This window comes from Triticum urartu, chromosome 2, assembly GCF_003073215.2.
Source record: "Triticum urartu cultivar G1812 chromosome 2, Tu2.1, whole genome shotgun sequence".
NCBI classification, from domain to species: Eukaryota; Viridiplantae; Streptophyta; class Magnoliopsida; order Poales; family Poaceae; genus Triticum; species Triticum urartu.
Genome location: NC_053023.1, coordinates 530,058,347 through 530,130,435, shown reverse-complemented (window position 1 = coordinate 530,130,435; position 72,089 = coordinate 530,058,347). Strand labels below are relative to the sequence as shown.

General features: G+C 43.4%; 2 protein-coding genes across 19 annotated transcripts; one reads left to right on the top strand and one right to left on the bottom strand.

The window, feature by feature from the left end:
* Positions 1-34,893: 34,893 nt before the first annotated feature.
* On the bottom strand, positions 34,894-44,611 carry LOC125538517 (sugar transport protein MST1-like). Its single transcript, XM_048701801.1, has 5 exons — positions 44,303-44,611; positions 43,904-44,223; positions 37,649-38,281; positions 35,307-37,556; positions 34,894-35,219 (listed from the first exon to the last, which is right to left on the bottom strand). The coding sequence occupies exons 1-4, from the start codon at positions 44,436-44,438 to the stop codon at positions 37,113-37,115; spliced, it is 1,533 nt and encodes a 510-aa protein (XP_048557758.1). The 5' UTR covers positions 44,439-44,611; the 3' UTR covers positions 34,894-35,219; positions 35,307-37,112.
* A 524-nt stretch (positions 44,612-45,135) lies between these two features.
* LOC125538515 lies at positions 45,136-50,065 on the top strand. 18 transcript variants are annotated; one of them, XR_007296369.1, is made up of 8 exons: positions 45,143-45,931; positions 46,004-46,092; positions 46,303-46,528; positions 47,446-47,614; positions 47,796-47,967; positions 48,617-48,750; positions 48,897-48,996; positions 49,761-50,065. XR_007296369.1 is itself a non-coding variant. In XM_048701800.1 (5 exons), exons 1-5 carry the CDS (start codon positions 45,691-45,693, stop codon positions 47,834-47,836), a joined length of 618 nt encoding a protein of 205 aa, XP_048557757.1. In that variant the 5' UTR covers positions 45,136-45,690; the 3' UTR covers positions 47,837-48,245. The 18 variants fall into 18 exon arrangements, 1 of the variants encoding a protein (XP_048557757.1); XR_007296368.1 differs by having other exon boundaries at positions 49,742-50,065; XR_007296367.1 differs by having other exon boundaries at positions 49,666-50,065.
* Positions 50,066-72,089: the final 22,024 nt, after the last annotated feature.

The window sequence follows — 72,089 nt, the reverse complement described above, 5'->3', positions numbered from 1 at the left end:
GACCGCTGTTGTAATATGAACTATGTTCCGCTAGCATCAATAAAGCGGTTGTTTTCTGTACCAATATGTTGTGTGTTGCCAGAAGACATGGTCTCTGGGCTGGCAATGCAGGGTAAACCGGTCGCTCTGAGCCGGGGTGCCACAATGATTGGTATCAGAGCTGCGCTGACTGTAGGCCACGCTAGACTACGACGTGTTAACTGGACGCTAGGCGTGAGTAAATTTGAGTGCCAGTAGCAGTTATTGCTGGTTGTCGCATTCTAGTCATTTGATTATTATTGTTATGCTAACCTGCTAATGGTTGTGAGTGTAGATGGCTCCGGTGCCGTATCCGTGCCAGTTGCAGCTAATGTCGTACACGTCACGGCACCTTCTCCGCAACGTGTGGCGTCGGCTGTACCCTCACGGAGACGAACCAGTCTACCGTGTGTACCGAGAGCGTCTAGCAGACTCAGTGTATGAGTATCACGCAGTGGTTACTCTGCGCACCAGTTCTGATTCCGGCTCTTACACTCGCACTTCTCGGAGCGATTACACCTCCACCACTTCTCAGGCTGTCCAGTTTGCCGCATTTGAGGTCCTTGTCGAGCTTCGTTATACCGAGGTTTAAATGCAGCACCACCCAGGTTTCTATTACTACCCATCTCTGCACGATAACGGTCGTGTCCGTTTTCCTCTCGTTGACCCGAAGTCTGATAGTGTTGCTGGCCATCTTGCTCGTTATATCACTGCTAGCTATCTGATGATCCACGAGCTGGCTCGAGAGCTGACTCGTGTCCGTAATGCTTTAGCCGCTACCTTGGTCACTACTAGATCCACCACTACTCCGTCCTCACTGGGATTTACCACGTATGTCCCAGTTAGTTCTAGCTCTCCTATTTCGCTGGTTACTCCCCCAAGTAGCACAGGCGTCTCCGTCGTGAACCCTCTCAGTGCTCCTGCCGAGTGGGTCTCACTTCTTGCTACCCCTGCAGCCCCGATGCTTCATCCTACCCTTGCCCCTGAGGGAGAGCCCTCGAGGCAGCGTCGTCGCGTTACCTTTAACCCGGAGGTTTCCGTTAACCACGTTAGTTCAGGATCTGAGACTACTTCAGGGGAGGACACCGCAGCACCAGCAGAGCAGTAGTGTCTTTGAGTATTCGCAGTCATCTAGATGGTGTACGGATGTAGTTGTATGAGTCATGATGCTTCATGTGTGAGATTAGTGGAACTCGTCATGTTGTTTAATTTTCATGTATGAGTCTATGTATAATTATGTTGGGACTTTAATCGCCATATTTTCTTCGCTCTTTTTGGTCTTTTTCGAGAGTTTTTGCTGGCTTTTCCCCAATTTTATTCTTGGATGTCTCTCATCTCGATCGTGTTGCCTTGGGAAAATACTCAATAGGATGACGCGGGGAGGCAGCAGTAGCAACGTTCGCGAGAGAACTCCTGTTCGTCGTTCCGCACGACAGGCAAGATATTCTCCCGAGCCGGACGTTTAGCCACCACCTCCACCGCCTGATCCTCCCTCCACCGAGCAAGTTCTTCGTATGTTTGAAGAGAAAAGGAACAATGATCTAATTGAAATATTGAGAAGTGTGCAAGCTATGGTTGGATAGAATGAAAATCAGAATGGTCACCACTCAAAGCTGTCAGATTTTCATAGGACCAATCCACCCAGTTTCAGTTAGGTTGTTGACCCATTGGATGCATATGATTGGTTGCGGACCATGGAGAAAAAGCTTGAGATCACCCATACTGAAGGAAATGATAAAGTCCCATTTGTAACCCATTACCTTGAAGGCGCAGCTGCCATATGGTGGGAAAATACAAAGGCCATGTGGCCGATTGATGAGGAATTCACCTAGGAAAAATTCAAGAGTCATTGTGGATCGTCGGTGAACAAAGTCTGTGAAGGTTTGGAAGTCTACCTTGAAGACTTACCAGATTAATTGGGCGAGGACTGGGTGTCCTTAGCTCAAGGGGAATAAGGTGAAGACGCGGTCTTCTGAGTTGAATCTCAGCCTCCCTAACCAGACGTACAGTTGTCACAGCAACTGGAACTGGTCCAACAAATCATTGTCTTCAACGAGCCACTTGTTCTATCCTTCCCATCTCTTTATTTGCAGATTGGTCCTTGTGAAGTCATTTCCTGTTTGCATTATATATTTGTCTTCACTGTGTGACTGCTTGTTCTGATTGGCTTCATACTATCTTCCATCCTGATCTATACTGCCTAGCTGCTATTAGTCTTTGTGCTTTCATTTCATTGAATACTTGACTATGGCTTGCTTAGTGTAGTCTACCTTCCACTACATGGTAATAGGTTTATTTCTATCGTTTGTCTTCGAAACTTCCATGTTTTGAAGACTTTCATAAAAATTGCCTATTCACCCCCCCCCCCCCGCTCCCTCTAGTCGATCACTAGCACTTTCAATTGGTATCAGAGCAAGGTACTCCCTTGTTCTGTGTGATTCGGTTTAACCACCTGGAGTTTTAGCTATGTCGACTGCAGGGATAATCGAAGTCTCCGCTGCGTGTCCAGTATTTGATGGAATTGAATATCCCTACTGGAAGAATACGATGTGCATGCATCTGGAAGCCATTGATGTCGACCTCTGGTATGTCGTCAAGAATGGCGTCCCCAAGGCTGGTGAAGGTGTCATCGCTGCTGATGTCAAGAAGTTCGTTCAACTGGATTCCACTGCCAAGAACATCATTTGTGGTCATCTGACCAAAGGACAGTATGGCCGTGTGAGTGCTCTGGAAACATCCAAGCTAGTCTGGGACTGGCTCTCCAAGGTCAACGAAGGCGTCTCAACCCAGAGAGATCAAAGAATCAGTGTCCTTCGCAACCTCTTCAATCGCTTCAAGAGAAACGACAATGAGAATGTTCAGCTCATGTTTGATCGACTCACTGACATCCCAAATGAGCTTCAAGCTCTCGGCGCTACTGAGATCACCAAGCATGAAGTCGTCAAGACACTCCTGAGATCACTTGACAACTCGTTTGACACCCTAGCCCTAATGATTCAAGAACGCCCTAGCTTCAAGACACTCGATCCGTCTGACATACTTGAAAGGCTCAACACACATGAGTTTCAGCTTTCTGAGAAAAGAGACATCTACGGTCCCAACTATGGGCGAACTCGTGCTTTGAAGGCAAAAGCTGTTTCCTCATCTGAAGAAGAATCTGATTGCAGTTATGATGAGAGACATTGGAAAGGAGCTTGTTATGCTTGCGAAGAAGTTCCAGAAATTCACCAAGAAGAAAGGCTTCAGAAAGTCCTCACGATCCATCTCAAGGAATGATGAAGCTTCTGCTCATGACTACAAGAAGAGAACATGCCACAAGTGCAAGAAACCTGGTCACTACATCTCTGAGTGTCCGCGGTGAGACAATCAGAACAAGAAGAAGAAGAAGAAGAAGAGCAAGGAATATGATTCTGACGACAAGAAGAAGAAGAAATACTCAAAGTCTTCTTCCAAGTCTTCATCAAAGTCTTCATCACACAAGAAGAGCTCATCTGGCAAGGCTCATGCGTTTGTTGGCAAGGAAATGGATTCAGAGGAGGAGTCTGCTTCTGAGGAGGCGGAGGTGGAGTCTGAGGAGGAGTCCGATTCTGGCGTTGCAAGTCTGGCTACAGCCTACGTTGCCAAGTCCATCTTCAACACTGAAGACAATGACTTCATCACCGACGCCGATGCTAATGACAAGGACAACTCCGCTCCCACCTACTGCTTCATGGCACGCGGTGCCAAGGTAAACTCACGCACTACTCACTATCAAACATCCAGTGAAGATGACTCTGATTGTGGTTCCAAACCCAGCTACAAAACACTTGCTAAAATTGCAACTGAACAACAGAAAGCTATGGAACATATTCAAAAACTGTTAGACAAAAGCGATGACCTGTTAGACGCTGAAATGACTCGATCTCAGTCCTTAATTGAAGACATAAAAAATCTTCATGTTAAGTATGACGAACTTGAAACTCGTCATGAAACGCTCTCAACAACTCATGAAAAGCTTTCCTATGATTATCTTCAAAGGAAGCACGATCTTGAGAAATTGAGAGCGGCTCATGAAGATCTTCAAAAGGAAAACGAGTCACTTCACGCCAAACAGATCAGTTCCGCTCAGGAAGGATTTGAACCACCATGTCTTAAACGCATTGAGCGTGACAATGCTACTTCTGTTGCTGGATGTTCTACTGCTGCTACTGTTGCAATATCTTCAACTGTTGATGTGGTAACTAACCCCTCTGCTAAGGATGCCACTGCTATTGCTGATGAAAATGCTAGGTTGAAGACATTGCTTGAAACAGGGATGTACAAAAGTCTCAAAGGGCGTCAGACACTATGTGATGTCCTCAAAAGGCAGATCCTGAACCGAAACCCTAGGAAAGAGGGTGTTGGGTTCGAAAGGAAAATGAATGCTGATGGCTCTTACTAGAAACCTGAGCAGTACCCCAAAACCACATGGGTTGCTGCAAAGGAACCTTTAGTGGATCCATCCACCCTATCTGGCTTCACTTGTGCTAATCCCATTGTTATTGATGAACCCTTTGATGCAAACTATAAACTATTTAAGAATCAGAATGGTGAAGTGTTTGCCAGGTATATTGGTACTAACTGCAGGAACGAGCCACCTATGAAGAAAGTCTGTGTGCCGAAAAAGTGTCTGGAAAATCTTCCTGTGTATGTCATCATGACACCACAAGTGAAGAAGACAAACCCCAGACCACGGGCTTCATATGGTCCAAAGGCTTCATACAGACAGAGGACTCACCTAGTCGCAATAACGCAAATGTTTCGCAGGGAAACCATACTCAGGCCTATGAATATGAGCGTGTTTCATCAAACTGCCATGTTCATAAGACCAAGAACTACTCTGCTTATTCTTATGAGTACTATTGTCCACCTGCAAGACTATTTGCTAGGGCTCCAAAGCCAAAGTTCTCAGATGCTGCACTTAGACTCATTGCTTCGAAGCCACCCTTGAAGATGTGGGTGGCTAAGAAAGCTTAACTCTCTTTTGCAGGGAAGGGTCTCCAACCGAAAATCAAATGCGTCTGAAGCTATTGCTGGGGACCTTAAACATCTTGTAGGGCGCAAGATCAAATGCCCAAATGGTCTTATTATGTATTTTGTTCCTAAGTCGCTTACTACTTGCCCTATCAGTCCTAACCTCGATCTAAGCTTTCATAATCCACTTGCTCGTCAAATGTTTATGCTTCACAATTCTCTTCGTGAAGCCTATCCCCTAACTGCATTGTAGGGTATGACACCAGCTGCTTCAGAATGGATTATCGACAGTGGATGTACTAATCACATGACTGGCAAGTGAAGTCTTCTCATGGACTCAACCTTACATCCATCTGACAAGAGTCACATCACATTTGCTGATACTGGTAAAAGCAAGGTATTGGGTCTAGGTAGAGTTGCAATCTCAAGGGATCAGCACATGGATAAAGTGATGCTTGTTGAATCCCTTGGTTTCAACTTAATGTCTGTCTCAATGCTTTGCGATTTGAATATGATTGTGATGTTTGGAAAATATCGTTGCCTTGTTCTAATGGAATCTGACAAGTCTCTAAACTTTGAAGGGTATCGGAAAGATGATTTGTACATGGTAGATTTATCAGCAGGACCACAGCTTGTCGTATGTCTTCTTGCAAAAGCTTCAGAATGTTGGCTCTGGCATCAGAGGCTAGGGCATGCTGGCATGAGGAACTTGCATACTCTTGCAAAGAAGAAGCACGTCATAGGCATCGAGGACGTCAAGTTCAAGAAGGATCACTTATGCGGTGCCTGCGAAGCTGGAAAGATGACGAGGGCCAAGCATCCCTCGAAGACAATCATGACAACGACTCAACCCTTCGAACTACTACACACGGACCTCTTCAGTCCCACTCACTACTCAACTCTTACTACTACTGCTTGTCTCTATGCCTTCGTCATTGTTGATGATTATTCAAGATATACATGGGTGCATATAATCCTCTACAAGACTGAAGTGCAGGATGTCTTCAGACGCTTCGCCAATCGAGCCATGAACAACTATGGTGTCAAGATCAAGCACATCAGAAGTGACAATGGCATTGAATTCAAGAACACCGGCCTCGACACTTATCTTGATACTTTGGGCATCACTCATGAGTTCTTAGCTCCGTACACGCCGCAGCAGAATGGCATCATGGAATGCAAGAACAGAACACTCATTGAGATGGCTCGGAAAATGCTTGATGAATACAAGACTCCAAGAAAGTTCTGCATGAAGCCATTGATACTGCATGCCATGTCATCAACCGTGTTTATCTTCACAAGCTTATGAACAAAACATCCTATGAGCTCCTCACTGGTAAGAAGCCAAATTTCGGTTACTTCAGAGTATTTGGTGCCAGGTGCTAGATCAAGGATCCACATCACACTTCAAAATTTGCACCGAAAGCACATGAAGGTTTTATGCTTGGTTATGGAAAGGATTCGCACTCCTACAGAGTCTTCAACCTGTTTCACTATAAAGTGGTTGAAACTGTGGATGTGCGGTTCGATGAGACTAATGGATCGCAAAGAGAGCACCTGCCAAATGTGCTAGATGAAGTTCCATCCAGTGAATCCATCAAGCTTATGGGAACTGGAGAAATCATACCATCTGAAGCACAGCCCGAAGAGGAACTCATCATCTCTGCACTTGATCAACCTGAAGACAATACTCAGCCTGAAGACAATCCTTCTAACGATGACAATGATCAGCAAGAGCAAAATCTTCATCCTGTTCATCCTTGTGTTGCAAATGAAGTATAGATTGAGAAAATAATTGATAGCATCAATGCACCTGGTCCACTCACTCGTTCAAGGGCAACACAACTAGCAATTTTCTGTGGGAACTTCGCATTCGTCACAATATCTGAACCCAAGAAAGTTGATGAAGCCTTCATGGAACCTGAATGGATTCAAGCTATGCAAGAAGAGGTTCAACAGTTTGAGCTGAATAATTGCTACCTCTTGAGCTTGCGTTGGTTTTTCCCGAAGAGGAAAGGATGATGCAGCAGAGTAGCGTAAGTATTTCCCTCAGTTTTTGAGAACCAAGGTATCAATCCAGTAGGAGGCCACGCGCAAGTCCCTCGTACCTACACAACACAAAGAGCTCAACGCAACCAACACGATTAGGGGTTATCAATCCCTTCACGGTCACTTACGGAAGTGAGATCCGATAGATAATATTTTTGGTATTTTTGATATAAAGATGCAAAGTGAAAAGTAAAAGGCAAAGTAAAAACAAAACAAGATTAAAGTGATGGAGATTGATGTGATGAGAATAGACCCGGGGGCCATAGGTTTCACTAGTGGCTTCTCTCAAGAGCATAAGTTTTCTACGGTGGGTGAACAAATTACTGTTGAGCAATTGACAGAATTGAGCATACTTATGAGAATATCTTGGCATGATCATGTATATAGGCATCACGTCCGTGACAAGTAGATCGAAACGATTCTGCATATACTACTATTACTCCACTCATCGACCGCTATCCAGCATGCATCTAGAGTATTAAGTTAAAAACAGAGTAACGCTTTAAGCAAGATGACATGATGTAGAGAGATAAATTCATGCAATATGAAATAAACCCCATCTTTTTATCCTCGATGGCAACGATACAATACGTGTCTTGCTGTCCCTTCTGTCACTGGGAAAGAACACCGCAAGATCGAACCCAAAGCTAAGCACTTCTCCCATGGCAAGAACTACCAATCTAGTTGGCCAAACCAAACGGATAATTCGAAGAGACTTGCAAAGATAACCAATCATACATAAAAGAATTCAGAGAAGATTCAAATATTGTTCATAGATAGACTTGATCATAAACCCACAATTCATCGGTCTCAACAAACACACCGCAAAAGAAGAAGATTACATCGAATAGATCTCCACAAGAGAGGGGGAGAACATTGTATTGAGATCCAAAAAGAGAGAAGAAGCCATCTAGCTAATAACTATGGACCCGAAGGTCTGAGGTAAACTACTCACACTTCATCGGAGGGGCTACGATGATGTAGAAGCCCTCCGTGATGTCGGCCCTCTCCGGCGGAGCTCCGGAACAGGCCCCAAGATGGGATCTCATGGATACAGAAAGTTGCGGCGGTGGAATTAGGTTTTTGGCTCCTATTCTGATCGTTTGGGGTACGTGGGTATATATAGGAGGAAGGAGTACGTCGGTGGAGCACCGAGGGGCCCACGAGGCAGGGGGCGCGCCTTGTAGGGGGGGCGCCCCCTACCCTCATGACCGCCTCCGGTACTTCTTGGAGTAGGGTCCAAGTCTCCTAGGTCTTATCCGAGAAGAAAATCACGTTCCAAAAAGGATTTTTCTATTTGGACTTCGTTTGATATTCTGTTTCTTCGAAACACTGAAATAGGCAAAAAAACAGCAATTCTGGGTTGGGCCTCCGGTTAATAGGTTAGTCCCAAAAATAATATAAAGGTGGAAAATAAAGCCCAATATAGTCCAAAACAGTAGATATTATAGCATGGAGCAATCAAAAATTATAGATACGTTGGAGACGTATCAGGCATCCCCAAGCTTAATTCCTGCTCGTCCTCGAGTAGGTAAATGATAAAAAGAGAATTTTTGATGCGGAGTGCTACTTGGCATAATTTCAATGCAAAATTTCTTAATTGTGGTATGAATATTCAGATTAGAAAGATTCAAGACAAAAGCTCATATTGACATAAAGAATAATAACACTTCAAGCAAACTAACAAAGCAATTATGTTTTCTCAAAGTAACATGGCCAAAGAAAGTCCATCCCTACAAAATCATATAGTTTAGTCATGCTCCATTTTCGTCACACAAGAATGCTCTCATCATGCACAACCCCGATGACAAGCCAAGCAATTTTTTCATACCTTAATAATTTCAAACTCATAAACTTTCATGCAATACATGAGCGTGAGCCATGGATATAGCACTATGGGTGGAATAGAATATAATGATGGGGGTTGTGTGGAGAAGACAAAAAAAGGAGAAAGTCTTACATCAACGAGGCTAATCAATGGGGAGATGCCCATCGATTGATGTTAATGCGAGGAGTAGGGATTGCCATGCAACGGATGCACTAGAGCTATAAATGTATGAAAGCTCAACAAAAGAAACTAAGTGGGTGTGCATCCAACTTGCTTGCTCATGAAGACCTAGGGCACTTGAGGAGGCCCATTGTTGGAATATACAAGCCAAGTTCTATAATGAAAAATTCCCACTAGTATATGAAAGTGATAACTCAAGAGACTCTCTATATGAAGAACATGGTGCTACTTTGAAGCACAATATATGAGACTTGCTATATCATGGTGCTACTTTGAAGGACAAGTGTGGAAAAAAGGATAGTAACATTGCCCCTTTTTGTTTTTTTTGGCCTTCTTTTTTTTTCTTTGGCCTTTCTCTTTTTTTTGGGGACAATGCTCTATTGAATGATGATCATCACACTTCTATTTATTTACAACTCAATGATTACAACTCGATACTAGAACAAAGTATAACTCTATATGAATGCCTCCGGCGGTGTACCGGGATATGCAATGAATCAAGAGTGACAAGTAAAAATTATGAACGGTGGCTTTGCCACAAATACTATTTCAACTACATGATTATGCTAAGCAATATGACAATGATGAATGTGTCATGATAAACTGGATGGTGGAAAGTTGCATGGCAATATATCTCGGAATGGCTATGGAAATGCCATAATAGGTAGGTATGGTGGCTGTTTTGAGGAACATATAAGGAGGTTTATGTGTGAAAGAGCGTATCATATCACGGGGTTTGGATGCACCAGTGAAGTTTGCACCAACTCTCAATGTGAGAAAGGGCAATGCACGGTACCGTAGAGGCTAGCAATGATGGAAGGGTGAGAGTGTGTATAATCCATGGACTCAACATTAGTCATAATGAACTCATATACTTATTGCAAAAATCTACAAGCCATCAAAAACCAAAGTATTACGCGCATGCTCCTAGGGGGATAGATTGGTAGGAAAAGACCATCGCTCGTCCCCGACCGCCACTCATAAGGAGGACAATCAAATAACACCTCATGTTTCAAATTTGTTGCATAATGTTAACCATACGTGCATGCTACGGGACTTGCAAACTTTAACTCAAGCACTTCTCAAATTCACAATTACTCTACTAGCATGACTTTGATATTACTACCTCCATATCTCAAAACAATTATCAATCATCCAACTTTTCTTAGTATTCAACGCACTCAAAAGAAAGTTTCACAAATCTTGAATACCAAGCAAGTTATTATTAAGCAAATTACCATGCTATTACGACTCTCAAAATAATTTAAGTGAAGCATGAGAAATCATAGTTTCTTTAAATCAAAACACCACTGTGCTCTAAAAGATCTAAGTGAAGCACATAGAGCAAAATTTCAACGCTCAAAAGATATAAGTGAAGCACATAGAGCAAAACTACATAGCTCAAAAGATATAAGTGAAGCACATAGAGTATTCTATCAAATTTTAATTCATAGATGACTCTCTCAAAAGGTGTGTACAGCAAGGATGATTGTGGCACACTAACAAACAAAGACACAAATAATACAAGACGCTCCAAGCAAAACACATATCATGTTGGTGAATAAAAATATAGCTCCAAGTAAATTACCGATGGAAGTGGACGAAAGAGGGGATGCCTTCCGGGGCATCCCCAAGCTTTGACTTTTTGGTGTCCTTGGATTATCTTGGGGGTGCCATGGGCATCCCCAAGCTTAGGCTGTTGCCACTCCTTGTTCCATAATCCATCAAAAGAACTCACCCAAAACTTGAAAACTTCACAACACAAAACACAATAGAAATCTCGTGAGCTCCGTTAGAGAAAGAAAACATAAAACCACTTCAAGGTACTGTAATGAACTCATTCTTTACTTATTTTAGTGTTAAACCTAATGTATTCCAACTTCTCTATGGATTATAAACTATTTTACTAACCATAGATTCATCAAAATAAGCAAACAACACACGAAAAACAGAATCTGTCAAAAACAGAATAGTCCGTAGTAATCTGTAACTAACGCAAACTTCTGGAACTCCAAAAAAATCTACCAAAATTAGAAGACCTAGATAATTTTTTTATTGATCAGCAGCAATTGGAATCAGTATTTTATCACGTTCTGGTGATTTTTAGTAATTCGGGCACTGAACGCAAAGTTTCTGGAAATTACAGCAAGATCAAATAACTATCATCCAAGAAGATCCAATAGGTCTAGCTTGGCACAAACACTAATTAAAACACAAAACCACATCCAAACAGAGGGTAGATGGGTTATTTATTCCCTAACAGAAGAAAAACACAAAAAACAAAAAAATAAAATTGGGTTGCCTCCCAATAAGCGCTATCGTTTAACGCCCCTAGCTAGGCATAAAAGCGAGAATAGATCTAGGTATTGCCATCTTTGGAAGGCAATCCATAAGTGGCTCTCATGATGGTTTCATATGGAAATTTTATTTTCTTTCTTGGAAAGTGTTACATGCCCTTTTTTAATGGAAATTGGAATCTAATATTCCCTTCCTTCATATCAATAATCGCACCAACCGTTCTAAGGAAAGGTCTATCAAGAATAATAGGGCAAGAAGGATTGCAATCTATATCAAGAAAAATGAAATCTACGGGCACATAATTCCTATTTGCAACAATAAGAACATCGTTAATCCTTCCCATAGGTTTCTTAATAGTAGAATCCGCGAGATGTAGGTTTAAAGAGCAATCATCAAGATCGCGGAAATCTAGCAAATCACACAAAGTTTTGGGGATAGTGGAGACACTAGCACCCAAATCACACAAAGCATAAAACTCATGATCTTTAATTTTAATTTTTATAGTTGGTTCCCACTCATCATAGAGTTTTCTAGGGATAGAGACTTTCAACTCAAGTTTTTCTTCATAAGATTGCATCAAGGCATCAACAATATGTTCGGTGAAGGCTTTCTTTTGACTATAAGCATACGGAGAGTTTAGCATGGATTGCAACAAGGAAATACAATCAATCAAAGAGGCAACTTTCATAATTAAATTCCTTGAAATCCAATATAGTGGTTTTAGCAACATCTAAATTTTTATTTCTTTCAATCCCACTTTCATCAATTTCATCATAAAGATCTAAATACTCCAAAATTTTGGAACGCCTTCTAGGTAAAGGAAGATCATGTTCAGTTTCATCAAGATTCATATTGCAAAACAAAGATTTGATAGGGGACACATCAATAACTTTTAGATCTTCATCTTGATTTTCATAGGTATTGGAAGAACACGCTTTAATAAAGGCATCTTTTGAAGCACGCATCCTAGTGGTTCTTTCCTTGCACTCATCAATGGAAATTCTCATAGCTTTGAGAGACTCATTGATATCATGCTTTGGAGGAATAGATCTAAGCTTTAAAGAATCAATCTCAAGAGAAATTCTATCAACGTTCCTAGCCAAATCATCAACTTTAAGCACTTTCTCTTCAAGCAAAGCATTAAAATTCTTTTGTGAATTCATAAACTCTTTAACACTATTCTCAAATTCAGAGGGCATCTTATTATAATTTCCATAAGAGTTGTTGTAGGAATTTCCATAATTATTACAAGGATTACTAGGATATGCCCTAGGATTAAAATTCCCTCTATAAGCGTTGTTACCAAAATTATTCCTACCAACAAAATTCACATCCATAGATTCATTGTTATTCTCAATCAAGGTAGACAAAGGCATATCATTAGGATCAGAAGAAACACTCTTAGTAGCAAATAATTTCATAAGTTCATCCATCTTTCCACTCAAAACATTGATTTCTTCTATCGCATGCACTTTTTTATTAGAAGATCTTTCAGTATGCCATTGAGAATAATTAACCATAATATTATCTAGGAGTTTAGTAGCATCTCCTAAAGTGATTTCCATAAAAGTGCCTCCCGTGGCTGAATCTAAAATATTTCTCGAAGCAAAATTCAATCCGGCATAAAAATTTTGTATAATCATCCACAAATTTAAACCATGAGTAGGGAAATTACGTATCATTAATTTCATTCTCTCCCATGCTTGTGCAACATGTTCATGATCAAGTTGCTTAAAATTCATAATATTGTTTCTAAGAGAGATGATCTTAGCGGGAGGAAAATACTTAGAGATAAAAGCACCTTTGCACTTGTTCCAAGAATCAATACTATTTTTAGGCAAAGACGAAAACCAAGCTTTAGCATGATCTCTAAGCGAAAAAGGAAATAGCTTCAATTTAACGACATCATTATCGACATCTTTTTTCTTTTGCATATCACATAAATCAACGAAGCTATTCAGATGAGTAGCGGCATCTTCACTAGGAAGGCCGGCGAATTGATCTTTCATAACAAGATTCAACAAAGCAGTATTGATTTCACAAGATTTAGTATTGGCAAGAGGAGCAATCGGAGTGCTAAGAAAATCATTATTGTTGGTATTGGTGAAGTCACACAATTTGGTAGTATCTTGAGCCATCGCAACAAACAAGCAATCCAACACACGAGCAAACAAAAGGCAAGCGACAAAAGGAAAACGGAGAAGGAGAAAGAGAGGGCGAATAAAATGGCAAGGGTGAAGTGGCGGAGAGGAAAACGAGAGGCAAATGGCAACTAATGTAATGCGGGAGATAGGGATTGTGATGGGTACTTGGTATGTTGACTTTTTTCATAGACTCCCTGGCAACGGCGCCAGAAATTCTTCTTGCTACCTCTTGAGCTTGCGTTGGTTTTCCCCGAAGAGGAAAGGATGATGCAGCAGAGTAGCGTAAGTATTTCCCTCAGTTTTTGAGAACCAAGGTATCAACCCAGTAGGAGGCCACGCGCAAGTCCCTCGTACCTACACAACACAAAGAGCTCAATGCAACCAACGCGATTAGGGGTTGTCAATCCCTTCATGGTCACTTATGGAAGTGAGATCCGATAGATAATATTTTTGGTATTTTTGATATAAAGATGCAAAGTGAAAAGTAAAAGGCAAAGTAAAAACAAAACAAGATTAAAGTGATGGAGATTGATGTGATGAGAATAGACCCGGGGGCCATAGGTTTTACTAGTGGCTTCTCTCAAGAGCATAAGTTTTCTACGGTGGGTGAACAAATTACTGTTGAGCAATTGACAGAATTGAGCATAGTTATGAGAATATCTAGGCATGATCATGTATATAGGCATCACGTCCGTGACAAGTAGATCGAAACGATTCTGCATATACTACTATTACTCCACTCATCGACCGCTATCCAGCATGCATCTAGAGTATTAAGTTAAAAACAGAGTAACGCTTTAAGCAAGATGACATGATGTAGAGAGATAAATTCATGCAATATGAAATAAACCCCATCTTGTTATCCTCGATGGCAACGATACAATACGTGTCTTGATGCCCCTTCTGTCACTGGGAAAGAACACCGCAAGATCGAACCCAAAGCTAAGCACTTCTCCCATGGCAAGAACTACCAATCTAGTTGGCCAAACCAAACGGATAATTCGAAGAGACTTGCAAAGATAACCAATCATACATAAAAGAATTTAGAGAAGATTCAAATATTGTTCATAGATAGACTTGATCATAAACCCACAATTCATCGGTCTCAACAAACACACCGCAAAAGAAGAAGATTACATCGAATAGATCTCCACAAGAGAGGGGAGAGCATTGTATTGAGATCCAAAAAGAGAGAAGAAGCCATCTAGCTAATAACTATGGACCCGAAGGTCTGAGGTAAACTACTCACACTTCATCGGAGGGGCTATGATGATGTAGAAGCCCTCCGTGATGTCGGCCCTCTCCGGTGGAGCTCCGGAACAGGCCCCAAGATGGGATCTCCGTGGATACAGAAAGTTGCGGCGGTGGAATTAGGTTTTTGGCTCCCTGTTCTGATCGTTTGGGGGTGGTATATATAGGAGGAAGGAGTACGTTGGTGGAGCACCGAGGGGCCCACGAGGCAGGGGGCGAGCCCTGTAGGGGGGGAGCGCACCACCTACCCTCGTGACCGCCTCCGGTACTTCTTGGAGTAGGGTCCATGTCTCCTAGGTCTTATCCGAGAAGAAAATCACGTTCCAAAAAGGATTTTTCTGTTTGGACTCCGTTTGATACTATCTTTCTTCAAAACACTGAAATAGGCAAAAAACAGCAATTCTGGGCTGGACCTCCGGTTAATAGGTTAGTCCCAAAAATAATATAAAAGTGGAAAATAAAGCCCAATATAGTCCAAAACAGTAGATAATATAGCATGGAGCAATCAAAAATTATAGATACGTTGGAGACGTATCAATAATGTATGGGAACTGGTCAAGCGTCCTGATCGTCGTAAGCACAATATCATAGGCACTAAATGGATATATCGCAACAAGCAAGATGAGCATGGTCAAGTTGTCAGAAACAAGGCTCGTCTCGTTGCTCAAGGATACACTCAAGTTGAAGGAATTGACTTCGATGAAACATTTGCTCCTGTGGCTAGGCTTGAAGCTATACGCATACTGTTGGCCTATGCAAATCATCATAACATTCTTCTATATCAAATGGATGTGAAGAGTGCCTTTCTCAATTGCAAGATTGAAGAAGAAGTGTATGTTGCACAACTGCCTGGCTTTGAAGATCCAAAACATCCTGACATGGTTTACAAGCTCAACAAGGCACTGTATGGCCTCAAACAAGCCCCTCATGCTTGGTATGACACACTCAAGGACTTCCTGAAGAGCAAAGGCTTCAATCCTGGTTCCCTGGATCCCACGCTCTTCACAAATACATATGATGGTGAACTGTTTGTGTGCCAAATATATGTGGATGACATTATCTTCGGCTGCACTAATCAGAAATACAGTGATGAGTTTGGATACATGATGCAAGAGCAATATCAGATGTCCATGATGGGTGAGCTGAAGTTCTTCCTTGGTCTTCAAATATGACAGCAACGCAACGGCATCTTCATATCTCAAGAGAAATACCTCAAGGATTGCCTGAAGAAGTTTGGAATGCAAGACTGCAAAGGTTACACGACGCCAATGCCTACCAAGAGTCATCTAGATTCTGACGCTAATGGTAAAGAGTTCGATCAAAAGGTATACCGCTCCATGATTGGTTCCTTGCTTTACTTATGTGCATCTAGGCCAGACATCATGCTTAGTGTTTCCATGTGTGCCCGATTCCAAGCGGCACCAAAGGAATCGCATCACTTAGTTGCGAAGCGAATTCTTAGATATTTGGCTCACACCCCAACACTAGGATTATGGTATCCAAAGGGCTCGGAGTTTGATCTAGTCGGATTCTCGGATGCTGATTATGCTCGTGACAAGGTGGATCGCAAGTCTACATCAAGCACATGTCACTTTCTGGGACGATCACTTGTGTGTTGGTCTTCAAAGAAGCAGAACTGTGTATCTCTCTCCACTGCTGAATCTAAATACATTGCTGCTGGATCTTGCTGCGCTTAGCTTCTATGGATGAAGCAAACACTCAAAGACTATGGCATTCATCTGAAGCAAGTGCCACTCTACTGCGACAATGAAGCGCCATCAAGATCGCCAACAACCTAGTTCAGCACTCAAAGACAAAGCACATTCAGATTCGTCATCACTTTCTTAGAGGTCATGTCATGAAGGAAGATATTGATATCATTCACGTCAGCACTGAAGAGCAACTGGCAGATATCTTAACAAAGCCCTTGGATGAGAAAAGGTTTTGCAAGTTGCGGTGTGAGCTAAATATCTTGGAATCCTCAAATGTCCTGTGATCATGCACACATCCTAACACTTATGCATGTTGATGACTTAGATGTGCAAACACACGAAGCAACGGTATATCTTCAACAAATGAAGACTTACACTCTAAGTGTGAATACATTAACGCGGAATTTGACTTCGGAGCGCCACGATAATTGTGCGTCGTGTCTGGGTCAAATATTTCCTATACGGTGGGTAACGCCACCACCAAACTTTTGTTTGGAATACTTTCGGTTAGCGTTACATTTACAACGTCTTCGCATTTTGTTTGTCTTCATTACTAACATGGCTTCATGTTTATCTTCAATGTACTGATTTGGTTTTTGTCCTCTACAGCATTCACTTATAGCTATGTCTTCTAGTTGAATCTTTTGAACTAAGTGAATGTGATCGGACCCTGACCTTTCTATGCTCCCGTCTTAAGTCTATCTATCCAAATCATATGCATTCTATTGAAACTGTCAAAATGTCTTCTCTGCGTCCTTGTCAGCAGAAGACACAGAGACAAACATTAATCTATTTTCAATGGTCAATCCTTTTTACCTGAAACCCGGAGAAGTGGGAACGACCAGCCGACAATCCAAGCGTGCGTGGGAACGTGGAACAACCTCCAATGTGTTGCATGATCGCCACGTGTCCTTCAGATGTGAACCACCAGGGGCACCTGTGTAATAACACTGTGCCGTCCCTGTCCCTATAAATACACGCCTCACCCCAGTCATTATCTCTTCTTCCACTCTCGCACAAACCCTATCGCCACCGCTAGCCCTTGACGACGCCGGCGACGAAGCGCTTAGCTGTCGCGACCTCACCGTCGCCGTCCTCACGCCGGCCGCGGACATCGTCTTCTCCGCTGTCGCTGTAGTTGTCCTCCGTCGCCAAGTTAGAGCACGGAAGATCGAACTGCTCGGCCTCCTCTCCCACTCCATCTAGCAGTTCCTCGTGTGGTAAAAACTTTTTTACAGTCTTTTTGATCCGATAGATTCATCCATTTTCAACCACAAGTGGTTTCTGTTCCTATAAGTTGGATCTATCTCATTCTGCATCTCATAGCATGCCTAGTATGTTCACTTATGCTTCACAAAGTAGTTAGATTCCTCACTTGTACTTATTCGTGGATTCGTACAAATCTGGAACCAACTCTCTACATATGAGTGAATGTCTTCGCACTATGAGGTCAATGTTTTCTAAACTGATTTATCTTCAAAATCTTCTGAGAATGCATATGACCTCTTCCCCTTCCCTCGCATCTCTAATGCTGTCACAGGTACATGTCCGTGGGAGAATCCCTTGGTTCTCATAGTATGCATTCATTTGCAGAGTTCTTACAACGTCACATAAATTCTCCTGAAGCCAGTTCCTGTCTGACCAGTAGACGGAAGACTTCGACAGTGTTGAAGCCTTTCAGTCTAAACTTCATGACAACTCAAAAATCAGTCAGGAAGGGGGGCAGACAACGCCACGGAAACACTGCTAAGGACCTGCCACCGAATCTCTATGAGTTATACAAGTTAGATCCAGAAGAAACCTATGGAGAACGCAACAACCGAATCCAATGGATTCGAAGACATTAGGCAGAGGAATGTTCAAGTACAGATTCGTCACCAAGGAGTATGCTGAGAAGAATGCCTTAAAGGGCCCCTGGGGAGATATAATTTACAAAGGTCTTTAGCCCAAGTCGAAGTCCGAAGCTATTGCTCAAGGCTTCTACCCCTGCATGATTCGTGGACCTCAGCCTCCTAATGCCGACCCATCCTCTCTGTTATGGTGTCGTGAAGATAATCTATTCAAGTGCAACTATCAGGCTGCAAAGAACTCGGCCAAGGAAAACAAGAAGTCTTTGGGATTAGACTTCAACCCAGGCCCCTCTGCACCACGAGCTAATGGCACACGCGAAGCTGGACCCAATCTTATTGGGCCCTTCTACAACTTACAAGGTCTCATCACTCACATTCAGGTTCAAGGGGCAGCCGTGGACCACTCTGCAGATGACTCTGATTCTGATGAAGCGACTGCACCTCCGAAGCCTGTGAAGCAACAGAAGCCAAAGGCTTCAAAGCCCCCCTCTGCACCAAAGGTCTCACGGGCAAAGCCTCTGGCCACTGCACCTCCTGAAGCCAGCGTGCAGTCTGAAGATCTCTCACGCATCTCCAAGTCTGCTAAGTTGAAAAAGCCCATGCAACCCACTGGTCAAGCACTGACCCCTGCTGCTGTTTTGAGAAACGAGAATGACGCCATTGATCTGTCCAACGATGACGATCTTGGCGATGACGCTCTTGAGCAGTTGATAAAGAGCAAGCAAGAGGCGGAAATCTTTAATGATCTTCCCCTCTTTGATGTGGAAATCTTATACAAGTTTATTGATCAGTGGTTTGACAGCCCAGATGTCAGTTTTGATGATCTTCAGCTTCCTACTGGCCTCAGCGTCTCCTTCCACGGAGCCATTGCTCCTGAGCTGGCTCTTGCTCAGAAAATTGTTGAGCTGAAGCATAAGATCGATTATGAAAAGGCTCGGTTCAAGAGGCACATGGCCAAGCTCAATGTTGAAGACATTCAAAACTTCAAGGTCATGATGCATGAGCTCAAGGAGGCATTCCACAAGAAACGAGAAGAAGCAAAAGGTTCTCGTGAGCGCATGAAGAATCTTGCTGCCAAATGTGTTCAAGGCTACAATGAAGCTGAAAAGCGCAAAGCTTTGGGGCGACCAGGCATTGACCCCAAAATGGCTGCCAAGAAGAAGAAGAAGCCAGCTATGGATACAAATTTGTGGATACAACAGGGATCCAAAGACTTGGATCCTTGAGTGGATGACAGGAGATGTTCATCATGAAGCTAAAGATCAAGACATCATTGAGCTCACAGCCCTGCCCACTCCTGGTGAATACTATGAACCAGGTTGTCAACAGCACCAGAATGCTTTGGAAAGCATTTTCAAGAAGCCAGAACCCAACATGAGCCAAATGCTGAGCATGATGAAGCCTTTGCCTCACGACACTGAATACCCAACCAAATTCTTTGTTGAAGACCTAGAGTATCTGCCCCGCACCATTTACCATATCATCAGAAAAACTATATGGCCTGTCAAAGGACATTCATCTGCAGCGAAGCTTGAAGGAGCAATGAAGACTTTGGTTTTCTATATCTTCAATGGCATATGCTTCAATGCTCAAGACTTCTTCATCGGGCAGTTGGCTGCATCTGGCTCCGACATTTTTGGTCTGAAGTTCTACGCTCCGTGGGTAATGTGCCTTATCAAGCTCCACTCTGCCTTCAACTATTAGCCGTCTGCGCGCAATCATCTTGTATTCTTGCCAGAGGTTGATCTGTCTGTTGAAGCTATTTACCCAGAGCCTGCTAAGGATCCAATCTATCTTCACAACGTTGATCGCCAAAGCTTCACCCAGCCCATTGAAGGAGTTCAGGCAGTCTCTCGTGTTTATCCCTTGGCTGGTAACACACGTGCCCCTCACGCCCAAACTGACGCCACTGGAAGCACCATTGCCCAAAGGCCTCGGAAGTGATCTCGTGTTCTCAATGAGCGAGAGCTTCTCGTCGCGCTACATCATAAACAAGATAAGCATCATGACTGGCTTAAGCGTCAGATGCAAAGCCTCTTGGTGGACGTCAATCGCATTCGCAATCTTGCCACCAAGAATGCCTTTGTCACACATGAAACCTGTCAGAGGTCTTGGAAGAGTTTGACTTTGCTCACTGCTAAAGAAGATCTTCAAGACGATGGCTTCACAGAAAGATTCAAGTTTGACTCCACTCCTCCAAGGAATGATCACTTGCGTCGGACTCCCTCCCTTGAAGACTCTGACTATTCTTCCTCAGCTCCCACAGTGAATGCCAGAGTTATCGATGATCAAGATGATGCCACTTCACCACCTCCACCTTTAGCATGTCTCGACACTGCACCAAGTTCTTCTGCACCACCGGACCTCAACGACAACCCTGCTGCTTCGCCTGCACCTCATGTGAATGAGTAGAAGCTCTATGTCTTCAAACCTTTTTGGTCATTACTGACAAAAGGGAGAGAATCATATGAGTTGATAGTCTTCAAGCGGGTCCATATGGGTGGTTGCTTTACTTTTTGCTACTTTGGACAAGTGCTTATAACTCTCGCTTTGGGCCCCTCTGCACCACGAGATGATGGCACACGCGAAGCTGGACCCAATCTTATTGGGCCCTTCTACAACTTAGAAGGTCTCATCACTCACATTCAGGTTCAAGGGGCAGCCATGGACCACTCTACAGATGACTCTGATTCTGATGAAGCGCCTACACCTCCGAAGCCTGTGAAGCAATAGAAGCCAAAGGCTTCAAAGCCCCCCTCTGCACCAAAGGTCTCACGGGCGAAGCCTCTGGCCACTGCACCTCCTGAAGCCAGCGTGCAGTCTGAAGATCTCTCACGCATCTCCAAGTTTGCTAAGTTGAAAAAGCCCATGCAACCCACTGGTCAAGCACTGACCCCTGCTGCTGTTTTGAGAAACGAGAATGACGCCATTGATCTGTCCAACGATGACGATCTTGGCGATGACGCTCTTGAGCAGTTGATAAAGAGCAAGCAAGAGGCGGAAATCTTCAATGATCTTCCCCTCTTTGATGTGGAAATCTTATACAAGTTTATTGATGAGTGGTTTGACGGCCCAGATGTCAGTTTTGATTATCTTCAGCTTCCAATTGGCCTCAGCGTCTCCTTCCACGGAGCCATTGCTCCTGAGCTGGCTCTTGCTCAGAAAATTGTTGAGCTGAAGCATAAGATCGATTATGAAAAGGCTCGGTTCAAGAGGCACATGGCCAAGCTCAATGTTGAAGACATTCAAAACTTCAAGGTCATGATGCATGAGCTCAAGGAGGCATTCCACAAGAAACGAGAAGAAGCAAAAGGTTCTCGTGAGCGCATGAAGAATCTTGCTGCCAAATGTGTTCAAGGCTACAATGAAGCTGAAAAGCGCAAAGCTTTGGGGCGACCAGGCATCGACCCCAGAATGGCTGTCAAGAAGAAGAAGAAGCCAGCTGTGGCTGAACCAGAAGCATCAAGGCAGGAAGAACCTCACATTGTCTTCCCAGCCAGTATGACATGCTCGAAGCCTAAGGTCCCCACAGTGGCTTCAGAATTCAAGAAAACTAGGGCAGCTGAAGCCGAAGCCAGAAAGCACAAGACCAAAGCCACCACTGATGATGCTCCCCCAACCAAGAAAAGAAAAACAAATAAGAGAGACCGGGCTGCTTCCACAGAGCCCCTTGTTGTCGAGCCAATTTCTGTTGCTCGTCCTTCCTCTGCACATCGAGAACGTCGTTTGGTAGTTCATGAGCCTGCTTTCACAGAGGCTCCTGAAGCTGAAGAGAATCCAGCTGTTGGCCCCACCGCAGCTGAAGACATTGGTCCTCATGACAATGTTGAAGATGATGAAGTCCTTCCTCAGATCGAGCACAATTTGGTATCATCGCCTGTTCTCACGAACAGCGAACTCATCAGCATTGGTCGTCCATTGATGCCAATTGCTCAAGATGAATCATGGGATGATCACCCTCAAGAATCCCCTCGTGCTGAAGAAACACTAGTCACTCCCCCACCACAGGTCACCACTCCGGTGATTGACAGTGAAGACTTTGAGGCCCAACCAACTCCATCTCCACAGGCATCGCCAGCATTTCGCAGGCTTCGCAAAGGACCTAGGACACATGTCACATTGTCAAGTGTTCCCGAAGGAGAAGAGCGCCAATCCGTCTCACGCGAAGTCTTTCCTGAAGCCACTCCTACTGTAAACATCCCTGAATCTGAAGCCAAAGCGGCTGAAGATATTCTGGCTGCATCAGCTGATGAAGAAGAACCACGTGATGAAGAAAGAGTTGCTACACCCTCGTCCAACCCTGACATTGTTCTCGAGGAGAACGTGTCTGACCCTCCAGCTCCTGAAGTGGAGGTTACCAATACTGAGGCGGCCACCAACATCAACACTGAAGCCAATGACATTGTCATGGCTGAAGCTAATGTGGCGCCTAAAGCTAATGTGGTGCCAAATGACGCTGCACCTGAAGCCAATGCAGCACCAGAAGAAATTCGATGCCTGAAGCCAATGCCTCTGCTCCTGTACCTCCTCCAAGGCCACACACCATCGAGCAAGCATATGATCGTGGACAGCTTGTTAGCGTCCGCTGGCCAATCCTGGTTCCTCCACCTTCTCCCGGACCTCAGTTTGCCTATCATGTGGAGCACAGGCCTCATGTCCAGAAGCCAAAGCCAAGGCTACCACGGTTTCCAGGTACTGCAACTTCACCAGGATCATTTAATCTGAATGGATTCAAGGCACATAACACATTCTTCGACAGTGACAAGAACCCCTACACAAGGCCAAGAATCTCTTTGGACCAATTCTGGAGTTATCAGCAGCGAAGCTATTATTCATGCATCTTGTACAATCAGGGACGCATCTTCCCTCACATGCATCTTGATTGTGAAGCCATTGCTGGACTGCCATGCCTTGAAGAAGCCCTTGACTGCTTCCGTGATGCGGGTCTGCCTAATTTTGTGACTGCCAAGGAACACTAGAATGAAGAACTTCTGCTTCAATTCTATGCTACCCTCCACATTTGTTGATACAATAGGGATCCAAAGACTTGGATCCTTCAGTGGATGACAGGAGGTGTTCATCATGAAGCTAAAGCTCAAGACATCATTGAGCTCACAGCCCTGCCCACTCTTGGTGAATACTATGAACCAGGTTGTCAACAACACCAGAATGCTTTGGAGAGCATTTTCCAGAAGTCAGAACCCAACATGAGCCAAATGCTGAGCATAATGAAGCCTTTGCGTCACGACGCTGAATACCCAACCGAATTCTTTGTTGAAAACCTAGAGTATCTGCCCCGCACCATTTACCATATCATCAGAAAAACTCTATGGCCTATCAAAGGACATTCATCTGCAGTGAAGCTTGAAGGAGCAATGAAGACTTTGGTTTTCTATATCTTCAATGGCATAAGCTTCAATGCTCAAGACTTCTTCATCAGGCAGTTGGCTGCATCTGGCTCCGACATTTTTGGTCTGAAGTTCTACGCTCCGTGGGTAATGCGCCTTATCAAGCTCCACTCTGCCTTCAACTATCAGCCGTCTGCGCGCAATCATCTTGTATTCTTGACAGAGGTTGATCTGTCTATTGAAGCTATTTACCCAGAGCCTGCTAAGGATCCAATCTATCTTCACAACGTTGATCACCAAAGCTTCACCCAGCCCATTGAAGGAGTTCAGGCAGTCTCTCGTGTTTATCCCTTGGCTGGTAACACACGTGCCCCTCACGCCCAAACTGACGCCACTAGAAGCACCATTGTCCAAAGGCCTCGGAAGCGATCTCGTGTTCTCAATGAGCGAGAGCTTCTCGTTGCGCTACATCATAAACAGGATAAGCATCATGACTGGCTTAAGCGTCAGATGCAAAGCCTCTTGGTGGATGTCAATCGCATTCGCAATCTTGCCACCAAGAATGCCTTTGTCACACATGAAACCTATCGGAGGTCTTCGAAGAGTTTGGCTTTGCTCACTGCTGAAGAAGATCTTCAAGACGATGGCTTCACAGAAAGATTCAAGTTTGACTCCACTCCTCCAAGGAATGCTCACTTGCGTCGGACTCCCTCCCTTGAAGACTCTGACTATTCTTCCTCAGCTCCCACGGTGAATGCCAGAGTTATCAATGATCAAGATGATGCCACTTCACCACCTCCACCTTTAGCGTGTCTCGACACTGCACCAAGTTCTTCTGCACCACCGGACCTCAACGACAACCCTGCTGCTTCGCCTGCACCTCATGGGAATGAGTAGAAGCTCTAATGCTCTATGTCTTCAAACCTTTTTGGTCATTACTGACAAAAGGGGGAGAAGCATATGAGTTGATAGTCTTCAAGCGGGTCCATATGGGTGGTTGCTTTACTTTTTACTACTTTGGACAAGTGCTTACAACTCTCGCTTTTGAAACATTTGGTTCGTTTTGAGTTGTAACACTTAAACTTGATGGTCGTCTGCTACCTTCTTCGACACTATGTGATGCGATGATAAATTTTGCACGTGCGACGATAAATTCCGCACGAAGTCATTTTTCAGAAGTCCATTTTTCATTATGCATGTCATTATCTTCATTATATCATTTCATGCATGATGAATTGTCTTCATAAGTAGAAGAGGAGCTCCGCAAGTACAACCTGCCATGTGCATTTGCATTCAAAAGCAAAATACTTACATGCACATCTTCAGGGGGGGCCTTTCTGCTACTTACGAAGACAATACTTAAATCCTTTACAATTTCACATATTTCTATCCCCGTTGAAAACTTCAACCAGTTTGTCATCAATCACCAAAAAGGGGGAGATTGTAAGTGCATCTAGTGCCACCCCTAGTTGGTTTTGGAGTATTGACGACAAACCTGGCTGAGGGACTAATGTGTTTGTGAGAATTGCAGGATAACACAGGTAGAAGTCCCTCATTGATTCGGTTTTCCTACCAGAGATGACCCCTAAAAATGTATGAAGACATTGAAGTCAAAGGTGGTATGTGAAGACATTCACATTGAAGACTATGACAAGAGAAGACATCGCATGAAGACTATGGAGCGCGAAGACTTAGTTGGTTCATCATTCTTTTTCTTCTTTGTTGAGTCATAGGAACCACCGTAGTGTTAAGTGGGGTCCAAGTGAACCAGTCAGAATGACTGAAGTGATGCTTAACCAAAATCATATGTCTTCGAGCGAAGACAATGAGAGCAAATCTGATCCAGAGCTGGATAAGTCAGCTTTGCTTGTAGCTCAAGTAAAGTTGTCGTGTGTGTTTGAAATCTGACCATTGGAACACGTGTCAGTTCCTTAGTGACCCAGGGTCATTTCGGACAAATCAGGTTGGGTTGCCTAGTGGCTATAAATAGCCCACCCCCTACACCATAAATTGGTTGGCTGCTCTGAGTTAGTGCATGGCTTTTGTCATTTGAGAGCAACCCACCTCGAAGCCCTTGAGCGAGAAATCCTTGCAAGGACAAAGCCCTAAACACCCAGAGCCAAAGAGTGTTAGGCATCACTGAAGTCTTCCTGTATGTGTGATCTGAAGACTTATTACACTTGAGGACTGTGAATCCTCCAGCCGGTTAGGCGTCACGTTCTGAGCATCCAAGAGTCATTGTGGATCGTCGGTGAACGAAATCTGTGAAGGTTTGGAAGTATACCTTGAAGACTTACCAGAGTAATTGGGCGAGGACTGGGTGTCCTTAGCTCAAGGGGAATAAGGTGAAGACGCGGTCTTCTGAGTTGAATCTCAGCCTCCCTAACCAGACGTACAGTTGTCACAGCAACTGGAACTGGTCCAAAAAATCATTGTCTTCAACGAGCCACTTGTTCTATCCTTCCCATCTCTTTATTTGCAGATTGGTCCTTGTGAAGTCATTGCCTGTTTGCATTATCTATTTGTCTTCACTGTGTGACTGCTAGTTCTGATTGGCTTCATACTATCTTCCGTCCTGATCTATACTGCCTAGCTGCTATTAGTCTTTGTGCTTTCATTTCATTGAATACTTGACTATGGCTTGCTTAGTGTAGTCTACCTTCCACTGCATGGTAATAGGTTTATTTCTATCGTTTGTCTTTGAAACTTCCATGTTTTCAAGACTTCCATAAAAATCGCCTATTCACCCCCCCTCTAGTCGATCACTAGCACTTTCACTAACCATAGACATGAGTTGTCATTTGATTAACGGGATCACATCATTAGAGAATGATGTGATTGACTTGACCCATCAGTTAGCTTAGCATGATGATCGTTTAGTTTGTTGCTATTGCTTTCTCCATAACTATACATGTTCCTATGACTATGAGATCATGCAACTCCCGAATACCGGAGGAACACTTTGTGTGCTACCAAACGTCACAGCGTAATTGGGTGATTATAAAGGTGCTCTACAGGTGTCTCCGATGGTGCTTGTTGAGTTGGCATGGATCAAGATTAGGATTTGTCACTCCGATTGTCGGAGAGGTATCTCTGGGCCCTCTCCGTAATGTACACCACTATAAGCCTTGCAATCAATGTAGCTAATGAGTTAGTTACGGGATGTAGTATTACGGAACGAGTAAAGAGACTTGCCGGTAACGAGATTGAACTAGGTATTGGGATACCGACGAACGACTCTCGGGCAAGTAACATACCGATGACAAAGAGAACGACATATAACGTTATGCGGTTTGACCGATAAAGATCTTCGTAGAATATGTAGGAGCCAATATGAGCATCCAGGTTCCACTATTGGTTATTGACCGGAGACATGTCTCGGTCATGTCTACATAGTTCTTGAACCCGTAGGGTCCGCACGCTTAACGTTCGGTGACGATCGGTATTACGAGTTTATGTGTTTTGATGTACCGAAGGTAGTTCGGAGTCACGGATTTGATCACGGACATGATGAGGAGTCTCGAAATGGTCGAGACATAAAGATTGATATATTGGATGACTATGTTTGGACATTAGAAGGGTTCCGAGTAAGTTTGGATGAATACCGGAGTACCGGGGGGGTTACCAGAACCTCCCGGGGAGTGCATTGGGCCTCATGGGCCTTGGTGGAGAGAGGAAGGGTGGCCAGGGCAGGCTGCGCGCCCCCTCCCCCTCTAGTCCAAATTTTACTAGGAAGGGGGCGGCGCCCCCTTTTTTCCTTCCCCCTCTCTTCTCCTTCCTTCCCTTCTACTCCTACTCATGGAAGGGGTGGAATCCTACTCCCGGTGGGAGTAGGACTCCACTTGGGGCGCGCCTAGGAGGTCGGCCTCCTCCCCCTCCTCCACTCCTTTATATATGGGGGAGGGGGGCACCCCATAGACACAAGTTGATCATTGATCTTTTAGCCATGTGCGGTGCCCCCCTCCACCATAATCCACCTCGTTCATATTGTAGCGGTGCTTAGGCAAAGCCCTGTTCCGGTAGCAACATCATTACCGTCATCATGCCGTCGTGCTGACGAAACTCTCCCTCGAAGCTCTACTAGATCGTGAGCTCGCGGGACGTCACCGAGCTGAACGTGTGCGTATCGCGGAGGTACCGTACCTTCGGTGCTAGATCGGTCGATCCTGAAGACGTACGACTACATCAAACGCGTTGTCATAACACTTCCACTTACGGTCTACGAGGGTACGTAGACAATACTCTCCCCTCTCGTTGCTATGCATCACCATGATCTTGCGTGTGCGTAGGAATTTTTTTTGAAATTACTGCGTTCCCCAACAACTCTGGCCATTGAGAATTTTACATGTGGAAAATACCCATTGGTCCAGGCTGTTAACGGGTTATCGGATCTAAACCGGAACCCGATAGCTTAACGGTGACCCATTACGGTGGATGCCACGTGTCGGTCACCCTTGACGAAAGCACTTCTGTGACGCGCGATTTATCGTCATGGAAGTGGACACTTCCGTGATGATAATTTTGGTAATGTCATGGAAGACTTCTATGACAAAACAGATATGACTATCTTGATTCTATCATAAAATCGTCATGGATGTACATGCATGACAGAAAACGTAACCTACTGTGACAAACACGTATCATCACAGAAGTGTATTTTTTTGTAGCGACCCCCTGTTATTCTGTGGCGACAACAGCCTCACACCGCAGCCGAACCAGTGAACCCTCGTACTCCTCTCGGCACAGGCATCCACTACCGCGTCTCCCCGGCTCTGCGTCGTCCCCTTCCTAGGCCTAGCCGTCGTCCACCGCCTTGGTGCTCTCGGCGCAGCGTGGTCAATGTGGTCAAGAAATGACTTCCATCAGAAGAGTACTGTACGTTGAGAGGCTGACAGTTGGGTCCACGGCCGTAGCAAGGAAGTGCCTCCTTATTACGCGCAAAATAATGATTCCTCCACCTGACAGCAGGGACCCACCGGATGGGCCACCGTATTTCACGAAAAAACGTTTCCCCCTGACTGTTGGGACCCACAGCTACATCTTCGCACGCAAGGAAGTGCCTCCTTATCCTCCCTGACAGTCAGGACCCACCTGGTCGAAGCATACGTAGTGTTGTCATTCTGGTCGTGAATGTGTACGTACATACTGGTCGATTGGTCTGTCTGCAGGCTGCAACGATGAACCGTGGCCGAGTAAGGAAGGGCACGTGTCGTAGTAGAGGCGTGCATGTGGTCGTAGTAGAGGCGCGCACCTGTCGTAGTATAGGCGTGCACGTAGCATGTACACGTACGCATAGCCAGGGTGCAAGAAAGTAAATACGGCCATGTATGTACATACGGGCGGGGTCTCGAACGCCTACTCGCGCATACGTACGGCCAGGGCTCGTGTACATGAAGAGGCAGCGACAGCGTCCTGTTTATCGACAGCCAACCGGCTGGTTCGGAACAGAGAAACTGCGTCATCGTGTTCATCGGAAGGTCGTGTTCATCGGGAGCCAACCGGCTTGGACGGAACAGCCGATCGAAACGATGTCCGACGTACCGCAAAACGGAGGAAACGGCCTTGTGTTCGACCGCCTACGGTTGAAACGGGATCCTGTTCACCGGGAAGGGTGTGGCGTACCGCAAAATGGAAGAAATAGACTTCTCTTAGACCTCCTACGGTCGAAACAGGGTCTTGTTGGTCAGGAGGGGTGTGGCGTACCGCAAAACAGAGGAAACAAACTTGTGCTGGAGTGCTACGGTCGAAATGGGGGTCTTGTTCATCGGGAGGGGTGTGGCGTACCGCAAAACGGGACTCCATGGGCTACTGTTCATCTCCACCGTCGACCTCCTCTAGCCTCCACGGGCTACTCTTCATCCACCGTCGACCTCCTCCAGCCTCCACCTACAACTGTTCATCCACGGGCTCCTGTTCATCCAGCCTCCACCGCTCCTCCACCGGCTACTGTTCAACCAGCCCTCTCCACGGGGTCCTCTTCAACCACCCCTTCCCGGGCTACTGTTCATCCAGCCCTCCACCGGCTATTGTTCAACCAGCTCTTCATGGGGTCCTGTTCATCCAGCCCTCCACGGGGTCCTGTTCATCCACCCCCAACCGGCTCGATCGGTGTCCTGTTCATCCAGCGGGAACGGCCTCTGCTACCACAGGGTCCTGTTCATCCAACCCCCACCAGGAACTGTTCATCCAACCCCCAACAATGCTCACTGCTCATCAAGAGGCAGCGGATTCGATCGGCTTCAATTAGCAGCAGTAGCGAAGGAATCGCTCAATCGGGTTCAGTTAACAGCCAGATCAATCGATTGCTCGGGTTCAATAATGCGTAGCCTGCAGTGCAATCGCTCGGGTCTAGTAGGCGAACGCCTCGCTTGGGTTCAATTAGAGCGCAAGGCCTCGCACACACACGCGTATGTGTACGAGAGAAACACGCAAACCTCCATGCATCGCTCGGCCACGACCACCCACCGTAACCGGGAACTCCCAGATATTTTCCTCGCCTCGCTTCTACCATGGTTTTTTCCGTCATGGACGGCCCAAGGAATGTCATGCAGCTGCGTCTCCGGCCCGCCCAGGACAAAAAGCCCATTTTCTGTCATGATTTTTTTTCATAGAACTAGGAGCCCACCACATCTATGATCATACCAGGTTTTGTCACAATTATCGTCATGGAAGTGTCATAAGCATGACAGAAAAAATTTGTTCGGTCCAAAATGTCACGGATGTGTCTTTTTTTGTAGTGATAGCACCTATCGCAGTGTTGTTTTGGTGATATTGCCAGGCAGAATCATGGCCATCGTTCACGGTCATTACAGATGAGATGTCCTGGTTCCATGATGCAGGATTCGGCACCCCCTCCGCGTTCTCTTCTTCATCCAACTCATCCGAATCATCGGCATGACCACTATCACCAAATGTATCTTCATCTTCCATCTGGTTTTGCTTGTGCCCATCTACCTAGTCAGCATCTGCCTCGCCACTGTAATAACCATCGGCATTTCCTCCTTCTACCTGACTATTCTTCCCTGGTTCATAACCATCATCTCCGGCATTTTCTCCTTCTACATGACTACTCTGAAGTGGTTTGTAACCATGATGCATCCCTTCACTGCTCTGGCTAGGATCGTGACCACCCTCGCCTTCAGGTGCACTGGCCTCCTTCACGACGGGAAGCACTAGGCAACAGGATGGCATCCCCTGCTTTCGCAACCTTGTAACCAGCGCACCCACTGAGAGTCTCACTCTATTGGCCTCAAATAAAAGTAAACAGTTGAACTTGACCGGGTCCATAATGCATGAACACCGACGATGTGTGTTTTAATATTAAGCCCTAAACATCTTGTCAACTAACTAACAGACCATATTTGAGGGGCAGTTAGTGGCACCTCTATGTGCTGAAAATCACTCAGATCAGCTCCCATCTCATTTGTTCGGACAGTACCATGGTTGTAGTAAAAAACAAACTTCACTACCTCAGACATCTCTGTTGACCTAATTTTTTTTTCAACATGGACAACTATTAAGCAGCAGGACAAACTAAAAATATTCGCACACCTAAATATTTGACATCTAAATATATTATGGAATATTATTGAAGCAGCTAAAAATACTCACAAGCCTAAATATTTGACATCCAAATATATTACAGAATAATACCGGACCAACTAAAAATATACGCGTACCTAAATATTTGACATCTAAATATATTACGGAGTATTACCGAACCAACTAAATAATCGCACACCGTAATATTTCACATCTAAAATATTACCAAATACTACCGGAACAACTATGACAGAGAAAATGTCAGTTGAATCTTACCCTTGAAGCGTGCGAAGCAACGACGATCGGCAGCCTTCAATCACCAGAGCCTCCACCACCTCCACCACCTCCACCAGCACCAAAATGGTCACTACCGCCACGAGCTATCTCATCATGAGATCGAGGTTTGCCTTGCCTCCCCCAACACTCAAGAATGCAACTACAGTGGAAAATGGGCAAGAAATCGGCTAAGTTGTGTGTATAAATTAGAGTGTTTTCGGGTGGGGGAGAAGGAAAGAAGGAAAGAAGAAAAATGAAGAAGGGAGAAGGGGGGCGCGGGGCAGCCAATGGCTTAGAAGCCACCTATCGGCTTTGCCGCGGCCAACTGGCCCTGTCGGCCTGGGCATGATCGACTGCATGCCCACCAGGTCGAGTGGCTGTGGGGTTACGTGGTGCGGCCTACCATCGGCTTGCACATGGTCGATGGGCCACTTATCGGACTCGCCATGGCCGATTGGGACCTGTCGGCCCCAACAAACCCGACGGAAGCCAGACGGCTTCGCTAACGCCAATGCTGTATTATTTTTGAAAAAAAATCAAAATGGCGTAATATTTCTCAAATTTATCAAAAAAGTGTATTATTTTAAAAAATAGCAAAAAATCATTATTTTGGTAATACATGCTTAGCTTTTTTCTATACACATTTAACATTTTCAAATGCTCGATCAACATTTTTCAAATACTTGTTCAAAATAATTGAAATGATTGATATTTTTTAAAATACATGATGAAAAAAATCATACACATTTTTCGTATATGTGATAAACATATTCTCTATACACATTTAACATTTTTCAAATGCTTGGTCAACATTTTTCAAATGTTTTTATAGTGTGTTTTGTGTAATATATTTATATATATTTAGATTTTTAAGTATATTAAAAAATAAAGCAAAAAACGAAAACAGGAAACGTAGAGACAACATGAAAAAGGAGGTTGTGGCCTCCCAGCTCTTGGGCCAGCCCATCATATGCGTTGTGTATGCCAGCCCATTATGCGTGTTGTGTGTAGATATGTATTACGGCTCGCCTCAAAGTTTTCTGTGTAGTTGTGTGGGCCAGCCCATTTTATTTGGTTTTCTTTCTTTTGCTGACTCGATGTAGGGTTTTTTTCTTCTTCTTCTTTTTGTCTGTTGGTTGGACTATTGTGATTTCATTGGGGTTTTTCCTTTCTTTTCTAGCATTTTCCTTTACGGTTTTCATTTCTTTTCTCTGTGTTTTTCAACACGATACAGACACAGATGCTCATACATACGCACATACACTCACCCTCTATAAATGCACGCTTGCATACTCTATCCTATGAGCACCTCCGAGTGACTGAGTCGGCACATTATCTTGAGATTGACGATGTCATTACAGGCGCCTTCGTAGTCGACAGGAACGTCTCCTTCCACTGAACGCACATCGCCAAAAGGCTTGTAATAAATCCAGAAAAATGTGAGCACCGGTCTAGAACTTGAACCTGATGGGCAGGGATATCACTGTCATACTAACCATTCAATCATAGGTCTGTTCGCTTTTCTGTGTGTTTTCATTATGGTTTTGTATGGTTTCCACTGATTTGTTTGTTTGTTTCTTTATTTTTTCTTTATGGTTTCTTTTTTTGGTTCTCTTTCCAGCTTTCATTGGTGTTCAATGTTTTTAAATTATTTTCTTTTTTTTGTGTTTTTCATGTTTTCATTGATTTTCTTTATTTTTCATTTTTATGTGTTTTTCTTCACGGTTTTCTTTCTTTTTTTTCTTTCATTTTCGTTTTCTATTTTATTTTTTTCTCAATACATATCTACTTATTAAATACATTGTGTACATTTTTCTATACATCTAAAACATTTTTTGCACACGTAGAACATTTTTTAAATAGGTAATTAAATTATTTTTATCAAATACAGCATATATTATGATGTGTACTTTTTTATATGCATAGTAAAAAATTTGTATACATTTGAAACATTGTTTTGGTACTTGTTGAACATTTTTAATAAATATAGTTAATAGTTTTGTCAAGACGCTATTGTAGGCTAGTTTTTTATATGGAGGGAATACATTGTATATTTTTTGTATACATAATAAAAATATGTATGATTGATATTTTTAAATACATGATTAACATTTTTTCAAATATATGTTTCTAACCCTATTTTTCATACACACTGTACAGTTTTGTACACATCTAAAACATTATTTTTATGCACAGTTAAAAAACGAATTCCTATTTTTTTAATGAGAAAAGTTAAATTTTGTAATATATAATTAGATTGTTTTAAAATATATACAAATGAGGAAAATTAACAAACGGAGGGAAAATGGGAAGGAACGATTAAAGCCTACTCTCAATCTGCTGAGCTTGTATCGTAAGCGATGGTTTTATTTAACTAGATAATACCCCACGCGTTGCGGCGGGAACTATAAATAAGAATGGCTGCTTACACCACAAAGTAACAATCTGGATTAGCAAAATAAGAAGAAAAAAATGTACTATTGAGTATTGTGACCGCTAATTGAAAATTTGAATAGTAGTTTGAAACAGAGCAATATTTAGCGATTGGGCCATAGACCCAAAAACCTAAAAACAGGTTATGTCCCTTTACACCTATATAAAGGGTGAACACATGGTTCTAACAATAGTCTGAATTGGTACCATTTTATCTATCAATATATGCGTCAAAACTTTGAAATCTTAATTCAATGATACATGACTAAAAAGACATTTCATAGAAGGTAGTTTAGAAAAGTCCGGAGGAAGATACAAAACTAATTTCATCTTGTGGAGATGATAGATAATTTTTCTACTTTCTTCATGCCTCAAATAAAAGTGCATCTTGCCCTCTTGGAAGATCAATCAATTCAAATAAAGATGGCCAAGTATTCATGTAGAGAAACACATTGTCTATCATAAATTATCATAAATCAGTTAACGCACAGAGGACAGAAAATATGCACACAACAAAAAGTAATGAAGAGTGATAAAACGTGTTTAACGCATATCGTAGAAGTGTATTGAAGCGTTCAGAAGGCAAAAGGTTATAGAAATAGTATGTGGTTTAAAATGGTATGAGTACAATATATGAATAACATCAGTGCAGGGGGTCATAGTCCAAAGTGAAACATGGAGATATTCCACCTGCAAATTATTTGGGAAATGAGCAATCAAATGCCTATCAGAATACTTTGATTGTACGAAAAGTCTGAATAACATAGTGACTAATCAATATCAGGAAAAGGAAAAAACTTAATCAATTAATATTGGGCAAGCAAAATTAAATGGTTAATATTGGACAGTGAAAACACTCACAAAAAATGTGAATCAGTCTGCTTGTACATGACTCTTGAAACTAAGAACTCGGAAAATCAGAGACCATTACTTCAACTCATGAATTGAACAGTTCTTTTCTCGAAATAATAATTGAATGGTTAGAATATGTAATATGTTCCAAATAAAGTAAATCGCATGTTTCTCCTTTCATAACCTTGATGATGAAGATAGATACATAGAAATGAGAATTATAAGTTTTGGAAAAGTAAACATTATTGCTAAACTAAAGATGTAGAACAAAAATAATTCTGGAGTAACCAAAGGTGAACAACCTGAAATAATACAAAGCAATTAAAGGACGAACAAACATTAGCTGCATTTTTCGATTGGAATTAGAAAGTAATGTGAAATCACAGAGGATGTCACCTCAATGAATTAATACTCAAGTGGCATCCAACCAGTTTTACGTAGCAAATCTGCAAGAAAAGAAAATATTAGTGGTCTCTACTCTGAAATCTAGCCTTGGTCAAAGAAGAGACTGAAAATAAATGAAGGAAGCTTACATGTATGTGCTGTAGGCAATAGATATAAGGGCATAATATATGCCTCTTCATCTTCCCTGATCGGCCACGCAACATAAATCCATCGCAAATTTGGGCCATTTGGAAAAATATAAGACTACAGTACAGACAACACCATGCAAAAATATTTAAGCATTTTTTCATCATCTTCTTTTCCCTGTCAAAGATGCTTGAGTAAGCCAGGTACAGGAAAGAGTCTTGCAATCATCATTCTAAATCAGAGCAATTACAAATATGAAAGGTAGGAAATTAAGTAAAAGAAAAGACACGTGAATGTTCATTGTAGTTGCCTGAGAAAAACAATGTCATGTGAAGTATGGGATTTTGCTTGTAAAACTGAAACTTATTATATATGGTCTGTATTGTATTCATGAAAGATTTGCGGCTGAGTAAGAAGTGGCACCTCACATCTTGTAGTATACATCCTACCATAATGGGAGAGAGATTTTATTGTGATATACGGAGTATATACAAAATTAGATATTGGAGATAAGACTGCAGATTGGCTTGCCAAAAAATAAAGCTACCATTGCCGTAGTAGAAGCTCGTCTATGCATCAGCCGGGACGACACCCGCGGAAGGAGTTGGATCTAGGGCTCTTGCAAGTTCTTGCTGGAAAAGGAGGTCATGTCCTGCGTCGCCATCAGTCCGACCCCTCAAGGCCAAAAAGAAAGCCCTCCGCTACATGGCACAGGCCGGCATCACCACCAGATCGGAAAGAAAGCCAGCTCCAGAACCCCAGAGTTCGATCTGATCCAGTCGAACTGAACGGGTCGAACATCCCCAGAGGCGGCGGAGGTATCTTGGCTAGAACGGAGAGATAGAATGGAGAGGACCAGGGCACCACGGACACCGTCTTGACGATACAGTCGCCACAACGGAGGGGAACATATCTCAGAGAATTAGGAAGGGTCGTAGAGGCGATCCGGACCGGAGGAGCTTCCTCACACATAGATGGGATCCCAGACGCCGCACCCTATTGTAGCCAGCGAAAAATACCAAGGATAGAGAAGGTCGTGTTGTACTGATTATCTTGTGATAGGTGCGTTCTGTAGTTGTAACTGAATTGAAGAGGAAACGATGGTCTTTTCGGTGACCAGGGAATGACTACATGCAAACTAAAATTTAATCACATGATTTGTTGTCTACCTATGGTGGGTCTCTTCTGTAATCGCTGACTTGTGGTTGGCTGGTATCTGATGACATGGCATGATGAGTTGGACTGTTTGCATGTTAAGAGAATACCTTATAGTGGGAAGCAACTTCTTAAGAATGTAAAATATGAAGTTGAGTATTTTCATCAAAAAAATAATTTTAGGTTTATTGGTGTCTCTTCGTCGAATCCGATTTCACCTACTTCCCTGGTCCTCCCATAATCTCCATTCCCCGCATGGCTCAAGCGGAAAAGAAATGGCTCAAGAAAGTGCCCCGCTAAACAATGCAGTGCCAGACCCAATAAATCTATGAGGTCAATTGACACAAACTCTTCAAATTTTGTCAAAAGTTTGCTCAAATATATACTACCTCCATTTTTAAATACAAGTCTTTGTAGAGATTTCATTATGCACTGCATATGAATCAAAATGAGTGAATCTACGCTCTGAAATGCATCTATATATTTGTATGTGATCCATAGTGAAATCTCTAGAAAGACTTATATTTAGAAATAGAGGGAGTATATAACTAAAGACAGATTGTTAAAAGTTGTGGGGTCAACTGATGCGTATAGGAGTCAACGAGGAGTTCGTTTGGTTTACATAGCGAACAGACTTGACGGGGCCCAGTTAACTAGGTGAGTGAGTCCGCGATTTTTGCTTGCGGCTGCACGAAGCGCTTCCAGTACCAGTGCTTGACCCAGACGGTGCCCATGGACTCGAGCGGCACGCCCTTGGTCTCCGGCAGGAACAGCGCGATGAAGACGGTCATGACGGCGACCCAGCCGGCGTAGTAGGCGAACGTGGCATACTTGAAGCTGCAGAGCATGGGGAGGAACGACTGCGTCTGCACGAACGTCAGGCCGAGGCCGATGGACACGTTCATGGCCTGCCCCGCCGACCGGATGTCCACCGGGAATATCTCGCCCGGCACCACCCACCCCAGCGGCCCCCACGACCACCCGAACCCGGCGGCGTGCATGCACGTGAACACCAGGATCGCAACCCCGTACGGCCTCGCCATCGGCGCGTCGCCGCTCTTCCCCACCTGCGCGCCCATGATCCATGCCATCGCAACCTTCAATGCTCAAACGTGTGTCTGCGTCAGAAAACCCGGCCATTCAAGCATACCTGGGCAATGCTCAGATGGAACTGGACGTGGATGCATACCTGGGCAACGATCATCTGGATGCCGCCGACCATGAACATCACCCTGCGGCCGTACCGGTCGATGACGAGGGTGGAGAGCATGAGCGCCCCCAGGTTCACGCCGCCGAGAATGACGGCGCCCATCAGCGCGGCGTTGCTGCCGAACCCGGCGGTGCGGAACACCAGCGGCGCGAAGAAGGAGAGCACGATGACGCCGGTGAGCTGGAAGAACATGGGCACGGCCACGGCGAGCACCAGGTGAGGGCGGTACTCGCGCCTCGTCGCCATCCGGTGGAACGCGCCTTCCTCGCTCTCGCGCGCGACCTCCACGGCGCGCACGATGTCCTGGAACTCCGCGTCCACGTCGGCGCCCGCCCCGCGCACCCGGACGAGCGCGGCGCGGGCCTCGTCGGCCTTGCCGCGCATGACGAGGCTGCTGGGGGTGTCCGTGAGGAAGAGGGCGCCCAGGAAGATGATCACAGCCGGCGCGCCGGCGAGGCCCAGGGAGAGGCGCCAGCCCCAGGAGATGCGCGCGGTGGCGTAGTTTGTGAGGTTGGCGATGAGGACGCCGAGGGCGAGGAAGATCTGGAAGCCGGCGGTAAGGGAGCCGCGCCACTGCGTCGGGGCCATCTCGGACAGGAACACAGGAGTCGCCTGTCATTTTGTCATGCATATATGGCATCAGTCATTAGATGAAAATCATCGTCATTCGGCAATCATATTTACACCAACGTTAGTGCATACGAGCAAACATGGATCCGTTCTCCCCTTGGTGATGTAGTAGACATCATTTACTTGTTCCAATTTGATTGGATATATGTGAGAAGAACTCTAACAGAGCCCGTTGTACGCATATGAAGCGCTTTATATGCATTTGAAAGTTGCGGACACAAAGCGTAAACTTTGGGGTACGGTCTCAAATACAACGCTTCCTTTCAGTGTCCTCCTGCCTCCATTAGGGCATGTAAATGATGCTATTTTAGAAGTGTCACGTAGCATAAATGATGAGTTGAAGAAGAGAGAACTCATAAGAAAAAGTTTGTCTTCTCTTATTTAAGATAAGACAAGAGATGACCTCTTAGCACAATATGTCTCACCATGTTTTTAGGAATGACTAGTTATTAGAGATGAGGCTAAGAGATGACCCATTGTAGACATTTGATTTTGTCATCTTTAAATTACATGCAAGTATTAAGATAAGACTATTTTATCAACTATTGTACATGCCCTAATGGGTCGAGGGGATCTTCGGCCTCTCCTCCTCTTCATCCCCAAAATTAAAGATGAGGGGGCCTCCTTCGATTGCGCCATTGACAAGAAACTAGGTGATGTATTGGAGGCGGGCTATGGGCTGGGCCGGCACAACTTCCCGATGCAGGGCAATTTTTTCGTGAACTTTGTTGACCGGGGGGGGGGGACTGCTTTTTCTCCAGAAGCCCTATTAGATGCAAGTTGCGACAAATTGTTGGGACGTCGCACAAGAACGGCCATGACTGGGCCGGCCCATTTTTGTCTTTTTTGTTCTATTGTTTTTTTTTCCTTTTTTGTTTCTTTTATCCAAGTTCATTCCCATTTTCAAAAAATGTTCATAAATTCCAAACAAATTGCATCAAGCACAATTCTTTTAATTTTTCAATAGAATGTTGTTTTAATTTTTTTTGGAAACTTTAGAAATATCAAAGAAGTTTTGAATTTCAAAAACTGTTTGCTTCTTTTTAAAAAAAGTGTTCGAAAATTCACAAAATGTCCAGAAATTTACAAAATGTTCAGGAATTCATAATTTTTTAATAATTTATAAAAAGCAGAAATTTAAAAAAATGTTCATTATTTCAAAATTGTGTTCAAAATTTCAAAAAAATGTTGCCTTTTCCAAAAAATATTATATGTTTTAAAAAATGTTCCCATTTCCAAATTTTATTCACGTATTTAGAAATTTTTTGCGTTTTTTAAAATTTGTTGGGGGTTTAAAATTTGTTCTTGTATTCGAATTTTTTTTCTCAAAATTCAAAAAATGTTTGGATTTTCAAAAATCATGCTGTTATAGAAGAATGAAATTTCCAAACAAATCTGTGAAACTTTTCATAAAGTGTTTGGATTTATTGTTTCTAGTAGTTCTTGAACTTCAGTACTGCTCATTGTTCACGAAAATAATCAGTAGCTCAACTGGCTAGCAACATTCAAACAGGAGATGTCTCGAGTTTGATACACGTGAGAGCGTTCGTTTTTGTGTTTTTTTAAATAGCATTGTTGCCAAATGCGTCAAATAGGACGTCCTATTTTTCTCTCAGGGGTGATGGGCCGGGTCAATTTTCCACTTTGATTTTGTATGAGCGGGCAATTTTTTCCTGTTTTCCATAGTATTATATTCCCAATTCCTTTTTATCCATTTATTTTCTATTTCTATTTTTTTCCTTTTTTCCCGACCTTATTTTCTCCATTTTATTTTATCTTCAGTTTTCATTTATTAAATTTTTATATTTATTTTCTTACTTTTTTCCACGTATGCTCTTTCTAGGAAATTGAATAATGATTTTATAATAAATACATGATATCTTTTACAAATATGTTTTGTAAGTAAATATATTTAATACATGTTCAATATTTTTTAAATATACCTTGTATATTTAAAAAATTACAACAAACATTCTTTCAAATAATGTTGAACATATGTCAAAACACATTCAATATTTTCAAAATACAGGCCAGACATTTTTAAATGCATTATAAATAGTTTTAATTAAAATATTTTATAAATCCATGAACGCTTTTTTTAGAACCAGAATATTGTTTAGTACACGTTGAACATTTCTCAAATACATGAATACCGTTTATAAATATGTGAACACTTTATAAATAATATGAACATCTTTAAATATGTGTTGATAATTAAAAATATATATAATACATAATTTGTTTTTAAAATAAACATTAAAAAAATAAAAATCCAAATATAACTTTTGTAATATTTCAAAAAATAGTGAGAAAAACAAAGTGAAAAAATCAAAAAAAGAAGAAGGAAAGAAACTTGCATGGCGTGCAGCAATGGCATGTATGCGAGCGCCATTCCGACCCGATCTTCAATAGGCGACGTGTGAGTGTTTGTGTTCTAGTTTGAGTGTGCGTGTGTGCTACGTTGTAATTCAACGTTTCTTAAAAAAATATTCACCAAAGGAAAATATCCACATAAAGTCGTATTTGTTTCATGGGTCTTACACGGCAACTTTAGGGTTGGTGTAAATAAAAACTGATTTAATTTAAAACACTCATGGCAACGATGAGCAATTTTCACGGCAGAATATCATACATCAAAGAAACCAGCTGTGACCTGGTTATCCATGCTACCGGGTCAAGCAGATAGTAGCGTGGACTAGGCTATCTATTGCTACTGGGTAGTTCAGCCATGGTTCCACTTGCACTTAAAATTTTAAGCAAGTGAGGTTGGTGGCTCCGGGCTCCGGGGGATATCATGGCAATGTCAGATGACATGTTAGCATTGACTTGAGAACTGAACACTAGCTATCTAAGAATAAATATATCTGTCAAGTCCACAGCCGGATACAGTTAGTCCAGTGAACAATGGCTGGCTTTAGACGCTTCCTATGTCAGCGGAAGACTGAATCAATCAGTTGATAGCTGTAGCAGATTAACAACTGATAAGGAGCTTTGGTTCGTTCCATTCTACACGAACGGCTCTCCCGAGTATCACTGGGCAAAGGTTTTAAACTCTGTTTTTGTCATTTCAGTAGCAAACCCTTCACTGGTAGAGCTCGATTAATTTTACATAAAAATGTCATTTTTTTTCTTCTAAAGCACTGAAGTATTTTCATTCATATATTTTTTCTGCTGTCGAAACAGCGGGAAAACTTTGGGTAAAAATCCATTTTCGGGTGACATGATGGGAAAAACATATTTTTGTGCACACGCTTGCGAAGCTGTATTAGCATAATATCTTACGTACTAATAAAGCACGGACTGTTTCTGGTCGTCCGTCATGCCATTTTACAAATAAACCCCTCAGTTTTCTGTAAATCAACCCGCAATACACGTTTAAGTTACAACCGAACCGTTTTTTCATTTTCTCAGAAAAGCCCCTGATGTCTTAGACAATCAACCCGCCGTCCATATTTAAGTCAGCCAAAACGTTTTTTTAATTTTAACAGAAAACCCCTTAACGTTTCGGTTAATCAATCTACAATTTATGTAAAATAAGATTATTCATATCTTTTAAACCGTAACTTAGATTTTAACATGTTATATATGAAATTTGATTAGAAAAATATGTAGAATCTAAATATAAGGTTATTTTTAGCTGTTAAATATTTCTAAAATATATATTTTTGGTGCAAACTTAATATATAGTGTATGGTCTGTTTTTTTGTACCGTCGGTGATTCGAATTGCAAATAAACATCTATTAAAATTAGAGTGAGAGAAAAAACATCGAGAACTATGCATACACAACTATGAAAAACCTTGCAGGAAAAAAAACATACTTTTTATCTTATTCGAAGCGAGTGTGCGCAGGTGCGCGCGCGCAAAAGAGAGAGACATGTCTTGTGTCATGGTTATTGGGTTAAGAGCATGTGTTATTTTCTTTCCCGTTGCAATGCACGGGCTTTTTTTTAGCGAGTGTGTGAGTATAGAGGAAATACAAATGTGATGCCATGTGAAACTAAAAGACGCGGGCCTATTAAGGTCTTGAGTCATGGTTATTAGGTTAAGAGCGTGTGTTATTTTCTTTCCCGTTGCAACGCACGGGCTTTTTTGCTATTATGAATGAAACTCGAAACTGCAATCACAATGACACTCCTATATTCTCAAAAAATAAAAAACAATGATACTCGTATGCCATAAGGCGTTGATTGTTGGTATAGAGAACTGAGCTCAACCATCGCCAAAAAAAAACCTGAGCTAATTTTCAGCTGCAGCAGGGCACTCTCGACGGTGCTTACATAACCTTATCTATCACTCAAAAAAAACTATCTATGTTTGGCTTTTTGCCACAAAGGAAGGGGATGGATAAGATGGTTCTATCTAATTTTGGAAGGCCCTTCCTCACAAACAGTCTTTTCCTTTTTGAACTTCTCTTGCTCACAAATTCCACCGCTAAAACTCTGACGTACTCCTTTGCATTGAGGGAAATAACATTTCCGTATTTGCTATTTCCATGTATATACAGTGTATACTACGGACATGAAGTTCCTAAGCTGAGCTCGGATGAACAGTAAATCAGAAGAAAAAAATGAAAAAAAGTTTAAAAAAATCTGAAATTTTTCAGTGACAAACATTGACAAAAATTTTCAATGCTTGCAAAATTTCATCGTGAAATGATATTTGTAGAAGCCGTGGCTAAAAAAACAAAATCGATGCTCCAAAAATATCATTTCCAAAAGCATTTTGGAGTGATGATTTTCTTTGCCATGGCTTCTACATGTAGTTTCACGTTGAAATTTTGCAAGCGTTGAAAACTTTTGTTAATGTTTGTCACTTAAAAATCAGATTTTTTTTAAAAAAAGATTATTTTACTGTTTACCCGACCTCATTTAAACTCAGGACTAGAAGAGTACTTTCGGTATTACTATTCCCTCTGTTCCGGACTGAGGAAAATAACATTTCCATGAACAGAGGGTGTTGTACCTAAGAGTTACTCCATAATAACTCTTGACTGGTGATTATCATGAAGTACAAAAGTACGAGCAGCCGACTATTGACTGAGAAGTAACTAATGAGAATGTGTGTCTAGCACGGTGGTAAAGACCTTTTAGAGTGGGGCTATCAATCAAGGTTCTGACTATTGGTTCTCATAAAAAAACTCGCTGCATATACTTCCTTCGTTTCTTTTTAGTATGTATATAAGATTTGGTCAAAGTCAAACTTCGTAAAGTTTGTCCAAGTTTATAGAAAAGACTATCAACATTTACAATACTAAAGTTATATGGTATGAAAATTAATTTCATGATGCATCTAACAATATTAATTTTATATTATGAATCTTGATATTTTTTCTATAAACATAGTCAAAGTTAACAAAGTTTGAATTTGATTAAATCTTATATGCAAACTAAAAAAACGAAGGGAGTACTTGTGTTGTGCATGTTCGCTCGTGTACTTGCGTTGCGCAAGCCATTTCTCTCCCCTTGGATCGAGTTTAGGAGTAACTAATCACTTCCATAATAGTATACTACTGTATTTGCTGGATCGATAGACTGCCCGTAGGGAGTTATCTTGTTAAAAGAATGCAGTGTTGAATTCATGTACTGTGCTGTACTGTGCTGACCTGGTTGGTGAAGCCGACGCCGAAGCCGAGCAGCATGCGCCCAATGATGAGCATGGCGATGTTCATAGCCGCGCCGGTGATGGCGCCGCCGGCGAAGAAGAGCGCCCCGCCCACGAGCATGACGCGCTGCCGCCCTATGGCCTTGGTGACGCGGCTAGCCACGAGCGACGCCAGCAGGCCGGCGACGTACAGCGACGACGTGAAGGCCGTGAGCGCCTGGCTGTCGTAGAGGCAGTAGTCGTTGTGCTTCGCCACCGCCATCTTCTCCAGGACGTGCGGGAAGAACCGCCGCAGGAACGGCTCCATTTGCGACACGCCGCCTGAAGTCAACGATCAAACCCCATGCATCCGGCTCCCCTAGCTCAAGAAACATCGATCGAGGCCGAGGCCGAGGCTCACCTGAGATGCCGATGTCATAGCCGAAGATGAGGCCACCGGAGGCGGCCACGAAGCAGGTCATGAGCACCGACAGCGTCAGCCGTCCGCCGTAGTCCGGGGCGGGGCCATCGTTCACCACAAAGGCCCCACCGGCCATCTCTCTCTCTCTCTCTCTCTCTCTCTCTCTCTCAGCGCGCTTTCCTTTTAGGTCCTACCGATCCAACGACGACACAGCTCTCGTGAGATCGCCTGGATGTGAGCAGAGCAATATATGTAGACTTGCAGATGCTGGTAGACAAACTCGAACGGCATCGTGCAGACAGGTAGCCAGCCAACAATGCCCGAAAGAAAGAGGTTGGTCAGACAAGTAAGCATGGCTGATTAGTAGGTGAACATGCTGAAGATGGCCCACTAATCAGCACGTTTCATTAGGCAAGACACATGTGTACATATGTGGAATGACGCAGTGCCAATCAATACCATCCATTATCCAAGCTGTCAAGAGAAAAAACGTCCATTATCCAAGATAGCAAGATCGCGATTTCATCCGCAAGTCAATGCAGAGGATATTAATCATTTGTGTTCAGCAAGTTGGAGCAAGAGCAAGAATAATGGTGCCTCTAACACCTAATTAAATTCTAACTGAAGATACGAGCACATCATGTTTATATTCTACTGTATTTATCGGCACAGATACATCTAAGGTTTTTTTTTTGCGGGGACAGATCTCTACTCCTAATGTCTCAATTGGTAGTCCGCGTTTCGGATTTTATTTTCGTCCCACCATTTTCGTCCGGTTTTTTTTCGCTGGTTTTTTTTCGTCCCTTTCTCGCACCCCGAACTGCCTGACCCGCTAAAAAAAATCCCCTCGTCCGATCCCCAACCTCCCCCCGATCCTGTCGCCGCTGCTGCCTACCCCGCCTCCTACCGGTGCGCTACCACTCCCGCCTCCTTCCGGCGCGCCGTCATCCCCGCCTCCTACCGGCGCGCCGCCGGACCCTCCTTCTTCCCTGGAGCGCCGCCACCCCGCTGCCCTCGCCATCTTCCCGAGCGCGCCGCTGCCGCCGTCTTCCCCAGAGCGCCACCGCCCCGCCACCCCCGCCCACGGGACCAGTGGTCCCATCGCCGGTCTCCCCCCACCCAGATTTGCTGGAGGCGCACCGGATCCTGCCTCACGGCCGGTTCCCGCGACTCGGCCGCCGCCCCAACCGCTGCAGCAGCCGAACACCTCCACTAGGTGCCCCGGCGGTTCGGACACCCACCTGGCCCCTCCCTCGAACCCAGCGAGCCTCCGCCCCGACCTACTTCCCGCGCGAGGTCGCCTCCGCCTCCTCCTGGCGCACCGCCGCCCCCACCATCTCCACCTCCGCCTCCGCCGATGCCTCCTTCTCCACCTCCGTTCGCAAGCGATGGCGGCCGCGGTCTTCACCCCCATCCACCATGGCTGCAGATCCACCCACGGCCGGTCGTCTAAGCTTCAAGCATGGATGGATGGATTCAGGAAGGTATCCTTCCTCCCTGGGTGGAGCGAGCTGCAGATCCCGTCCGGCCCTCCGGAACCGGCCATCTCCGCCTCCTCCTCGCCGCCGCCGCTGGGGATCATGTCTTCACCAAACGCGAGCTCTGCCCCATCCGACCGACCGCAAAGGGGTGAGTTTTCTTCATCCCGAACCCTCCTGATTTGCTTACTGCACTGTGAGAACTCAAACTTTTCTTCTTCAGAGATAGGACATGGCGGAAACAAAACTGCACGGCGATGTGCATTTCTGCAACACATCAGGTCTACATTTTCCATTGCCCTGGACTTATGAGTAAGTAGCATACAGAGTTCAGTCTGATTCTAAAGAACAAGAGTAGAAAATATATTCTGCCGAGTAGAAAATATCTTCAGGTCTACATTTTCCATTGCCCTGGACTTATGGCTATCTGATTGTAAAGAACAAGAGTAGAAAATATAGACATGCGTTTTCACATGTGTGCATTAAATTTCTTTTGATTCTGTTAATATATTTCTGTTGCAGACGGAAGAAAAAGCAATATGAAGTTCTTGTCTGCATCAAACTGCTTTCACTTATATTCTGCCGAATTTCCTCCTTCTATGGGACTGTACATGGGAATTATCTACAAGGGTTATGTCCTTTGCAGGTAGATTATCTTATAGGACGGGCGAAATGCAACAGAAGAAGCTCCTCCGCTGCTACTCGCCAAACTCCAAGCAAAAAGGACCTTCCACTTTCCTTGCTAATGGTGAGCAACTCAAAGATGTCTAAAAGGTTACGCTTAATATTTACCCTCCGTATCTTATTTACTTGACCATTACATGTATAGATGCTTTCAGAGAACATGTATATATAGCTGCAGATCTGTTATATCTGAACAATGGCAGATTTGACCATTACATGTATATACCTGCTAGGAGAGAACATTTATATCTATCAGTTGTTTTTCGATCATTAAGATATTACTTTCTCATCTTATTTCTAGGTATAAACACTGGTGTTGTTTTGTTTAATTTCGAAACATGCAGATTATCGTGTCTTCATCCCTGCGAAGTGACATTCTTTCCCAGTAATCTGTGCATGTGAAAATTATTTTCAAATGCGATTCTACTTGGTAGTTTTCATATTTCCAATGGCCCGTCAAGTGTGCATTTTCACGAGCTTCAGCAAACCCTTTTTCAGTCATCTGGTCCATGTACATACCAAGTGCTTGTTGAAATAAAAATGCAATTGGCCGCCAATTTTATCTTGCATGTATCACTGGTTAATTTTTTATAGTTAGTTTTATGTCTATATATTGTCAATATATCGAAAGTTTGGTCCTCTGAGTAAGCACTCGGTTCCTTGTTAGGTCTGGCTAGATCGATATTTAAGGGATCATTTTTAGTCCCAGTTTTCCACCTTGCATTAAAAGAATGCCTTTGTATCAATTACATGCTCTTTGTCTAGACTAACACTCAGATGGCTGAAACTCAAAGTTTCAGTATCAATATAGTAAAATTCTCCCAAATAGATAAGTATCAATTCACTTCTGGGTATTCATATTTTCTTTGTGTTTTAAATCTTCAATTATTCATCAATTTTAGTGCTACATATTCCTATTTGGATTATACTTGGTGCATCAAATTAATGAATCAGGAAACTCCTTTTTTGTTGTTTGGGCAGGGGCCTCAGTTTGTTCGGAATCAGATACAACCATTTGATCCATTATTGTTCGTGGGCATCATATTTAAAAAAAATATTTTTTGGATTTTGTAAAGTTTGCGGTTAATAAGCCGGTGAGAGCTGATGGTTCAGTTAGATCCTGCATTTACTTGACCTCTTTCTCTGTCAGGTAAATTACCATGGTACTTATCTAATGCGATTTGTAAAGTTTTACCAATCTGGTGAGCATATGAGACTGCAATATTGTGTTCACTCTCAGGATTAAACTGCTTGCTGTGTAATTCGCCTCTTATTATTTCCATGAAATAACAGTAGTTTTCTTGTCTAACTTCATTTGATTTTGTATGCAGGAGAATATTCAATACCAAGATTTATGATTTGGCATAAGTGAGATGACATACAAGTGAGTTTAATTCGTGAGAGTGAAATAGCAACAGTTTAATTATCATACCGCCGGCAGCTGCACCTCAACTGCGGAAAAAGAAATCTTGAAGAACCAAGACCACCACCAGCTGGAAGAAGGTAAAAGTCCTTTTTTCTTCTTCTCCCTCCTCATTTGATTTCCATTTCCTCGCAGCTCTAGGTAATTTCGTGACCTACCTCTTGGTAAGTCACCTATCTGCAGAATGCATAGTGTGTGTGCGTGTGTGTGTGTGTGTGTGTGTCAGATATACAGTGAAAAAACACCACAATGCAAGTGTCAGATCCTGTTCTTGGTGCAATTTTGCAACTATGTTCTGGACTGTAAGCAACTGCTTCATGTTAAACTAAAGCTCCAATCAGGCTTGTGGCTCTTTTGTTTACATTATGAGTAGTTGTTCTTATAAGATGTTCGTTATCTAGGTAAAACTTGGGAACATGTATGGATGGACAATACTATATGGATTTGGTCATTTTATTGACTAATTATACAGCGTATGAACTTATAGAGTTTAGAGTTGTTTATCCTGTTCTAATGCTGGAGTTAAAAGTTTCATGTAGCTAATGCCATCATCTTTATAATAGAGCGGCAACATACTCCATAAGTTTTCACCCTACTCTAGGAAGCCATTTCATCAGTTTTTGGCTTCTGACACACTCGGAGCAACAAATTTTGTGCTGCTAATTGTACTGTCCTCTCTGTTCTCTCTCTTTGCACTTACTTGTGATTTTTGCTTATGTCCGTGTACAGATTTCATCTAGGAAATTTAGTCCTAGGGACTTTGATATACAATGATACACCAAAGCAAGCAAAGAAGCCAAAAGAAGTTAAATGTTTTTACCTGCTGCTGGCATCCGATGAGCAGTTGCAGGTGTCAACCATAGGTAATTCTTGTAAGATACTTTCACATTTCTCTAATTTACTTAAGTAAATCTTCATCAGTTTGGCTTTAGGTGAAAATGCCTGCTTGAGAATTTAGGGAAAATTACATATTAGTAATTGACCTCGTTTTTGCTTGTTTATTCTGTAGTATTGTTATATGAAGTGAGAGTTGCATGTGCTTATCTGAAGCTTATACTAATAATTTGCCTCCCTAATTGTGGCTGATCTGGAGCTCATACCCATGTTGGGTGAGTATCTCCCTCTCTGTTTGTTGGGCTGTCGGCAGCTCCTTTTTGCTGCGTCTCTGTATACTATAACCACTATCCCTAAAATAAGTAAACTATAACCACACTCTTTGATCATATTATTTAGAAGAAAAAAGATTAGAGCTGCATTTATTCATATTAATGTAGACTGGGCCTGATCCAAGAAATAGAAGACTTATACATTGATTGCATCCACCGATAAAATCCCAAATGTGTGTGGGCAAGACTATCTTCGTGTTTTCATAATATAAAAAATAGTAGGTAAGTGTCAATCTGTTGCTGGTTCAGAATTTGATAAGGTTGAAAACTTTGTATGAAAATCTTTGTAATTCTTTTGAGTTGTGGAAGAGACAGCTGGGATGACTTTGATAATATGCATTGGATGGCGGAGGACGAAAAATAAATAAGGTGGGGCGGCTCTGAAGCATAAAAAAATTCCAATGAAAAACGAAAGTAGTTCATGCACACTAAAATGCACACAAATACTTTTTAAAATCATGCTATTGTCCGGTCATTTTCTCAAAATGACACTAAAATTTGAATAATAATTACTTCTCTCCTTTTGTCTTCCATTTTCCCGTCCAGTACATTTTCCTCTTTTTAGTTCATCGGAAAAATTGACACACAGCGGCCGCTAAATTTTTTGAGAAGACGAACCATGGAGATTGGAGATGAAGAGCTGGTCGCCGCCCCTGTGTACCTATTCTGATTGGAGTTCTTATTACAGTTACATGATCATGTGACAGCATGGCATCGGACAACACGGCCTTCACCTTAATGCACCCCAAAGGTGGTCATCGCCGAAGCACGCCAAGGGTGAGCCACAACCATACCGTTGACCCACCGGCGTGGTGAGGACAAATTGCATAGTATCATGTTTTTTCAGTTAAAACCTGAGAACAGAAAGACGTATCTAACACAGTATGTAAAATTTGTAAGCTCATATGAAAATAGCTGAGATCAAATTAGGTAAGCACGTTCTTGCAAGCGATGTATTTTCTCACTTACGAGAATTACCAGTTGCATATATAATATACTGTAGTAGCCTATATTCATGCACTCTCATTTTTGCTGAACAATTCATGATCAATACTGGATTTTTTTAAAGGAAGCCACTTCAACTTAGTTTGAGCTCTCATGTTGTCGAATGAATCAGCAAATATGTTATTTGTGGCTTTTATAAATTGACACAATGTTTCTGATTTCCAACATAACAAAATTATATGTTTCGTCCAGTCAGGTTTTTTACCCCATTATGTAATCGGCTCAGGTGACAATAGTATCTTCATTGTTCTTCTCATGACCATTTCCAAACTCAGGCTGGCCGATTTACATGAAATTAATTTCCTCAGTTGTGGTGGCAAATATAATACACATAATCCATATTGTTATGCACTAGCGTGTGTGTGTGAAATAGATAGATTATGGTCACGTACCCAATAAGATGGATATGTGTATGTGTTAGAGAGAGAGAGAGAGAGAGGGGGGGGGGGAGAGGGAAGAGGGGGAGAGAGTGAGGAAGAGGGAGGGAGAGAGTGTGTGTGTGAGGATTTGATTGTAGAAAAGGTTGCGAATGTCACTTGATATGCACGGGCGTTCTTCTAGTACATTTAAGTTATCTCTGAGCCAGACACCAGAACAGCTCATGTTCATGTTACGAACCAGATATGATACAAAGTTTCTACGCTTTGGGTTCAGCTCTCCGAGATTAGAGCAACTCCAGTAGCTCCCGTAGACCTAAAATAACTATCAGTTATGAAAAGTTGAGGCAAAAAATGCTCTCCAACAGCTCCTTTAAACCCAATTTTTTTATGAGATCCCGTAAAAACACCCACGCCTTTCAACAAGTATACTACTCCCTCCATTGCTAAATGTAAGCCTTTTTAGAAATCTCAATATGGACTACACACAAAGCAAATGAGTGAATTTACACTTTAAAATATGTCTACATACATCTGTATTTAGTTCCTGTTGAAATCTTTAAAAAGACTTATATTTAGGAATCGAGTGGAGTAAAAAATTGTCCTTCCCGTGGATTTTTTTTGCCTTTTTGTTTGTCTGTTGGTAGTGGAACCTAACCGCCGCATGCATAATAACCAATGAAAAAATAGCGCGCTACAACAAAATAGCAGCGATCTTAAAATATGTTATTAGCGTGCTATATCGCGCTATAACGTGCTATTAACGAGACGTTGTACATCAATATATTTAGCGAGGCAATTCTTAATACGCTGACCTAACCGCCGCATGCACGCTAGCAAGAGGATGCAGCTGCAAGAGATACCAAAAGGAAAACGCCCACAACCCAACAGGGACAGCCATGGGGAGGAACCCCATGCATTACTGTTCAACGCCTTCATATATGGCGGCAAAAAGGCACACGTAGCCGTAGGTGCTCTAATATATGCTACTCTCATTGAATCAAGCATTGTTCTACTATTCAGCATCCTCCGCCATTGCATCATCCACATTCCTAGCAGCATCCTGTTATCTCCACCATCTTCCAGCCGGAGGGCATCCCTACCTCGTGCCAAGACAGACTCGTCCAGAGCCATTCTTTGTAGCAGATTCGCCCCTTGTTCCAGCATCTCTCGGTGAGCACCATTTTGAAGGCTTGCCCAATAACACACACACACACAAAAGCAGGCGTAACAAACAAAGTCAGCACTCAGCGGGTGATCTTACTAGTTTGTTCTCAAAACATGCTCTGTTCCTGAGCTTCCACATGGCCAACACAAAGCAGCAACACCCACAATTTGCACATTTCTGCTGCGTGGGATAAAGCTAGGCACCCACCAGAAATACTGAGTAAAGCATGTGAGCCTAGAAACAGTACCCAGACATTTGCACACAATACACCAAAAATATTTAGCTACAGAGCAGCTAAGAGCAACTCCAACGGGCCGACCCAAACGGACGGCGCATTTGTCCTTTTTTGTCCGTTTGGGTCGGCCGGCCGCCCGGCGTTCATCCGGTTTTACATTTGGATCGGCAGTGCGTCCAACGCGCCGATCCATTTCATGTCCGCATTCAATTTTAAAATAAGGTCTGCGGCCACAGATCATGCCAGCGGTCATAAATCATGCCGGTCATAGAAAAAATTCCATGGACACCGGCTGCAAAGCCCATCCTGTGCGTAGCTTAGCCCAAATTCGTCCACGTGTCCCCTCCTTGCATCCAACGTCCGTCGCTCCTTCCGATCCCTTCGTTGCTTCCCTCGGCTCAGAAGCGCTTGCTCGGCTCCAAACGCATACGATCCCGGCTCCCTCGGCTCCGCTCAACTGCAAAAACTAGACGCAATCCGGCTCCCATTGTTACGCAGCTGTGATCCCTTCCAATCAGATACGCATCTTTGTGATTGATAGCATCTGCTTCCTTCGTCCACCGGGGATCTGATCATGGCAGGTGAGACTAGCGGCGGCCGAGGAGACCCTGGTCTGGCACTCACTCCACCGGGCGAGACCACAACTATGTCCGCCTCACGCCCAAACGCATCGTCGTCCTCTCCATCACCCCTCATCAGTCCAGAAGGACATCCATGGCTGCCGCAGGCTCTGCCGCGGTTTGAAGCTACATTAGCGTCGAGAAGGTCGGGAGCGGCCATGCCGGAATCTGTCACTGTGGCTCACAAGAACGATCACGGTGGCTTCGCCGATGACTTGTACCACATAAACCTGATGGCCAGATAGCTAATTCCTTTTGGGCGGATGGCCAATCTATCATGGATTAGGCGTGTTTTGGGGATGTTGTATCATTTGAAAACACAGGAGCATGAATTCCACTCCGGATTTGAAATACATCAATTTTAGACATATACTGCTATCTGCCTTCAACTGAATTTGGGCCTACTAAATGACAACACCAAAAAATAGCATATTCTCCAATTTGATTCATATGTACTTCAGATGAAAAGATACAGTGTACAACTTTATATTATAGTTGGAAATTGTTGGGGAGAGCAATCAACTATAGTGTGGTACAACATTTGTCATGAAGTCTGCTCCACATTTGAAATATCTCAAAAATCCTACTAGGAAGTCTACTCATCAGCAAGCATTGCATCTTGTCCATTTGTGTTTCCTTGGCGTCAGTTGTGTTGTTCTAGCAGTGTACTTGGGGGGTCTTTGTCCTGAAGAATGATGGTGGGGTATGACTGCTGCACGAGTAGGTGGCCTCCTGCTTGCTCTTTGCTCCCTAATCTAGCATCTTGATAACAGGACCAGGGGGAATCCTTGCCAATTTGAAACCTTCTCTTTCATGGCTGCAAAGACATGCACAAATTATGTTAACTTATTATTACTGTATATGAGTTTGTTCAGACAGTTACTAGACATAGAGCAAAATCATGTACAGTTCATCCTCATGTAAGCTAAACTCTCTTGAGACTGAAACTACACTCTCTTCAGTCTGAAACTAGTGATGCAATTTTTGATTTTGTAGCTCGACTGAGCAAACCAAATGATCCGATCAAGTACGAGCTTGCCAGGCAACAGTCCGTACCCAGTTTAATCAAAATATTTGATTACCATGTAGATTAGCGAATCAAACGGACCTCGTCTTTGAAGAAGCTGATGGCCTAAAGGAAACAAAAAATTTCAAACTTAAAGGTGAGGGGCTTACTAGTTCTGGGCGAGATCCAGAAGGTGCGTGTGGTGGACCGAGAGGCTGGCGCTGGAGACGGGGACCAGCGACGTACGACGGAGGATTCGGCGGCGGCGGCGGACGCTTGGAAGTTGGAACAGGTGATTGCGAGACCAAAGGGAAGGGAATGACTGGGTGAGCCTTTGCCTCAGACGGCCTTGCCTCGTGAGGGAGCCGGGATCGTACGTGTTTGGAGCCGAGCGAGCGCTTCTGAGCCGAGTGAAGCAGCGACGGGATCGGAAGGAGCGACGGACGTTGGATGTAAGGAAGGGACACGTGGACGAATCTGGGCTAGGGTATGCACAGGATGGGCTTTGCAGCCGGTGTCCACGGAATTTTTTTCCATCATGTCGGCACCATGCCAGCACCGGCATACATTGCCGGCTTCAAAAAATATTACCGCAGTTTATGTTGGCGCACTCATCAGCGGCCGGCACACATGCCAACACACAAAAGGGGTAGGACTTGAGTTCGACCACGCCATCGCGGCCTCGTGGTCATGCCAGCACACAAGCCGGCATACAAAAAAGGAAGGCGCTCGCGGCCACGAGATCACTCGTCGGTGAACTTGAGCATGTCGGCCTGCATCTTCTCGAACCACGGCCTCTTCCTTGGCGACACGGTGTTGAGATCCACCTTCATGATCTCCACCCCGGTCATCATGCTCGCGAGAGCCACTTCTTTCACCTTGGTCTTGGCGTTGGCGGCCTCTATCTCTAACATCTTGGCTTGCTTCTCCGCCTCGAGCTCGAGCATCTTGGCTTGCTTCTCCACGTCCATATCAAGCCTCCTCCTTTGGATCTTCATGAAGGCGTTCATTTTCTCTTCCTTGAAACATCGGCGCTCCTCCTCCCTTGAGTCCTTCTTGTTCATCATGTCCTCCACGCTTGCGATCAAGGCGTTGGATGCCGCATCCCGCTTGTCCTCCTTCTTGGAGTTGGTCTTCCCCGCGGTCGTGCCTGAAGGAAATATGCCCTAGAGGCAATAATAAAGTTGTTATTTATATTTCCCTATGTCATGATAAATGTTTATTATTCATGTTAGAATTGTATTAACCGGAAACTTAGTACATGTGTGAATACATAGACAAACAGAGTGTCCCTAGTATGCCTCTACTTGACTAGCTCGTTAATCAAAGATGGTTAAGTTTCCTAGCCATGGACATGTGTTGTCATTTGATGAACGGGATCACATCATTAGAGAATGATGTGATGGATAGCTTAGCACTATAATCGTTTAGTTTATTGCTATTGCTTTCTTCATGACTTATACATGTTCCTATGACTATGAGATTATGCAACTCCCGAATACCGGAGGAACACTTAGTGTGCTATCAAACGTCACAACGTAACTAGGTGATTATAAAGATGCTCTACAGGTGTCTCCAATGGTGTTTGTTGAGTTGGCAGAGATCGAGATTAGGATTTGTCACTCCGATTGTCGGAGAGGTATCTCTGGGCCCTCTCGGTAATGCACATCACTATGAGCCTTGCAAGCAATGTGACTAATGAGCTAGTTGCGGGATGATGCATTACGGAACGAGTAAAAAGACTTGCCGATGACGAGATTGAACTAGGTATGATGATACCCACGATCGAATCTCAGGCAAGTAACATACCGATGACAAAGGGAACAACATATGTTGTTGTGCAGTTTGACCGATAAAGATCTTCGTAGAATATGTAGGAACCAATATGAGCATCCAGGTTCCGCTATTGGTTACTGACCGGAGATGTGTCTCGGTCATATCTACATAGTTCTCGAACCCGTAGGGTCCGCACGCTTAACGTTCGATGACGATATGTATTATGAGTTATGTGATTTGATGTACCGAAGGTTGTTCGGAGTCCCGGATGAGATCACGGACATGGCAAGGAGTCTCTAAATGGTCAAGACATAAAGATTCATATATTGGAAGGCTACATTCGGACAACGGAATGGTTCGGGTCGCTTTGGATAAGTTTTGGAGTACCGGGGGTACCGGACCCCCCCCCCCCGGGGGGGGGGGAAGTTATTGGGCCTAATGGTGGAAGAGAGGAGGCAGGCCAAGGTGTGGCGCGCGCCCCTAGCCCAAACCGAATTGGACTAGGGCTAGGGGCGGCCCCCCTTTCCTTCTCTTCTTCCTCTCCTTCCTTCTTCTCCTATTAGGACTAGGAAAGGGGAAAACCTACTCCTACTAGGAGTAGGATTCCCCCCTTTGGGCGCGCCCCTTATGGCCGGCCCTCCTCCCCTCCTTTATATATAGGGGAGGGGGCACCCCATAGACACACAAGTTGATCTTTAGCCGTGTGCAGTGCCCTCCTGTAACACCCTCGATGCGACTATAGCTCACACGTGTCGAGGCACGACTTAGAGGCATAATCACATTGAAGGCATATGTCGCAAGTTAGGCAATCTTCACAACATCCCATGTAATATAAATAATAATAAAGGGGAGATAACATAGTTGGCTTACACTCGCCACGTCAATCAAGTACATAAATAACATTACATCATCCAAACACTCATGGCCCGACTACGGCACCAAAATAAAAGAGAACCCAACATGCGACACGGTCCCAATCACCCCCAACTAGGCACCACTACTGATCATCGGGAAAGGAAACATAGTATCGTTGAGAGTCTTCGTCGAACTCCCACTTGAGCTCATACGCGTCTGCTGGAGCGAAATCATCAGGCCCTGCATCTGGTGTAATAGTAATCTGTGAGCCACAGGGACTCAGCAATCTCGCACCCTCGTGATCAAGATTATTTAAGCTTGTAGGTAAGGCAAGGTAAATATGAGTGGAGCTGCAGCAAGCGACTAGCAAGTATGGTGGCTAACTTATTCGCAAAGGAGAGCGAGAAGAGGGGGCAAGGCACGAGCGAGAAACTAGAGAGAAACCTGCGCAAACATTACTCCAACACCGTGTCCACTTCCCGGACTTCGCCGAGAAGAGGCCATCACGGTAACACACTCAGTTGATTCATTTTAATTAATTAAGGTTCAAGTTATCTACAACCGGACATTAACAAATTCCCATCTACCCATAACCGCGGGCACGGCTTTCGAAAGTTCAGTCCCTGCAGGGGAGTCCCAACTTAGCCCATGACAAGCTCTCACGGTCAACGAAGGAATAGACCTCCTCCCAAGGCATTCCGATCAGACTCGGTATCTCGGTAACTCAAGACACTTCGACAGGTTAAAATAAGACCAGCAACACCGCCCGAATGTGCCGACAAATCCCGATAGGAGCTGCACATATCTCTTTCTCAGGGCACACTCAGATTGTCCTAGGTATGGGTAGGCCAGCCCAGAGTTGCCCCTGGTGGCCACCGGTAGCTGACAGGTGGACCAACACTCGGAGGAGCACTGGCCGGGGGGGGGGGGGTTTAAAATAAAGATGACCCTTGAGTCTGCAGAACCCAAGGGAAAGAAAAGACTAGGTGGCAAATGGTAAAACCAAGGTTGGGCATTGCTGGAAAAGCTTTAATCAAGGCGAACTATCAAGGGGTTCCCATTATAACCCAACCGCGTAAGGAACGCAAAATCCGGGAACATAACACCGATATGACGGAAACTAGGGCGGCAAGAGTGGAACAAAACACTAGGCGAGAGGCCGAGCCTTCCACCCTTTACCAAGTATATAGATGCATTAAGATAACATGGCAATATAATGATATCCCAACAAGTAAATAAATGTTCCAACAAGGAACAGCCTCCAATCTTCACCTGCAACTAGCAACGCTATAAGAGGGGCTAAGCAAAGCGGTAACATAGCCAATCAACGGTTTGCTAGGACATTGGTGGGTTAGAGGTTTGACATGGCAATTTGGGAGGCTTGCAAGCAAGTGGTAGGCATCGTAGCAATGACATAGCAAAGAGCGAGCAAACTAGCATAGCAAAGATAGTAGTGATTTCGAGGGTATGATCATCTTGCCTGCACAGTTGTCAGAGTTGACTGGATCCTCGAAAGAAAACTCAACGGGCTCCTCGTTAGCGAACTCGTTTCCCGGCTCTACCCAAACAAGACAAACAAGCAACAAGGATACAATCAACCACGTGCATGGATCAAACAAGATGATGCAACGATGATATGCTATGCGGGATGCGATGCAGGATGCAAAATGCAAGATATGACAGGAAATGCATGAACCTGGCCTTAACTTGGAAAACCAAGTGTGCCACTAGAAAGATGAGATGAAATCGCTTGAAAACGATATAAAGAACGCCGGAATCGGAGTTACGGTTTGGAAATGGCAAGCGATTAAAAAATGACACCGGTCTGTGATTTACAGCAAGTAGGCATCTAAATGCAATGAAATGAACATGCTACAACACCCAAACATGACAACAAAATACATGGCAGGGATGCACACAAGATGCTTAACAAAAGTCTAGCACTGAGCTACGGCCAAATCATCCATTAACAGGTTCAAACAAGCATGGCAAAAATGCAAATGGCAAACAGATCTCAGACTTAGTGAAATCAACACTTGTCTGGAATTTCAGATCAGGTAGCCCTCTTTGGAGCAACAAAACTACATGCTACAGGACCTGATCATGGCAAAGTAAAGCATGGCATGGAGCTACTCAAAGAGCTTAACAAAAGTCCCTTAGTGACCTTGAGCCAAAAGGGATCAGAAAATACAATTGCAAGCATGTGAACATAGCAAAAACATAATCAGTTTCAGACTTGGTGAAAAACTGACACATGCTGAAATATAACTCAAGTAGGCATGTTTACGAGCTCGATGCACTCACTACGATGCAAGTCATGGCAAGACAAGCATACACCCATAGAGAAGGCACAAAATACAAGCTAGACATGGCAAGAACAATAGCATAGCATGCATGCACAGATGAACTACAACATCACCGGCAAAATTGCAAACAAGTTGACAATCTGCCCAGATTCACAAAGTAGCAAAAGTAGAGCTTGATTAACTCAAGCTAGGGTGCTCCATAATTGCAAACAAAGACATGGATGGATAGAGCACTACAAGATTAACAAAACTCCCTTACTGTTCATCCTCAAAAGAGGCACGGATCACTAGGAAACAACAAGAACATATGGCATCATGAGATAAACAGCTCCAGGACTTGGTGAAATTACTAAGTCCCTGAAAACAGACTTAGCAAGTGCACCACTTTGCAAGCTTGCACAAGTCACCACACACATCCTAAAAATACATGGGTTGCACCTATGGAAAGATGACAAAACCCTTAACAAAACACATGTAGAACTCACGTGCATAGCATGCACACAATAATCATGGCAAAAATGACAAAAGTGCTAAACGGAGTAGCAGATCTGACAATTAACTCAAGTAGCCCTCTTCTAACAGCATTTCGGGTATCAAGATGAACTCAAATGAAAATGATGCAATGGAATGAAATGATGTACTCTCTGAGATGAACATTTTGACATGCTATATGCATGAATCGGAGCTACGGATGCGAAGTTACGGAGCCGCGAACATGGGCACCTGGATCTGCAATTTCGGGAGTTAGACGAAATTTACCCCTAGGGTTTACTGTTCACCGAAACCGGATCTGGCAAAAACACTGTTCACGGCGGCGGATCCGGCGCTCGCCGGCGACGAGGACTCGTCGGAGAGGAGGGAGGGCCGGCCGGAGCGGTGGCGCTCGCCGGAGGCGGCTCGGCGGCGCGCGGCGGCGGCGCGGCAGGCGACGGGATGCGGCGGGCGGCGCGCGGCGGCGGCTGGGCAGGCGACGGGAGGCGGCGGGCGGCGCGCGGCGGCGCTGGGCGGCGCGGGAGGCGGCGGGCGCGGGCCGGGGAGGGCAGGCGGCGACGGAGAGCCTTCGGGCCGCGTGGGCCTGGCCCGGGCCGCGCGGGCTTCGGCGGGAGGCGGCGGCTGCGCGCCACGTGGCGCTCTGCTAGTGGCCGCGGGTGGCGGCGCGGCGTGTCCGGCCGGAACGGACACGTCCGGCGCGGCGCGAGGTGGATTTAGGGTTTCGGGGAGAGGAAGAGATCCGAAAATGGAGGGGTCTATTTATAGGCATAGAGGGAGCTAGGAGAATCCAAATGAGGTGCGGTTTTCGGCCACGCGATCGTGATCGAACGCTCTAGATGATGGAGCAGAGTTTGGTGGGTTTTGGGCCAAATTGGAGGGGTGTTGGGCTGCAACACACACGAGGCCTTTTCGGTCCCTCGGTTAACCGTTGGAGTATCAAACGAAGTCCAAATGATACGAAACTTGACAGGCGGTCTACCGATAGTAAACCAAGGCCGCTTGGCAAGTCTCGGTCCAATCCGGAAATGTTTAATCCCCACACACGAAAGAAAGCTAGAAATGATCACCGGAGGAGAACGAAGCGCCGGAATGCAAAACGGACAACGGGGAAAATGCTCGAATGCATGAGACGAACACGTATGCAAATGCAATGCACATGATGACATGATATGAGATGCATGACAATGACAACAACACACGGAGACAAAAACCCGAACCCGAGGAAATAAATATAACTTAACGCCGGAAACGGCAAGAGTTGGAGTACAAATAGGGAAAATTACATCCGGGGTGTTACACCCCCCTCCAGAGTTTCCACCTCGGTCATATTATCGTAGTGCTTAGGCGAAGCCATACATCGGTAACTTCATCATCACCATCGACACGCTGTCGTGCTGATGGAACTGACCCTCAGCCTCAGCTGGATCAAGAGTATGAGGGACGTCACCGAGCTGAACGTGTGCAGATCGCGGAGGTGCCGTGCGTTCGGTACTTGATCGGTTGGATCGCGAAGACGTTCGACTACATCAACTGCGTTACTAAACACTTCCGCTTTTGGTCTACGAGGGTATGTAGACACACTCTCCCCTCTCGTTGCTATGCATCTCCTAGGTAGATCTTGCGTGATCGTAGGAAAATTTTGAAATACTGCGTTCCCCAACTGTGGCATCCGAGCCAGGTCTATGCATAGATGTTATATGCACGACTAGAACACAAAGAGTTGTGGGCGATAATAGTCATACTGCTTACCAACATGTCATACTTTGATTCGGCTGTATTGTTGGATGAAGTGGCCTAGACCGACATTACATGTCCGCATTCATGAGACTGGTTCTACCGACGTGCTTCGCACACAGGTGGCTAGCGGGTGTATGTTTCTCCAACTTTAGTTTAATCGAGTGTGACTATGCCCGGTCCTTGTTGAAGGTTAAAATAGCATACTTGACGAAAAATCATTGTGGTTTTTGATGCGTAGGTAAGAACGGTTCATGCTAAGCCCGTAGCAGCCACGTAAAACTTGCAACAACAAAATAGAGGACGTCTAACTTGTTTTTGCAGGGCATGTTGTGATGTGATATGGTCAAGACGTGATTATATAAATTGTTGTATGAGATGATCATGTTTTGTAACAAAGTTATCGGCAATTGGCAGGAGCCATATGGGGCAAATTTTCATGTTTTGACCCTTTTCTGAAACCTATTCGAGATTTGACCCTAGTTTGATTTTTTTTTGGATCTGACCCTTTTGCTACCGCTAGAGTCTATGGCGGTAGGATCTAATAGCCTACCGCCAGGGACTTTGGCGGTAGGAAACATCGCTACTGCCAACCGGGCTGGCGGTAGCCTGCACAACCCTACCGCCAAGCACCTTGGCGGTAGGCACGAGCACGCACTGTGTTCAATACTTAGGAGGCTTGCAACCCTACCGCCAGGGACCTTGGCGGTAGGCTATTATACCCTACCGCTATGGTCCCTGGCAGTAGCAAAAGGGTCAGATCTCGAATTTTTTTCAAACTAGGGTCAAATCTCGAATAGGTTTCAGAAAAGGGTCAAAACACGAAATTTAGCCGCCATATGGTTGTCACTTTATTGTATGAAATGCAATCGCCATGTAATTGCTTTACTTTATCACTAAGCGGTAGCGATAGTCATGGAAGCAATAGTTGGCGAGACGACAACGATGCTACGATGGAGATCAAGGTGTCAAGCCGGTGACGATGGTGATCATGACGGTGCTTTGGAGATGGAGATCAAAGGCACAAGATGATGATGGTCATATCATATCACTTATATTGATTGCATGTGATGTTTATCTTTTATGCATCTTATTTTGCTTAGTATGATGGTAGCATTATAAGATGATATCTCACTAAATTTCAAGGTATAAGTGTTCTCCCTGAGTATGCACCGTTGCTATAGTTCGTCGTGCCGAAACACCATGTGACGATCGGGTGTGATAAGCTCTACGTTCACATACAGCGGGTGCAAGCCAGTTTTGCACAAGCAGAATACTCAAGTTAAACTTGACGAGCCTAGCATATGCAGATATGGCCTCGGAACACTGAGACCGAAAGGTCGAGCGTGAATCATATAGTGGATATGATCAACATAGTGATGTTCACCATTGAAAACTTTTCCATCTCACGTGATGATCGGACATGGTTTAGTTGATATGGATCACCTGATCATTTAGATGACTAGAGGGATGTCTATCTAAGTGGGAGTTCTTAAGTAATATGATTAATTGAACTTTGATTTATCATGAACTTAGTACCTGATAGTATTTTGCATGTCTATGTTGTTATAGATAAATGGCCCTGATAACCCACAAGTATAGGGGATCGCAACAGTTTTCAAGGGTAGATTATTCAACCCAAATTTATTGATTCGACACAAGGGGAGCCAAAGAATATTCTCAAGTATTAGCAGCTGAGCTGTCAATTCAACCACACCTGGAAACTTAATATCTGCAGCAAAGTATTTGGTAGCAAAGTAATATGATAGTAGTGGTAATGATAGCAAAGGTAATATTTTTGGGTTCTGTAGTGATTGTGACAGTAGCAGCGGAAAAGTAAATAAGCGAAGAACAATATATGAAAAGCTCGTAGGCAATGGATCGGTGATGGAGAATTATGCCGGATGTGATCGATCATGCAACAGTTGTAACATAGGGTGACACGGAACTAGCTCCAGTTCATCAATGTAATGTACGCATGTATTCCGAATATAGTCATACGTGCTTATGGAAAAGAACTTGCATGGAATCTTTTGTCCTACCCTCCCGTGGCAGCGGGGTCCTATTGGAAACTAAGGGATATTAAGGCCTCCTTTTAATAGAGTACCGGACCAAAGCATTAACACATAGTGAATACATGAACTCCTCAAACTACGGTCATCACCGGGAGTGGTCCCGATTATTGTCACTTCGGGGTTGCCGGATCATAACACATAGTAGGTGACTATAGACTTGCAAGATAGGATCAAGAACTCACATATATTCATGAAAACATAATAGGTACAGATCTGAAATCATGGCACTCGGGCCCTAGTGACAAGCATTCAACATAGCAAAGTCATAGCAACATCAATCTCAAAACATAGTGGATACTAGGGATCAAACCCTAACAAAACTAACTCGATTACATGATAAATCTCATCCAACCCATCACCGTCCAGCAAGCCTACGATGGAATTACTCACGCACGGCGGTGAGCATCATGAAATTGGTGATGGAGGAAGTTTGATGATGACGATGGCGACGGATTCCCCTCTCCGGAGCCCCGAACGGACTCTAGATCAGCCCTCCCGAGAGAGTTTAGGGCTTGGCGTCGGCTCCGTATCGTAAAACGCGATGAATCCTTCTCTTTGATTTTTTTCTCCCCGAACACGAATATATGGAGTTCGAGTTGAGGTCGGTGGAGCGTCAGGGGGCCCACGAGGTAGGGGGCGCGCCCCCCACCCTTGTGGACAGGGTGTGGGCCCCCTGATGTGGATCTTTTTTCCAGTATTTTTTATATATTCCAAAAATAATCTCCGTTGATTTTCAGGTCATTCCGAGAACTTTTATTTCTGCACAAAAATAACACCATGGCAATTCTGCTGAAAACAGCGTCAGTCAGGGTTAGTTCCATTCAAATCATGCAAGTTAGAGTCCAAAACAAGGGCAAAAGTGTTTGGAAAAGTAGATACGACGGAGACGTATCAACTCCCCAAGCTTAAACATTTGCTTGTCCTCAAGCAATTCAGTTGATAAACTGAAAGTGATAAAGAAAAACTTTTACAAACTCTGTTTGCTCTTGTTGTTGTAAATATGTAAAGCCAGCATCCAAGTTTTCAGCAAAGATTATGAACTAACCACATTCGCAATAACATTTAGGTCTCATGTTTACTCATATCAATGGCATAATCAACTAGCGACCAATAATAATAAATCTCGGATGACAACACTTTCTCAAAACAATCATAATATGATATAACAAGATGGTATCTCGCTAGCCCTTTTTGATACCGCAAAACATAAATGCAGAGCACCTTTAAGGATCAAGGACTGACTAGACATTGTAATTCATGGTAAAAGAGATCCAGTCAAGTCATACTCAATATAAACTAACAGTAATGGATGCAAATGACAGCGATGCTCTCCAACTGGTGCTTTTAAATAAGAGGATGATGACTCAACATAAAAGTAAATAGATAGGCCCTTCACAGAGGGAAGCAGGGATTTGTAGAGGTGCCAGAGCTCGGTTTTGAAATAGATATGAATAATATTTTGAGCGGTATACTTTCATTGTCAACATAACAACCGAGAGATCTCGATATCTTCCATGCTACACACATTATAGGCGGTTCCCAAACAGAATGGTAAAGTTTATACTCCCCCTCCACCAACAAGCATCAATCCATGGCTTGCTCGAAAAAACGAGTGCCTCCAACTAACAAGAGTCCCGGGGGAGTTTTGTTTGCAGTTATTTTGATTTGATTTGCATAAAGCATGGGACTCGGCATCCCGGTGACCAGCCATTTTCTCGTGAGTGAGGAGCAGAGTCCACTCCTCTTGAGAATAACCCGCCTAGCATGGAAGATACAGACAACCCTAGTTGATACATGAGCTATTCGAGCATACAAAACAGAATGTTTATTTGAAGGTTTAGAGTTCGGCACATACAAATTTACTTGGAATGATAGGTAGATACCGTGTATAGGTAGGTATGGTGGACTCATATGGAATAACTTTGAGGTTTATGGGATTGGATGCACAAGCAGTATTCCCACTTAGTACAAGTGAAGGCTAGAAAAAGACTGGGGAAGCGACCAGCTAGAGAGCGACAACAGTCATGAACATGCATTAAAATTAATCAACACCGAATGCAAGCATGAGTAGGATATAATGCACCATGAACATAAATATCGTAGAGGCTATGTTGATTTTGTTTCAACTACATGCGTAAACATGTGCGAAGTCAAGCCACTCGAATCGTTCAAAAGAGGATACCACCCTATCATACCACATCACAACCATTTTAATAGCATGTTGGCACGCAAGGTAAACCATTATAAGATCCTAGCTAATTAAGCATGGCATAAGCAACTATAATCTATAATTATCATTGTAAACATGTTTTTTTCATAATAGGCTGAATCGGGAACGATGAACTAATCATATTTACAAAAACATGAGAGGTCGAGTTCATACCAGCTTTTCTCATCATATATCGTCATTATTGCCTTTCACTTGCATGAACGAATAGTGTGGATAATAATAATGGTGCACGTGCATTGGACTAAGCTAGAATCTGCAAGCATTCAATTCAAGAGAGAAGACAATGTAATATGGGCTCTTTGTTAGATCAACAATAATGCATATGAGAGCCACTCAACATTTTCATTATGGTCTTCTCCTCTCAACCCCCAAAGAAAAGAAACAAAACTATTTACATGGAAAAGCTCCCAACAAGCAAAAGAAGAACGAGAAATCTTTTTGGGTTTTCTTTTTAGTTACTGCTACTAGAGGCATAGAAAGTAAACTAACTAAAAGTACAATTAATTTTTTTGGTTTTTCTTAAGGTTTATCAAACACACAAGAAGAAAGCATAAAAAGGGAAATAAACTAGCATGGATATTACAATGGAAAAGTATGAGCACCGACAACTAGCATGACTGTGTGAACAGGAATGTAATGTCGATGAGAAGTACGTACTCCCCCAAGCTTAGGCTTTTGGCCTAAGTTGGTCTACTGCCACGACTGGCCTGGCGGATATCCAAAGTTGTAGGTGGGGTCGTACTGTGATGCAGCAGCTATTGCCTCATGAGCTGCCGCTTGGAGACGAGATGTCTCCGTCCTCCTCTTATACTCGTTCGCCTCCTCCCTGGTTGTAACATATCTCCCCTTTGCCTGAAAGTCAAAGAAAGCGGGAGCAGGAAGAGCGACGTGATAGGTGTGTCGTCTCTCAAAGATTAGTTGGTACTGGAGGGACTGGTCGTTCCTCTCAACAAACTGATGACGAACCGTAGCATCATAATCTAGATAAGAAGGAGGCAACTCAATATCATCTCCACGTATGGGTATCTCAAGAAAGTTAGCTATATGAGTTGCATAAATTCCACCAAAGATATCTCCATGAATACTATTATTATGCAACCTACGTGCAACAATAGCCCCCAAGTTGTATTGTTTATCTCCTAAAATAGCGCTCCTGAGAACGCTAAGATCAGGTACACACATGTGACATGCTTCATCTTTACCATTTATACACCTTCCTATGAAGAGAGCAAAATAATGTATAGCAGGAAAATGAATGCTCCCTATGGTGGCTTGTGTTACATCTCTAGATTCCCCCACAGCTATACTAGCAAGAAAATTTCTATATTCAGATTTGCGAGGTTCACTAACATTACCCCATTGTGGGAGTTTACAAGCAGTGTTAAAATCTTCTAAGTCCATGGTATAAGATTTATCATAAAGATCAAACAGGAAAGTTTGAGAATTGCGTGAAGATGAAAATTCAAACCTTCTCACAAAGGAATCAGTGAGGTAGTGGTACTGACGGCACTTATCTGCCATGAAGCTCTCAAGTTCGGCATTACGCACATATGCTTCAAATTCCTCTTTGATTCCTGCTTGGACCATGAAATCCTCTGACAGCCATTCACAAGGCCGCACTTGAGCGTCCCTCGGTTGTTCATCGTCTGCATCGCGTATTGCGGGTCTGGGTCCTTGCTTCCTTGAAGAACCACCTTGGTACATTTTCCTAAACATATTTCTTCCTCTGAAAAATTTCTGAAATTTTTTGTAACTCAAAATAAAAGTGAACCAAACTCAACAAAATTGATAGCAACTACTCCTACAAGTGCCTAGAGGATATATCATGCATTAAAACTACTTTTGACCATATAAATTTGACATGCAAGCTCAAGAACATGGTCACCTAAGCAGCAAAAATTTGCAATGAATAAAGCACTAGAACAAAAACTAATAGGACCATTGGAGGAGTCACATACCAAAGAACAATCCCCCAAAGCAGTTTTGTGAATGGAGTTTTGAGCAAGAGATCGAAAATGGCAGCAAGATGAGCTAGAACTCGTGCTTGAGCCGGTTGGTGATTTTTTGGGAGGAAGAAGGATTGTGTGGTGGCTGGAATAAGTGGAGGGGACCCATGTGGGGTCCACGAGGCAGGGGGCGCGCCTAGGGGGTGGGCGCGCCCTCCACCCTCGTGGGCACGTGGCTGCTCCCCCTGCTGTGTTTTCAGTGCCATATATTCTCAAATATTCTTAAAAAATCATATTTAATTTTCAGGTCATTTGGAGAACTTTTATTTTTGGGGTATTTTTTATTGCATGGATAATTCAGAAAACAGACAGAATATACTATTTTTGCTTTATTTAATATAAATAACAGAAAGTAAAAAGAGGGTACAGAAAGTTGTGTTTTCTAAATTCACCCATCTCATGCTCATCAAAAGGAATCCACTAACAAGGTTGATCAGGTCTTGTTAACAAACTCATTTCGAATAACATGAAACCGCAGAATTTTCGAATAACACGAGGTTACCTCAATGGGGATATGCACATCCCCAACAATAAGAATATCATATTTCTTCTTGACAGTAGGAAGAGGAAATTCAAAACCTCCAATAGTGATTGTTGAAATTTTTCCAATAGAATTGATACTGTGGACTTAAGGTTGTTTCCTCAGAAAGTGTACCGTATGCTCATTACCATTAACATGAAAAGTGACATTGCCTTTGGTGCAATCAATAATAGCCCCTGTAGTATTCAAAAAGGGTCTTCCAAGAATAATAGACATACTATCGTCCTCGGGAATATCAAGAATAACAAAGTCTGTTAAAATAGTAACGTTTGCAACCACAACAGGCACATCCTCACAAATACCGATAGGTATAGCAGTTGATTTATCAGCCATTTGCAAAGATATTTCAGTAGGTGTCAACTTATTCAAATCAAGTCTACGATATAAAGAGAGAGGCATAACACTAACACCGGCTCCGAGATCACACAAAGCAGTTTTAACATAGTTTCTTGTAATGAAGCATGGTATAGTTGGTACTCCTGAATCTCCAAGTTTCTTTGGTATTCCACCCTTAAAAGTATAATTAGCAAGCATGGTGGAAATTTCAGCTTCCGGTATCTTTCTCTTATTTGTAACAATATCTTTCATATATTTAGCATAAGGATTCATTTTAAGCATATCGGTCAAACACATACACAAAAAGATAGGTCTAATCATTTCAGCAAAGCGCTCAAAATCCTCATCATCCTTTTTCTTGGATGGTTTAGGAGGAAAAGGCATGGGTTTCTGAACCCATGGCTCTCTTTATTTACCGTGCTTCCTAGCAACAAAGTCTCTCTTATCATAACGTTGGTTCTTTGATTGTGGGTTATCAAGATCAACAACAGGTTCAATCTCTGCATCATTATCATTACTAGGTTGAGCATCAACATGAACATCATCATTAACATTATCACTAGGTTCATGTTCATTACCAGATTGTGTTTCAGCATCAGAAATAGAAATATCATTGTGATTCTCAGGTGTGTCAACAACAGGTTCACTAGAAGCATGCAAAGTCCTATTATTTTTCTTTCTCTTCCTTTTAGAAGGACTAGGTGCATCAACATTAGTTCTCTAAGAATCTTGCTCAATTCTCTTAGGATGGCCCTCAGGATACAAAGGTTCCTGAGTCATTTTACCACCTCTAGTCATAACTCTAACAACATTATCATTCTTATTGTTTAATTCACTGAGCAAATCATTCTGAGCTTTAAGTACTTGTTCTACTTGAGTGGTAACCATAGAAGCATGTTTACTAATAAGTTTAAGTTCACCTTTAACATTAGCCATATAATCACCCAAGTGTTCAATCATATAAGCATTGTGTTTCAGTTGTCTACCAAAATAAGCATTAAAATCTTCTTGCTTAACCATAAAGTTATCAAATTCATCCAAACATTGGCTAGCAAACTTAGCAGGAGGGATTTCAGCTTTATCATATCTATAGAGAGAGTTTACCTTTACTACAAGTGTTGGGTTATCAAGACCGTGTGTTTCTTCAATAGGTGATGAATTAAGACCATGTATTTCTTCAATGGGAGGTAAATTCTTAACATCTTCATATTTTATACCTTTTTCTTGATTTCTTTGCCTCTTGCATATCTTCAGGACTGAGAAATAGAATACCCCTTTTCTTTGAAGTTGGCGTAGGAGTTGGTTCAGGAAGTGTCCAATTATTTTCATTAGTCAACATATTATTCAATAGCAATTCAGCTTGATCAACAGTTCTTTCCCTGAAAACACAACCAGCACAACTATCCAGGTGGTCTCTGGAAGTATCGGTTAGTCCATTATAAAAGATATCAAGTATTTCATTTTTCTTGAGAGGATAATCAGGCAAAGCATTAAGTAATTGGAGAAGCCTCCCCCAAGCTTGTGGGAGACTCTCTTCTTCAATTTGCAGAAAATTATATATTTCCCTTAAAGCAGCTTGTTTCTTATGAGCGGGGAAATATTTAGCAGAGAAGTAGTAAATCATATCCTGTGGACTACACACACAACCAGGATCAAGAGAATTAAACCATATCTTAGCATCACCCTTTAATGAGAACGGAAATAATTTAAGGATATAATAATAGCGAGTTTTCTCATCACTAGTGAACAGGGTAGCTATATCATTTAATTTAGTAAGATGTGCCACAACAGTTTCAGATTCATAGCCATAGAAAGGATCAGATTCAACCAAAGTAATTATATCAGGATCAATAGAGAAATCATAATCCTTATCAGTAATAAAGATATGTGAAGTAGCATAAGCAGGATCATATTTCATTCTAGCATTCAAGGATTTTTCTTTAAGCTTGGCTAATAATTTATTAAGATCATATCTATCATTGCAAGCTAAGAAATCTCTAGCAGTTTCTTCATCCATAACATAACCCTCAGGAACAACAGGCAATTCATATCTAGGGGGAATCTTCATCATCACTTTCATCAATATTATTAGTTTCAATAATTTCATTCTCTCTAGCCCTAGCAAGTTGTTCATCAAGAAATTCACCAAGTGGCACAGTAGTATCAAGCATAGAAGTAGTCTCATCATAAGTATCATGCAAAGCAGAAGTGGCATCATCAATAACATGCGGCCTATCAGAATCAATAGCATGTGTAGGTGTCGCAAGTTTACTCATAACAGAAGGTGAATCAAGTGTAGATCTAGATGGAAGTTCCTTACCTCCCCTCGTAGTTGAGGGATAGATTTTGGTTCTTTGATCTTTCAAGTTCTTCATAGTGATAAGTAGATATAAATCCCAAGTGACTTAAAGAATAGAGCTATGCTCCCCGGCAACGGCGCCAGAAAATAGTCTTGATAACCCACAAGTATAGGAGATCGCAACAGTTTTCGAGGGTAGAGTATTCAACCCAAATTTATTGATTCGACACAAGGGAGCCAAAGAATATTCTCAAGTATTAGCAGCTGAGTTGTCAATTCAACCACACCTGGAAACTTAATATCTGCAGCAAAGTATTTAGTAGCAAAGTAATATGATAGTAGTGGTAATGATAGCAAAGGTAATACTTTTGGGTTTTGTAGTGATTGTGACAGTAGCAGCGGAAAAGTAAATAAGCAAAGAACAATATATGAAAAGCTCGTAGGCAATGGATCGGTGATGGAGAATTATGCCGGATGCGATCGATCATGCAACAATTATAACATAGGGTGACACAGAACTAGCTCTAGTTCATCAATGTAATGTAGGCATGTATTCCGAATATAGTCATACATGCTTATGGAGAAGAACTTGCATGACATGTTTTGTCCTACCCTCCCGGGGCAGCGGGGTCCTATTGGAAACTAAGGGATATTAAGGCCTCCTTTTAATAGAATACCGGACCAAAGCATTAACACATAGTGAATACATGAACTCCTCAAACTACGGTCATCACCGGGAGTGATCCCGATTATTGTCACTTCAGGGTTGCCGGATCATAACACATAGTAGGTGACTATAGACTTGCAAGATAGGATCAAGAACTCACATATATTCATGAAAACATAATAGGTTCAGATCTGAAATCATGGCACTCGGGCCCTAGTGACAAGCATTAAGCATAGCAACATCAATCTCAGAACATAGTGGATACTAGGGATCAAACCCTAACAAAACTAACTCGATTACATGATAAATCTCATCCAACCCATCACCGTCCAGCAAGCCTACGATGGAATTACTCATGCATGACGGTGAGCATCATGAAATTGGTGATGGAGGAAGGTTGATGATGACGATGGCGACGGATTCCCCTCTCCGGAGCCCCGAACGGACTCTAGGTCAGCCCTCCCGAGAGAGTTTAGGGCTTGGCGGCGGCTCCGAATCGTAAAACATGATGAATCCTTCTCTCTGATTTTTTTCTCCCCGAACACGAATATATGGAGTTGGAGTTAAGGTCAGTGGAGCGTCAGGGGGCCCACGAGGCAGGGGGCACGCCCAGGGGATTGGCGCGCCCCCACCCTCCTGGACAGGGTGTGGGCCCCCTTACGTGGATCTTTCTTCCAGTATTTTTTATATATTCCAAAAATAATCTCCGTTGATTTTTAGGTCATTTCGAGAACTTTTATTTGTGCACAAAAATAACACCATGGCAATTCTGCTGAAAACAGCGTCAGTCCGGGTTAGTTCCATTCAAATCATGCAAGTTAGAGTCCAAAACAAGGGCAAAAGTGTTTGGAAAAGTAGATACCACAGAGACGTATCAGGCCCGTGCTACTGTTCCTTTGAATTTTAATGTGTTCCTAGAGAAAGCTAAGTCGAAAGATGATGGTAGCAACTACATGGACTGGGTCCGTGACTTGAGGATTATCCTCATTACTGCATAGAAGAATTACATCCTGAAAGCACCGCTCGGTGCAAAGCCCGCTGCAGGAGCAACACCAGATGTTATGAACGTCTGGCAGAGCGAAGCTGATGACTACTCGATAGTTCAGTGTGCCATGCTTTACGGCTTAGAATCGGGACTTCAACGACGTTTTGAACATCATGGAGCATATGAGATGTTCCAGGAGTTGAAGTTAATATTTCAAGCAAATGCCCGAATTGAGAGATATGGAGTCTCCAATAAGTTCTACAGCTGCAAGATGGAGGAGAATAGTTCTGTCAGTGAACATATACTCAGAATGTCTGGGTACC

Coding starts and splice junctions, on each gene's coding strand:
- LOC125538517 (XM_048701801.1), bottom strand. CDS start 44,438: ATGGCCGGTGGGGCCTTTGTGGTGAACGATGGCCCCGCCCCGGACTAC. Junction 44,224..44,302: donor CTATGACATCGGCATCTCAG/GTGAGCCTCGGC, acceptor CGTTGACTTCAG/GCGGCGTGTCGCAAATGGAG. Junction 38,282..43,903: donor GCGTCGGCTTCACCAACCAG/GTCAGCACAGTA, acceptor ACAAAATGACAG/GCGACTCCTGTGTTCCTGTC.
- LOC125538515 (XM_048701800.1), top strand. CDS start 45,691: ATGGCGGCCGCGGTCTTCACCCCCATCCACCATGGCTGCAGATCCACC. Junction 45,932..46,003: donor ATCCGACCGACCGCAAAGGG/GTGAGTTTTCTT, acceptor TTTCTTCTTCAG/AGATAGGACATGGCGGAAAC. Junction 46,529..47,614: donor TTCCACTTTCCTTGCTAATG/GTGAGCAACTCA, acceptor TTTCTCTGTCAG/GTAAATTACCATGGTACTTA.